The sequence below is a fragment of the Nicotiana tabacum genome, chromosome 7, assembly GCF_000715075.1.
Source record: "Nicotiana tabacum cultivar K326 chromosome 7, ASM71507v2, whole genome shotgun sequence".
In the NCBI taxonomy this organism is placed as follows: Eukaryota; Viridiplantae; Streptophyta; class Magnoliopsida; order Solanales; family Solanaceae; genus Nicotiana; species Nicotiana tabacum.
In genome coordinates this window covers 157,334,380-157,406,468 of record NC_134086.1, presented here as the reverse complement: position 1 = coordinate 157,406,468, position 72,089 = coordinate 157,334,380, and the positions used below count along the sequence as shown (strand labels likewise).

Sequence of the window (72,089 nt, the reverse complement as noted above, 5' to 3'; positions counted from 1 at the left end):
TGAACCTAGACCATATTGGCAAAGAAATAAACATGACAAAGACAGTGGAGTTAAAGTCAATTAAGATAACGTACAATACTAGATTAGTCCCCCACCATACCAAACAAAAGAGCCATTATGACTCCCCATCAAACAAACAACTATAAAATCTGCTTTAATTGACATTGCTGTCACACAAATTGCCCAAAATGAAAATTCCATATTTTGAAATCAAACTCACCCTTGTGCTCATTTTACCAATTTTCACCACAGCTTGAAACCAACACTTAGGTCCTGAGTCAATACCCGAACCACCACCTTTGCTTTGTGTTAAGAACCAAAACTATAACCTTAGGCTTGGTTGAACCGCTCTGGTCCATGCCGGCCCTTACCACCTAGCAACGGTCGTTTAGGCGCGGTTCGTTCTTGACTCAGCCTCCGATTCTGCTCGAGTTCTTGACTCAGCCCCCTTCAACTAAACACAATAGTTACTAGTTAAGTTATATATTAATTATAGAACAAATAGAAAAAAAGGGCGGTATGCCCCAAGTCAAATCATCATCACGTGATCCTTCTCCCAATTAGCTTTCACAATGAAGGGCAGCTTTAATCTTCTGAACAGTGCATGATATAAGATTATTGACTGTCTCGACTGATTCCACTGTAAGCTTGGCTGTAGGGAGGCTATTCACCAATATCTGGAAAGCCACCGTCAATAGTGACCCGCTAATTCTTTGATCTGGGCCCCCATTACATGATGGCCCATTGGACCCACAATTGGCAGTATTAGACCCACGAGATCCTGGGCCGTCGGGTACAATCGAGAATCCCGAAGGGAGCAAAGCCACGTACGCAGAATCACCACCGTTCATCACCACGTGCATTGCCGGGATATCAACTGGTGCGTAAACAACAAGCGCTCCTGCCGCGTCTATGCACGTCTCCTGAAGTATCAACATGCTGCTCTGATTCGCGTTAATAGCCTGTCAATTAAATAAACCCTCAGTATGAATGAATTTACGAAGAGTGCCATTCTGCGGTATAATACGTCAATTTCTGTTACAGTGTTTAAAAACTGAGTCAACTAGGGATTAGGACTTTTCATGTAAAGGTGATATCATGTGGTAGGGCTGACCAAAAAAAGGTAACAAGTGTCATGTGTTTTGACTTTTTACAAATTTACAAAAGAAACAACAAAGTTAAAAATACAGATCTGCAATCAAATGTCGTTTAGAGATAATTCCAAATTCCCTTATTTGTCCTTTTCAATTTACCTTTTTATATCTTAAGAAAATGAACCCCACCCATGCAAGATCAATCAAATACAATCAATCATTCTACATGCATTCATCTATTAACGCCATGCATTATTATCCTCACACCCTATTTTTTATCCGATCAAAATTAATATCTCTGGCATGATGGAGTATTAATTTATTTTCTTTTAAAAAATTAAGGGTTAAAGAAATTACACTAGCACGGAGGAGGGAGACGCAGTTGCCATGATCTTGGCCTTTGGCAATGTGAGCCATTTCTTGCATAGGACCACCGTTGGAGAGGATGTCCCATTCGCTCCGGAGACGTTCGTCGCGGAGGAAATCGAAGAGTCTTTGTGGGGAAATCGGCAACCAAACAGAAGTAGCAGCGCTTAAAACAATGCCCGGTGGTTCCCCAGGGTCATCGACGCTCTTTCGGGTCATAACACGGACATCTTCATCCACATTACCTGCACAAAGTTTGTTCCACTTGTGTACCGTAGAAGCACAAACACCAGCACAAAAGTTGTTTGTCATGCGTTGTGCTAGCTTCAACATGCTCCTTCTTCCACTTGGAGTTATTGCTGCATGTGATTGTTTTTTAGTCACAGAAAATGTAAGGGACTCATCACATGAAAGGGGTTGATTCATTGAACAATGGAGCTAATGTATACCCGTGTGATCCCTTGAAGATACGGTGGAGGACATGAGAATTGCAAGGCATTCGCACTGACGTTGGAGTGTGGCCACCCATCTTTGTGCACCAAAGCCCATTCCGGCACTGATCAGAGGCCGGTAAAGATGGTGAATCACGCTCTCATCATATTCGCCATGTTCTACCCATGTAACCTGCACAATTCAATTGACAGTGCGAATTTATATAGTCACTCTAAACTTGCTTAAAATTGAAACCTTCTCAAGGAAAATGAAAAACTCAACTATATTAACATTAATTTCAAATTGAGACATGTTAACTACTGAAGATTGATTGTATCTGGAAAGTCCAAGTTTTGTTTTTTATTAATTGCAAATAAATGATAACATGAATCATATTCATCTATTACCAAAATTGTAATCTATGGTGTAAATTTTTGGCATTAGTATTTTTCCACCTTTGCCAAGTATTTCCAATTCCGAAGCAATCTAACAGGAAATGTCCTAACAAAAGTTTTCTTGATGATTAAAGTGACCGAACAACTTATTGGTGCTACTACAATTTTTTAAACCATAATATGGTCTAAAACCCAAAAAATTATAATATAAAAAAATACTTTATTATGCCATGGGAAAGGCGAAATGGAAAATAAAGTTTTTGTGATGATACACGACAAATCTTGGAAATGGGCCTAGAAAGGTTAGGTTCAAGGAGAGACATTATAGAACCTAGAACCCTAAAAGTGGAAGGCATTAAAATACAAGTTTTCACCAATTTTTTGCAAATTTGAAGGCACGAGGTAGGCTGTAGACATTGAGAAATGTACTACAAAGCTTTAGACCTTGTAGATACTCACGTGACAACAAAATAATAGTCAGTCTTGGAGTTTGACTAAAAGGTCCTTTACTAGTATAAAAAACAAACACATCATAAGGCTGGAACCAGATAATACACAGTTAGATGAATTAATTATAGACACGGGGGACTGATCGAGACAGCATCAGAGATTGGAATAGAAACATCAAATACATTGTTTATTTAAACCAATGTTTGAGAATTACAAGGCATCTTTTTTTCTTTCTGAATCATATGAAATTAATGTGTCCCAAGGCGCAAAAATAGAAGTAATGGAGGCTTCTATTTAATTTATTAATCACACTAGCCTCGATTTCCACACGTACGGTGATCATACAATATTAATATTAAGCTCATCTTAAGCAGGAAGTTGCTGAAATTTGAAGACTTTAATATTCTTCTGTCCCCTACAATCAGCATCTTATCAGGTTCAAAAATCTAATCAAGGGACTAGCTTAGTCCAATTCAACGTCAAGAACTACCACTTTGCTCTTGGGTGACTCGAACTCACAAGCTCTTGGTTGGAAGTGGAGGATGCTCACCACCAGAACAACACTCTCGTGGGAATACTACAGTAAATGACACACAACATATTGTGAAGTCTTAATGGACAAAGCTGTCTAATACTTGTACTAGTTAGAAATAGACTCTAAAACTACTGTTAAAGAATAGCCCCGTGCAGTATGCTGCAGCTATGCGTGGAGTCCGGGAAGGTCAGATCACAAAGGTTTATTGTACGCAGCCTTAATGTAACCTGCTTTTCTGCAAGAAGAGGTTGTTTCTACGATTTGAACTCGTGATGGTAACAACTTTACCAATTACGCCAAAGCTCTCATTCCCTCTAAAACTAATGTTATTAAAAAATATATAGTTGAAAGAGAAGGAGAAATTACTTTGCTATAGCCATTGGGCATATCTTGAACTAGACAGCCAGAAGGAAGTATCCTACTGTTTGGAAATGTCGGTGCATTAGAAGAAGTTTCTCGGATGGTATCAATAGACACATCAACGACAGCCCAAACCCCTTCAGCATGCTGCTTGCAGAAACGCAGGAAATTGACCTCTCTTATTGGTACTAATGGTGAAAGCACTTGCAGTTCAGCATGCATCTGCAAAGAATTCAGTCATATTTAATGTGTTATATTTGCAATAATAGGATTTTACCAAGGACTAAAATATAACACTGAAATTCAAAAAGTGCATATTGAATTTACCAGCTGAAGTGCACCATTTCTGGTACCCCCCATACCACTTGATATAACATCTGTTGTTGAGGTTCTAGCAATCAAGCATGGAAACATTTCTGCCCATTTATTCTGTCAAAATTAAATGTAACCCAGCTTAATCATCAAAAACATGACATCAAATTATCATCACTGACAAAGGCTATAGGATTTAGATACCTAAAAGTGCAAATCAAGAAAGCTAAAAGAAATTACTCACTGAGTCCATTAATGTCTCAACAAGAGCCAAACTATTGATTATAACCATGCCTGTCTCCCTGGAAGCCTCAGAAACTAAACTGTTTGGTCTCATACCAATGCAAGGAGTAAATGACCTCATGTATTCCTCATGGTTTAGTATTTCTCTACCACCTTCTACACTCCTGAACCAAAGGGGTTCATCAGTTTGTGCCATTTTTACAAGTTCATCCATAGCAGCCAAAGCAAGTTCTAAATACATGGATCTTTCAAGTGATCTCTCAATTCCAGTTGTTTGTCTAGTTGAAGCCACCACTGGCAAAGAATTTGAAATCCCAACACCAAAATCAGGAGGAGCTAAGGGTAGTGTTGTTGGTACATTACTTAAACCACCAAATCCATTGTTTCCAACTCCCAATTCCAAACTTGAATTAGGCATTGGTGGAGGCATAGCGTTAACTAAAGATGAGATTGGTCTCCCCAAAAACTTGCCAGCAAGTGCACAAACTCGATCTAATTCGTCTTTCAGCCTAGCATTCTCAATCCTAAGATGTTGTTCCTCTAGAGATATTTCACCAATCATTGCTGGACCACCACAGTTTGTGCAAATTGGATTTCTCATTGCCTCTCTTATTGACATGTTTTCTGCTCGAAGCTTATCATTCTCTTGCCTTAGTATTGAATTCTCATGGCGTTCCAGTTGAGTCTGGTGCAATCAAGATTCATCATTATTGATAAAAGAAAAACCCCATAAAAAATTGAATCTTTTAAAGCCATAAAAATTGAATCTTTTTTTTTTTACCTTCATCTGAGTTCTACGATTTTGGAACCAAAACTTAACTTGTCTAGTCTCCAATGAAAGCCTTTTGCTCAACTCTAACCTTTGTTTCTCATCAGGATGAGGACACTCTTTGAAGAGACTAGAAAACCAAAAAAAGAAAAAAATCTCATAAGAAAAAAGCTAAAGCTCGAAAAAAATCCTTTTTTTCAATTGAAAAGATGGTAATGATTACGATTCAAGTTCTTGGATTTGCTGAGGAGTGTGTCGGTGATATCTTTTCTTCCTTGGTGGTTTGTCGGCAGCATCTTGATCATCACCCGATGCACCTTCTAAGTTATCACTTCCAGATCTGCTGTCTGGTTCTTCCTCTCTACTTCTTCTACCATTACTGTTATTTCCCTCGTAGTTTTCTGCCATTCTTGTTATCTCACTTTGCCCTTCCATGCCTGTTTGCTGCCCCCAACAAAAGAAAAAAAATTATAAAAAGGGTTTTATACAGTTAAAAAAAGAAAGTGGTAACAAAAAAGATTCAATTTTTATGCTTTTTTTAAGGCTTACAAGAGCAAGAGAAAGTCCAGGAGAGTTGAACATGGATTTGGCAAGAGATTGAGCAAGTAGACGTGGTTGAGAAATTGCACCAGCGGGCATGTTGTTGTTGTTGCTGCTGCTGTTGTTGCTACTATTGCTATTGTTGTTATTAAATGGTATATCAGCAACAATTCTTGCACCGCCGCCACCACCACCACCAGAAGTATTATCAAGAAAATCCCCAAAATTCATGAAATAAAACCAACACAGTCTCAAAGCACTTAGCTGTATTTATTATTTGTATATATAACAGATTCAGTGTATCTTTTGAGCTAAAAATCAGCTATAAACAGAGAATAAGGAGTGAGGAAAAGGAAAAGTAGGGAGAAAAATTATGAGAGGTAGAGGAGACACAAGGACGAATCCAAATGTCTCCAACTTCCTCTCTAATTTTTACTCTAAGAGAGAAGAAGAAGAAGAAGGAAAGAAAGCAAAACACCCTTTACTTTTGCTTCCGTTTAGTACTTCTTGCCTTTCTCTTCTCTATACTTTCCTTAAATAACAGTACCAATTAAAATTCCTCTTCTCTCCTTACCCTAAAATAAAACCAAAAAATAAAGGGGACCTTTTTCTGTATATATCTAAAACCACTCTTAGTTGCAAATACAAAAGCAGAAGCTTAAAAGAATTGTTTAAGCAAGCAAAACCCTAGTTTTGAGGGTCTGTTTCTGTTTTGTTATATGTATCTCTGCATGCTTGACTTTATTTTACAAAACAAAAAAAGATAAACTTTTTGGTTCATGACATAAAAAAAGGAAAAGGAAGTGAGAGAGAGAGAAAAGAAGGCTTAAAAGGCTTTATTTTTTCAGTTTTGCAAAGACAAGAGAAGAGACGAGAGAGAGAGAAAGGGAGGTAGAATAGTAGAAACTAATGGGAGAAAAAAAACACAAAAAGGTGAAGATAATGCGCAATATTGTGGACTCATCGAAGCCTTACATATACATACATCCAAAACAGCACAGAAAAAGGTTTGGTTGACTCTTTCACTCACTACCCCCTCCACCCCCCTCCCTCTAAATCTTAAAATCTTCCGTGAAGACTGTGAAAAAAATGTGTACCTCTTTTTATCTTCTTTCTTTTGTTGATTTTTCTAAGCTCAACTTTTACTGTAACAAAACAGAGATTTAAGCAAGAAAAAGATGAAAAGCCAGAGTGAAGACAGTTCATTCAGATCCCAAGAATTTCTTTTACTTACACTTACACACACAAAATTTGTTCTTTTTCTTCTTTTTCTGTTTTGTTTTTGTTGCCTTTTTTCCGTTTGGATATGTTGGGATCTGGAATTACATGAAGATTATGAGAATTAATTACAGCAAGATGACAAATTTAATACAGGAAACAGGGGTTTATTAGTCAATGAGTTTGTCACTCTTCTCTCACTGGATTAAAATAAGCATAAATATTAGTAGTAGAAAAGAATAAAAAAGAAGATTCTTTCTCCTTTCTACTAAGATTTTGTTCAACATTGACTCCTTACTCTTGTGTGTGTAAGCAAGGAATTGAATTTAATTTTAACCCATTGACCGTCTTCCGAACTGTATTTGTTGACGGAATCCGGTGAGTTAAATGACCGGTGACTCGCCTCTGACATTTATTACTCGTCCGTTCAAGCAATAGTATGGATTTTTTTCACTTTTAATTTGCGCCAAAAACTATTTATATTCCATAGTCGAAAAAGTATATAAAATTTATATAATTTTTGTATATAACATACATAATGTATACTATATACTAAAAATATAGTATACATATTCGATTATTACTTTGAGAGCGGCTATATAATATTATTTTTTCAAATAGTTAGTTGGATTTCTTTTTACTTTTGGCTCACGCCATAAACTATCATTTTATTTCGGATGGTAAAAGTGTTTGGAATTTTTACATTCCTATATACTATATGAAACTATATTACCCTCCTTACTCAAGTTTTACTATAATTACATTTTATATACCCAATTACCATTTATGTACATTTTAAGGTAATTAATGATAATAATTAGTGTCCTAAAATTATTCTAACATATCTTCCACTCCCCCACGTTTCTCTCTTCACATCCCCCCCAACGTATCTTGCACAAGAGAGTAACAATTCCACCATTGACAACCATTAAAAAACTTTGAAGCTTTGAATTCGAATTTGGGTTTTCAAAAAACATTGTTTGTTTGGATTGGATTTTGTTGCAAAGAATTGAGAATTCTCTCTACGTCTCTCTCTATCTCTCAATTCCAAATTTCAGTAATGTAAAGCAAAGGAAAAGAGAGCAGTAATTTCATCATTGACAACCATTAAAAAACTTTGAAGTTTTGAATTCGAATTCGAATTTTCAAAAATCATTATTTGTTTGGATTTGATGTTGTTGCAAATAATTGAAAATATGGTTTGGAGTTTATATCTCAATTTTGAGGGGTTTTGATGAAGATTAGACTTGGTTTTAGCTGAATTTCAGATTGAAACTCGAAGAAGAAGAAGAAGAAGAAGAAGAAGAAGAAGAAGAAGACATGACATACATTATACTACAGAAATTATAGTAAAATTGAAGAAAAATTATATTCTGTTATTTATATATTTTTCTTTTATTTATTTAACTATCGTATGAAAGTTGAACAACATTATATAAAAATTACATTTAAGTTGTATGATATTGTAGTTATATATAACTGAGTAGAAATAATGTATGAAAATTATAGATAAGTTGTATAATATATAATTAGTTGTGTGGAATTTATTTTTACTATGTATAAATCAGATACAAAATATACGAAAGACATATTGTATAAAATTTGTATTTAAGTTGTATGTTATTGTAATTGTATTTAACTGGGTAGAAATAATATATGAAAGTTATAGATAAATTGTATAATATATAATTAGTTGTATGAAATTAATCTGTTTGCTTTCTCAATCTCATCAAAACCAACAACAACAACAAAGATTATATCAAAACCCGCTTGTATTTGCTGATTACACAGTCGTAGCTAATGTTGTTGTTAACAAATTCAAAAAGTTCATTTCTTTACTTGACAAAAACACAATTGGTCATGCCAGATTTCGTAAAGGTATAATTTCTACTCCTCTTCTTCCTCCTAAACCCTAGCGACAAAGATTAGATCAAAACTCTATAAAAAATCAGAACCTCCAAATAGAAGAAATCGAAAAGCCACAAACAAATATTCCCAAAATTTACTGTCCAACACCAATTCAACGTTTACCTCCTTTATCACATATTCAATTGGTCAAAAATGGGTCAATTGAGAGAAAAAAAATCATCTACAACTATTAATTTTGCTTCTGCATTTCCGGCAAATTCGTTTATGTCATCTTTAACAGGAGAAACAGAGAGCTTGCAACAGTCTTTGTCTTCTGGTTTCCAAATAACAAATCTTTCTACTATTTTTAATATTCGTTAAAGTTTTGTTAAGATTCGTTAAAGTTTTGTTAATATTCGTTAATTTTCCAATTGTCCGTCCTTGTTTAATTTTCATTCTCTAATTGCAGTACTTGGACTTGTTGACAATCATGAATGTGGCAAAGATTGGAAGTTTATTATTAAGTAGATTTGACCTCTACCAATTAATAGTTTTTAGGTTTACGGTCCTCCTTTAATTGAAGACATTAATAATGGATTGTGAGCCTTTTAAGGTGGAATGTATACATTTTGTAAACAAAACTTGTATAGGTAGAGTAATTTACTAAACATGAATATTTAGGGTAATAAAGTTTCCAATAGTGTATATGAATGAAAAAATCCCAAAAGTGTTTGGGTGCAATGGCAGATGTGTTTTTGGTTTGGGCCTTTCTTACTGCTCCCTTGTTCTCTAATTTAATTCAAATTTTGTAATTCCAATATAAAAAATTATATTCATTACTAACTGAATTTGTTTGCTTAGTATTAATTAATTTTTTCCTACTGAATAAAATAACATGTGATTAGCAATAAAAACAAGTATAGTAGCATAAATGAAAAATATTACGATGCAGAAAAATCTAAAGACGCATAAAATAGGCGTTGCAATTTAAAATCATTAGTGATGGTTGATTTTGAGAGAAGAAAGGGAGAATGTCTAAAGACTAAGTTTGAATGATTAGTTCTATTTTTAATAAAAAGTCCGAGGGGAATGTTATCACCGTATAAAATGAATATTGGTGACAAATTAACCTATGAAATAATTTACTCTATAGGCGCGCTAACTGATCCGGATATAACAATTATATTTAGGAAATTTTATTTCCTATAGCAAACTATTACACCTTATTTATTATAAATTAAAATAATTTAAAATATTATTATTTATAGTTACCTTTCCTATTTTATAACAAAATAGGTATTTATTTTATACCCTACCATTGAGGCATGAAATACGCAAATATGTTCTCCCTATCAGCAAAATTCTCAATTATCTCTCTTCTCGCTCAAACATAGCACGACCTTTTTGATATCTCAGATTCGATTTGTTGTTAAACTTACCCAAATTCTAGACCAGAAGAAAAAGTAATATTAGCACTGCTACTTTCGTGCCACGTTCTCATATCAACATTCTCTATAAACTCACATCCAGGCAGCTCGCTGACTGCCGGCGAACAGATCTGGCCATGGCTACGCTGGTGAAGATTTGAGAGTCGTATTTTTATTCGTCTTCATTTTTAATTTTAATACAATGCATAAAGTATTTTGCCTGGCCAAAAAATACTATCTCTAGCAAACTTTCTTCTCTTTTTGCTATTTAGTCACATACACCGATACAAATACATTGTATTTGTACAAATATACTTAAATACATTATATTTTTGTATATATACAATTTTTTTGCATGTATTTATGTATTTCGAAGGTCTGTATTTTATAAATACAGTAGAATATTATTGTGTTTTGTGATTTTTTATTTTTTGAATACAGTCGAATTGAATACGGTGAATTAAATACAATGTATAATAATGAATAATGAATATCTATGAATTGAATACAATATATACAATCAAATTGAAAAGAATAGTATACACTCTATTTCTTGATTACCTCACTATATTTATTAATACAGTCGCGCGAAAACATGAAATACAACACGGTAGCAGCGAAATTTATGTAGAATTGATCATGTTAGGTTAATTTAGGAGTGATACACGCTAATTGATCCTCTTTCCGTTATTAAACAGTTGGATTCCCCTATTTTTCAGGCGAATTCCATTACTGTATTCATAAATACAGTAGCGCGAATACATGAATACAGTCGCACAACTGAACTTCCCTATTTTTTAGGTGAATTTCGCTATTGTATTCATGAATACGGCGAATTTAGTTGCGTAACAACTAAATAGTAACTATAAGAAGTAATTATATATACATGATAGCTATAGGAAGTTAATAGCCACTAAACAATAGTTGTTTCTGAAAATTACTCTTATATTTACCCAACTGTCCAAGTTGGACTAGTTGAGTTGGGCACAATTTCGTGAAAGGTCAATGTTAAAATAGTACGGGCTAGCTAGTTTTTGGAGTGATAATTGAAAAATAGCTAGCTTTTGCAAAGTCAATGAAAAATAACCACTATTTTGCTGCATCACGAAAAATTTCAGCATAATATGTTGGAGATTGGAGCATTTGTGCATGAACTTCCAACATATTATGCTGGAACTACAGCACACTGAAAGTTCCAGCATAATATACTGGAGATTAGAGTACATGTGTATGAACTTCCAGCATATTATTATTACGCCCCGACCTTAAGAAACGTGGCTGGCGCTCAACCGAGATACCCCGATCGAGCAAGCTTGCACAATGCCGTCTACCCAACTCACTCATGAATAAAGAGAAGGTACATTTCATTAATTAGATAGTAAGAGGTAATTTGAATAACATCAGTTCATTGCCATTAGTTACGTCATTAACAAGTCCTCAAAATAGTACACTACATAATCATAGTTTGAAGTGGAACATGTGATACAATTACAATACTTTTAGTTTAACTTTTCCAAAATAAAATACAACCCACATTACGTCTACGGAGCCTCTAACAGAAACAAAAGAGTGCTACGACAGTATCGGCAATAAGGCCCCGGCTATACCTCAAAACGCTATGTACAAAGGACAAGAGATACAAGACCCAGGAATAAAGTGGGGCTCACCAAGTCAGTTGGGGAGAGGGTGTACTGCTATCACTGGTCAATGTCGCCCGATGTGGAACCACCTGCATCCATTAAAAATGTAGCGCCCCCGGCAAAAGGGACGTTAGCACATATGGAATAGTACTAGTATGAAAAACTAAACACCCTCTCAATAGAACGAGTAACGGTATAATGAGAAAGAAACATGGAATCAATGAGGGCCTCAAACGATATAAAGCACCAAGTTAGGAGAAAGATAGATTTTAAGTAAGTTTCAATATTTTTAAGTTGGGAGATATTTAGCACCGATACACCATCGAGCTTCTAGCACGGAGTCCGATCTCAGCTCAATCGGCTAAGCAGTCTCACTCCGAGACGTCCACTCATAATACCACTATGTGCGCAGTATGGCACCCGATCTTAGCCCGATCGGCTAAGCCGCTCACCACAATGTTGTGTGGGTCGACATCACATCATATTTTTGCTAGCAATAATCTCATCTCACTAAGGGAAAATATCTCAACACATCATTCTTCTCCCATATAAGGGGGAAACAATCTCATACATCAACGCGGGGATTTGCCCCTCAATTACTCCTACAACGGCACATGTAGTTTCGAGGTTATGTTACTTTGACCTACCATTTCTCAGTGATTAAACGATACTCCCAAAGCATTTATTATTTAAAGGATTCACAACTCATTTCAATGTCTTTTACACAGTCTCTTTATTTCATTGACACTAGTGGCCCCAAATGTAATATCATTCTTGGCACGTTTGCCGTTTTTGATAACTCATGCTCACCTCTTTCACTTTCAAACATCATCATGGATTATCAACAACAAGGTGTCTATATTCAAGACTTTAAGTACACACGTGAGAAAATAAGAGCCCTAGGTACAGTGAAATTTCTTACACAATTTAGTATAATAGCTTTCATTTGAGACACGACTTGAAGTCGTAATATGTTAATACACAATCCATACATATATCACATTCCCGAATGATAACACAATAAGATAAGAGCATTTGAAACACACTTTTAACATGTAACTTTTGACACAAAGCTTACTTGGAATAGTCCAATTTATAATGAACAACTCGGGACTTACGGGATCATTGTGAGATTCAATTCTAAGAGAAAAGTTTAGCCAACATACCTTGTTTGAGCTTCCTAGAATGTTCCGAAAATCTTAACAACTTCGATCTATTTGGAAATATAACAAATTCGAATACAAATTAGGAAGAAGTCCATGGGTTTAGCTCATTTGAGCGTTTTAACAAACACTAGGTGGACATTATGATCTCAAGGTCCTCCTATGGTGGATTCCTTCACCCCACAACCCAAAGTCTACCAATTTGAACTCAACAACCTTCCCATAAACCTTGATAATACATGCATGCATAAATAACACTCTCACACCCAAGAATCACACTCCCCATTAACCATCTTCTACTCCAATTTCGAAATTGAAACTAGGGTATGGAACCTTACCTCTTAGATGAAGATCTTGTGAGTTTTCCTTGTGAATTCTCTAACTTTTGAGCAAGGGTTGATGAGCAATTAGCTTAGGGACTTCTCCTCTCACTCTATGGAACCTCCTCTCTCTAGAAATATCACAATTTTACTTTGCAAATGGTCCTTAACGTCTATATATTGAAATAAGGCCAGGTTATAAAAATAAAAAAATGGACCTCCAAACACAGATCAGCGGTCGCAGAGTGGACCGCAGAATGGATATGCGGTCCGCAAAATAGTCCGCAGAAATGATGTTAAGAACTGGGTTGCTCGGTTCAGGTCTGCGGTAGATCTGCGGTCCGCAGACCAATTCTGCAGTCGCATAATGCGCCGCAAAATTCCCCTCCGAAAAACTTCGTGTTGGATCTGCGATAGATTGTGCGGCCCGCGAAAACATTATGCGGTCGCATATTGGACCACAAAATGACCCACCAAAATTTGCCATTTTTCTGTTGCACTCTGCAGCCGATCTGTGGCCCGCAGAATGATTCTGCGGCCGCATAGTGGATCGCAGAAATGCCTTGCTCTGCCAAAAATTTCTTCAACTCCCCAATGCATTATTCAACCCAAAAGGTCCGTACTACAATGAACAAATACATAAGTCTACTTTGGAATCACGACAATCCGGGTTCTAGGTGAAGTTTACGGGGTCTTACAATTATGTTGGAAGTCCAGCACATTATGAAATTCTAGCATATTATACTGGAAGTTCACAAGTAAAAAATTCGATTCCAGCATATTATGCTGGAATATTTTCCGAATTGTGAACAGTGTTTTTCTTCAAATTTATCTTTACATGAAAAGCCGTTAAATTTCGATTACTTTTGAAACTGTGGCTATTTTTTTATTACCACTTATAAATCTAACTATTTTTGAATTTCACCCGAGGTCAATGCGTCCAACCCAAAAATCGGTCCATTTGAAAGTTCAGCTAATTAAACACAAAGGTCTGTTGAGGAAGCATAACTCCCCTTGTAAAGAATAACCTCCATTGCTATCTTAACAGTTATTACGACGTACCGTTTTTTACTATTTGAGTTGGAGACACTCTAGAAAGACATTTCATAGATGTAATAACTAGGTTCTATGAAAAATTCGAGAAATGGTCATGCCAATGGTCTTCTATCTTTAGTTGCAAGGTGGATGTCTTTGACATTGAAAAAGTAGAAGAAAAGGTCCCCTGGGGGGCGGCCATAGTGGAGGAATAAGCAGTGAAGCCGCCATTCATGCCATATTTGAAGCCTCATAAATAAGTAAGCTAATTAAGACATATCGCTATCACTAACTTGTTAAGTAGCATTTACTAATTAAACTGGGCAATTCTTAGGTCCAAGCATCGGTTTAAAATGCGGTTTATATACACCGTTAGTGTAAAAAATAAATAAATTATATTAGTATGATTTAGATATACACGTGTATAATTGTATTTGTGTGTATGTATATTGTATAAGTTCTGTAATTTTGTATAAACACGAGTATAGTTCGAGAAGAAAGTGAATAGACTTAATACAGGTGCGAGAAACTTAGATCAATCTATGGTCCTAGCCCGTGTTAAATGTCAATAGGAGTCCAGGACCATATTATCAATTTTTTTCTTTTGCTTTTAGAGGAAGAAAGTGTCAAAGATTAAAATGCAAACTATGCAATTGAGGGAAATTAGTACCTATAATGAGCCCCAGAACATTTATTTAAAAGATGTTTGAACCTGACACTTTGCTATAATTTAGCGCACATAAACCGAACATCATAATCTTGGATAAATTTAATTAGGATGGGTAGCTTCCCACCCTTTAAAGATAAAGCATTAATAAATTGAGATTGGAAACTATATGACGCAGCAATTTACTTAAGATGGAGAGTAATCGTCATGACTCATGGGGGAAACTTGTAGGGAGAATAAGGCTGTATTCTGGGTCGGGCCTAAATGGGTCATACGGTCCCGGGCTTTGGTGGGCCGGGCTTTGGCGGGCCGGGCTCTGGCGATTCCGGGCCAAACGGTCCTGGAAGGTGGAACCGGCCCACTGTGGGCCTAAGCCTACATGGTCTCGGGCTAAATGGGTCGGGTCCACGGGCCTAAATGTTTCGGGCTATTTTTATAAAGCCCTATAAATATTTGTATACCAAAAGTGAGGACCTCAGTACCTACACTTGTCCCCTCTTGCGCAGCTTTCATTTGAAGATATCTAGCTTTATCTCTACGGTGTTTCTTTATGTGTCTAGTCAAACTACCCATACCATTGCGGTCTCCAGTATATTTATGAGCCATCAAAGCCTCACAAGTTTTACACTTAGCCTTATTTTGAGCTCTTTTTGAGTAAAAAAGTGTCAAACAAGAGATGTTTCGGGTCGTCTAGAAGGTTGTCTATTAAAAGTAGGGGTACTACATATGGGTCAGGCGGAACATCATTTGGATTATTATCAGTTGGGTTAATAACAGGACTAGTAGGTGTATCATCTAAATCCGGTTGCGTTTCATCTAAATCATCATTTTCCTCATCATTTTCATCAATAGTTTGATTAGGATAAAGAGCATTCATATATTCATCGTTTAATTGTTGACCTGGTGCAACATCATGGCAAAATTGACTATCGATAAATTGAAAACAAGGGTTATCACTATCAAGAATAACAGGTGGAGGAGGACGGGTAACAGGTCTGGGTTGGGGAGCCGGGGGAGGAGTAGTAGCTTGACGACTAGATTCACCAATTTTAGATTTTCCCTTACCACCAAACATTTTTTACAAAGAAAATGCCATATTAATTATAATTATACAAACTAAAACAAAAAAATTATAATATTAAAACTTAAGAGGTGGAACGAGTTTACCGAATTGACGAACAACTTCTTGAAAATTGTATATCGTTGAAGACTTGAATACTTCAATTCACCAACTTCACAATTTTTCACAAATTGCAATAATAAAGTAAGCAATTATAGAAGAAAATTAGAGAGAGATTGGTGATTTTGTGAGTAAAAATGAAAGAATGAGGGGCTATTATTTATAGTTGAGAATAGGGAAAAGTGTAATTATAAAAAGTTTGGGGTTAAAACAAAGTTTGGGAGCCAAATGGTTATTTTTTAAAAAGCCAAACGGCTAAATTGGCAGGCCAACGGCTAGTTTTTAAACTTTCAACCGTTGGCCAATTTTATTTTATTTTTTAAAAAAAATAGTCGTTGGACCCGGTTGAACCAGCCCAGGCCCGCCCCAAAAGTTATTTATATTCGATAATCGAAAAAAGGTATAAAATTTATATAATCTTTGTATATAACATACAATATATATAATTTTGAGAGCGACTATACAGTATTTTTTTCCCCTATAATAACATTGACAAACTCTCCTATTTTATGTATCAGTTTACTTATCCACTGCCTTGAAAGTACATATAGACCAACTTTTTATGTGGACTTGACTAATGACAATGGGACTTTAAATTAACAACTACTAATAAAAAGGTCGAACAGAAAGACCCATTCTCACCAAATGAAGACAATGCACAGTTTCAACGATGTAAAATCATGTCCTACACCTAGTGTTTGAATAGTATAATATTGTGGTTATTAATTATACACGCTGTAACTAGGGCCTACTTAATTGCTTAATTGTGTCATGATTGTGAACGCAAGACTTAAGTAGTTTCCACTAACACTTTAAAGTTCAATTCTCACTCTTTGTGAACACTAATTTTGGCTCTTTTCATGTATATACTGTTGTCGAAATTTTAATTCTACTTCTTTCACTAGAAAACAATAAACACCTAAAACAAACAATTATACAGAATGGAATTTCTTAAAATATATACGTTGAACGTGGATTTCCATTGCATTTTTTTTATATTTCTGACAATATGTTTTTTTCTTTTTGTAGGGAAAATGTTGAAGATTAGTTAGGACTTAGGAGCAGCTTCTAGTTATGCATAGTTCGTTGTAATAAGAACGTCCCAACTTAGGGTTGTTGAAGTATGGACTAGTAGTTCAGATCTTGCAAAGTCTTCTTAATTCTTTTTTCCCCTTTTGCTATTACTCTATCCGTTTTAATTAAGATGAGTTAGCAACTCTGCACGGAGTTTAAGAAATAAAAAGACTTTTAAAATTTGTGATCTTAAAAATTTAAGGGGTAAAAACTTTGTGTGCCGTGACATTTTTGTGATTATAAAAGCTTCTCATTAAGGGTAAAATAGATAAAATAAAGAGTTTAAAGTTGAATTATTTCTAAATTTAGAAATGTGTCATTTATTTTGGAACAGACTAAAAAGTAAAGTAACTCATTTAGGGGTGTACAAACAGAACCGGAAAACCGCACCAAACCGAAAAGTCAAACCAAACAGATTAAAAAACCCGACTAAGTTTGGTTTGGTATTGAGTAAAAAATCCGAACTAAACCGACATATAAATATATATATTTATATATACTTTTAAGATTTTATACAGAATTTTGTTTAAAAAATATCTAGAAATATTTGGGATTATCTTGGGGGATATAATATTTAATAGTATATGAAGTGCTCCATATTTATTAACCTTAAATAATGGGTTGTATGATCACTTTCTCATCAAGTGTTACTGAAATGCGTCAATATCTTTGTTCTTCCATATTCGTATCATATGTTTAGATCTACTAAATTGTAGTATCTTTTTCGAATGTGAAGTGATTATTATTATTTAGGTATTATATTGATTTTTATGTTTAATTACTAAATATGGTTAACCTTGAAAGTGTACATCAACGAAAGATTATTGTCAGACGACTAAAAAAATAATTATTACTATGTGTTACTAAGAAAATTCTCTCATAAGAATATTTTAATAGATAATATGTTTGTCAATTTTTTATATTTTGTGGAGGGCTCGAGAAGAGGTAGAGGACGGCCTAAGAAGTATTGGGGGGAGGTGATTAGGCAGGATATGGCGATGCTTCAGATTTCCGAGGACATGACACTTGATAGGAATATGTGGAGGTCGAGTATTAAGGTTGTAGACTAGGAGGTAGCTGAGTATCGTCTTATGTCATAACTTTGGGGACTAGTTTGGTAAGGATACTATTTTGCTTTTACTTGGTATCATGCCTCTTGATTTCATGTTGTTCTTATTTTTCCATATATATATATATATATATATATATATATATATATATATATATATATATTTCTTTCATATTGTTTTATGGTGTTACTAATATTGTTTCCTTTTGTTCTTTTGTCATTTTGTCCTATTGAGCCGAGGGTCTTTCGGAAACAGCCTCTCTACTCCTCCGGGGTAGGGGTAAGGTCTGCGTACACACTACCCTCCCCAGACCCCACTAGTGGGATTACACTGGGTTGTTGTTGTTGTATATATTTACTTATTAAAAATTTAACAAAGTAAGATTAAAATAATATTTATGTAATAAAAAATCCGAAAACCTCGAAAAATCTGACAAAACCGAACCAATCCCAACCGATATAGTATGTTTGGTTTGGTTTTGATAAAAACCGAACCAACCCGGTCCATATACACCCCGAAACTCATCTAATTTGAAATGGAGAGAGTGCTAATTTGGGCAAGTACGGATCCTTGTATTTCTCTGTAATTTTTATTGGAAAAATTTCACATAAGAACAACTGACCTCCCTATTTTTCAATTTTATAGCCCATATTTTAATTTACAATCAACTATCCCAAAAATAGTAGGCTAATACTCAACATCCAATAGGTTCTTGAAATTACTATTTAATTTTTAAAAAAGATTGTTCAAGCTTTTAAGTTAATTTTCGAATCAGTAACTATGACTCAAATATTAGCTCAACAAACCAAATCCATTTGGATGGAGAAAATTAGATTTTTAACAAGCTTAAATATGTGAGTTTAAATTTTAAATTTGATTTGGTAAGAAATTTGGAGTGGGTGTTATTTAGACTTGCTAGAAATAGTATATGGAGATTGTATATAGAAATTGAAGTCATTTAATGGAGATTTGGACTGGTTTTGAACAAGAATTACAATAGAAAATCGTGGAAGAAGTTCGTCTACATACGCTTGTATAAAGGTGTATAAAGGTATATAATAATGTATAAAATGTATTTATACACTCGTATACACTATTATACAAGATTATACATATTTATACAAAAAAAACTGACTTCGTCTTCTTCCTTGCGTTTTTTCTGAAATTTAACTCAAATCTTGCTCAAATCTACTCCAAATCACTTCAAATTTAAATTTTGAACTCCTTTGATATTTTCAATCAATTGGAATAATACCCAATCCAAACAACTAACAAACTAAAAAAATTCGATTTTTGAAAGCAAAGCTTTGAATGGCTTTCAATGGTGGACTTCTACTCTTCAATTTTCTTATATTGCAACTAGGTGACACAGGGAGAGAAGCAGTAATGGCGGACCACTCCTTGAAGCATATAAAGATGTGAGAAGATGAGAGAGTGAAACCAATGGTTGTGAGAACACAAATTTAACTCCATAGCTTTTAGAAGCATTGGTTGTAAAAACACAGATTTTGAATTTGCTAGTGCTTTCAAAATATATACAATATGGGCTAGGTTGAATAAAATTTAAAAACATGGGCAATTTTTTGTTATGGTGTGAAGTCATGTGTATTTTTCCCACTTTTCTAAACACTTCATATTTATGGAATATGTCTGGTATGTAGGAAGTCCATGAAAATGTTTGACATGATGATGTTATTTTTTAGTTTTTGGTTAACATGAAGAATTTCTTTCCATAAAAAAGGGAGATATGACACACTTATGGACAGTGGTGGAGCCAGAATTTTTGTTAAGGGGTATCAAAATATATAAAAGTAAACATATCATGAAATTAAAAAGAGTCAATACATAGTATATATACATATAATTTATTTTTTTACCTATCTACATAGTATATTTTGACACCCCTTCCTATAAGGTGGCTCCGCCACTGCTTGTGGACACAAGTCATTTTCTTTAAAACAATTACCATTATTAATCTTTAATATATATTTTTTCAAGATTTTTTTTCACCGATCAATCAAACACTATTTTCAATGAAAACAACATTATCTTGAAAAAACATGTTTTATGAAAATTGACGTGACAAACACACTAAATTGTGTTCACATAAAAAGGACAGCATATACGTCAGAGTCAAGTTCAACTCTATACCCCGTGTTCATCATTCACATTATATTGTATGAATAAAATGTTTAAAATTAGATTCTAATTAATTATTTCATTTTTAGGGGTGCTTTGGACGTCACTATAGAGCAAATTTTCCCTAAAAAGAAAAAGTAAAAAATAGCAAAGCAAAAAAATCCCATCATAAATGAAGCCAATTTAAATTGGGGGCCAATGGGAAATTCTGCTGGAGCTTTAGGAGCAAACAGAATGCATGAGTCTCCCCCGTGATAGCAAAACTTTTAGGGACCACTCTTGAAAGGCTCCATTTCAAGCCCTTTTTGCTTGGTGCCAGCAAAAAATTTGGTTAAATCACATGTATAGCAGCTATTATCACCTTTTTTTGACAGCCCATTAATTTTCTTAGCATTGCCTTTGCCTAAACTTGGATAAGAGGTGGTCGAGGCGCGTGCAAACTAACCGAGGTAGTAGTTACCCGGTGAATTAATCGAGGTACGTGCAAAGCGCTATGGAAGAAACAGTCACTTTTGTGCACCAAATTCTGCATGCACTTCATTAGAACAACTCAACATTAGTCGACATATTTTCTGCTTTCTATTTGAATTTTCAGGTTTCTTTCAGTTGGTTACAGTAAAAGCAGCAAACATGACATATTGGCTCCTAAGTTGGCTGACAAGAACTGCAAATAATGACAGTGCAGGTTGACAATAAATTTTTAATCAGGCAAGAGCCTAATAAAGACTATTCATTCATGTGAAGAGCAAAGCCCATAGTAAGTGGCTGTATTTTGTTGGAATAGCAGTCCAAGAAGCATGTCTAATTCAGGTGAATTTGCAGAAAAGGGCCCTCACTCCTCAGTACTGCAGATGTTTTATATGTCTGAAAAGTAAGCTCAAGATATGAACACCCCCCTGCCCCTACCTTTTTTAATGATAACCATGGTATCCGGCCAGCTTGCGAACAACTCAACTAATTACACATGTCACCTGCCACCTGCCACCTCCCACCAGTGTACCACTTATTTTTGCACAGCTATGCGTAATCTTATGTAATGTGAAGGAATTGCTTCCTGCATTTTTGGTTAAATTGCTAAATATATAATGTGGATATTTTAATAGATTTTTCAGCTACCTGCACTAGTGAGGAGCTGAGTTTTGCTCTTGTGCACCTATTTTGGTGTTTATTACATAAAACACCTTGGTTATCAGGGAAGAAAAAACCCAGTGATAGAACACACTGATGTTCAAGGTTTAACAGCATGACCTGATATCTCAGAATAGGGACAAACATGCTGAGAACTCTTCCAAAATGACTACCTTAAAACATTATGTTTACGGAGGAATGTCAGAACGAAAATAATCTGGAAATGCCAGTACATATGCAAGGGAAAGTGCTGAATGCGATGTAAAAGGAAAAAACAAAACTGAAAACAGGAAATGAAAGTATTGAACATAGTCAAGGGAAAAAATGAGAAGCCAATGTCATGGCCCCAAAATTCTGGAAGTATGATACAGCAACGAGTTCATAACATGCAGTTTTTGCTAACACCACGTCCACGAGTCTGGTATACAAAAATAGCTGTGCCTAGCTGGTCTTGTTCGAAAATATTGAACAAGCTCCATATGCCTCGGAAAATATTTTCCTTGAAGTTTTAACTTCTATGTTCAAACTGATCCATGCTTTGAGGCTCGAGCTAAGCAAATCAATGCACAGCCAAGCAAATCCCAACCCCACGCCCACCCCCACAACAAAAAATAATAATAATTCTACCAATACTCTTCAAGCTAGAAAAAGAAAATCATTTCATCATTTAACTGAATCTAATAGAAGTGTTTGTAACAGTATGCTATAATTTTTTTACAGTTTTCTCCCACCATCTTTGTACGCTTCCAATTAATTCTACATAAACTAGATAGAAAGAAGAGATGGAGCAAAAAGTAGACTACTTGCATAACTTGAAACATGCCAATTGGCCATAGTAATGAGACAACGAGGAAAAAAGGAGATATACCTAAAAGTACAAAAACAAAAGGTTCAATCAGTGGGATGCAGAAGGTAGCTTCCAAAAATTCTTGGTGGCTACCAGGATTTTCTCCCTCCCATGTGATTCAGGTTCTTTCTCATGAATACTTGCCGTCCATCTTACAGCAGGAGCAATCCGGTCTACTTTGTCTATCACTTCAGGAGAGTCCCGAATTATAACAGTTCCTTCAGGCCGAAGCATTCTATCAATTTCTACCATCAAATCCACAAGGCTACACCTGAAAGAATGTACAAATGGTTCAATCATTATACATCAGAAAGGATTGGTCCAATATTTTCACCAAATATGCTGTATCAGACGCCTATCAATGTTAAATATCACAGCATTGCATCTCTTTCTTTGGTCTTATTCCAGTTCTGTTATCTATTTCAGGAATGAGGGGCAGGGGCAGTATATTCCCTATAAACAACTCAAACACTCAACGTAACTTGTAGAGAAATACATGGTCAATTACAATCTTTAGATTGCACAGAGCATCTCTATTTAACTTCCTGCATGCTAAATGACCCTTAGGGATAAGAAGGCATTTCTATTTAACCTTTTTTAAGAAGCTTCTATGCTACAAACTGAAAAGGTAACAAGTTTACTACATCATTTCCATGCTGTATCATCTCTATCCAGATCAATTATATCTTAGATGCAAGGAGCAGCTTAAAATACAATTTTTTTAATCAAGCAAATAAAATTTCATTAATGATTGGGCAAAAGCAAAAGTGCCCCAATACAAGATCAAGTAAATAAAATGTCAACCTTGATCAACAGATAGCATTAATGTTCAACCTTGATAAGTTATTCGAGGACGAAAACCTAACTACTATTAAGTTGTTTGGAAGTCCAAAGGCACCATCGAAGAAGGATTTATCTTTAAGAAAGTAAATGGAGTGTATATTCCAATAGGAAAGATGCTCTGCTCTTGAGTTGAAATTTGATCAAAGATATCACAAGTTTTTTGCTGTTAGTTTTAACTTTTACCAGAGAGACTACAACATCCATTGGTTGATGTCAGACATGGTCGATAATGAGCTATAATCCACAAGTTGAACTCAGATCATGGTCATTTCCAAAATCTCATTAAGTGTAAATGGTAAAAGCATAATTCCTCACTGTTATCACCTAGCTGACAAATGGTTGCTAAAGTTTATGTCAAATGTTGATCCAGTAACACCAGAAAATGAAATTCAATGTCTACATACAAATAGCTATAAAGCTTCATTAGCACCTACGAGTATGGCCTAGCGGTCAATGAAGCTTAAAACGGACCATGGGAGACTAGGGTCCAAATCCTAGTAGAGGTTAAAAAAAAATTAGGTGATTTCTTCCAATCTCACAAAGCATTGATGGACAGATTAACCAAATACCTATACTGGTGGGAGATAGCTGGTATGCAGTGGATTAGTCAAGGTGCATCAAAGCTAACCCGGGCACTGAGTATTATACTTCATTATAAATTGCAAATAGTTGTTGTATTATGTTGGTTCACCTGCTAAAAGATCATTTTTCTTTTGAAGGGAAATAAAAGCATCTAGCAGATTTCTATTTTGTGGTGGTGTTTGTGAGGTCTTCAACAGTCATATGATCATGATTTGAAGTAAGGAAAACATGAAAGTCTTGCAAATTTTCAGTTTTATCATGCTGGGTGCTATATCATCTACATAAAGTTCCCTTTTATTTGAAAATCTAAAAGTTCAAGATAAAACGATGTGCGTGCATGCGCGTGCATCTAAGCTGCTTTGTGAAAATAGCTGGGCTAACTGAATCCTTCTAAATTCCTGGTGTTTATCTCCTGATCATCTAAACTTTGACCTTTCATTGGGTGTTCTAATGTCTCTTCTTTTTTTTTGGTAACAATCATTTGCTCGCTCCTTTTATTTTGTTTCCTTCCTTAACATTGAGTTTGTTATGGCTATAGTGTATGGATTATTTTATGAGAAGTGTAAAGTGCAGTTAAGGAGTACTTAATATTAAAAATAGTAGTTAGGCAATTAAAATAGTCTTTTATTTTTTGGATGTTTAAGATTATATATCAATTACTGTACTATATTGGCAAACCATAATAATTAGTGACATCCATGTCTCGGTGCTTCAGTTAGAGTATATCATCTTTTAGACGTATTTGTGTTGGATCTGAAGCTACTCTTAATTTACAAGTATTTGCTAAGATGCACCAAGAAGATGCTGCTCTTACCTTCCTTTAAACATGTAGGAAGGCAGAGGTGGATCCAGGATTTGGAGGCTTCGGGTGCCAAGCTAATTTATTTGATCAACTTTGGAAAAAAACAAATACTACTAACTATTTGGCTTTTGGGATTTTAATGGGAGCGGGGACTTTGAAAAGGAAATGTTGTTTTAAGTGTGGGTGAAAAAAACAAATAGTACTAACTAAGATACCAAAAAAAAAAAAAAAGTCATGATTTACTAACAAAGAAAGATATAGTCAACAATAATTAAAGAAAGAAAAATAAATGAACAGTAGTGTCAAAATTTACTGAGAACAAGCTAAAAAGGTTTTAAAAAGTGTTGCTTTTGCTTTAGCGTTTCGAGCAATCTTTTGTTAATCTGGGTGATACTAGGAATATTTATCAGATTTCGCAGATATGCATACATATATAGTTAAGATTTCGAACAAAGCTTGCGGGTGGCGTACCACCCCGCGGGCCTTAGTAGATCCGCCCCTGTAGGGAGGTAAGGAAATCCACAGACATATTCAATGCACAGCTACACTTCTATTCTCAAATTATCTATAAATTCTCTTTCCATAATGTCCTAAAGATACACAGGTATTCTATTCAACGTGTCTGAAGCCACATTTTTATTGTGCTCTAGCATGTCAATGACTCTTTAAGTCTTAAGCTTTCTTGGGTTTCTATGTTCTACACTTTTTGCACTTGACCTACATCTACTCCTCGATAATTTAAGCTTCTTTCTTCACAGGTTTTCTGTCTTCTAGCATTTCAAAGACTCCTAAGTTTCTTGGGATCCTAAGCTATTACTGTTGACATCTCTCCCTCCACAAGGTAGGGATAAGGTTTGCGTACACACTACCCTGACCCCACTATGTGGGATTATACTGGGTTTGTTGTTGTTGTTGTTGTTTATCTCCCCCTCCATAATTTAATGCTGTATTTGTTTCAAAATCTCCAGCCAAAAGTTGTAGCAGGAAGTATAATCAAAATATTGGTATTCAAGTCTTCAAGATTAACTGATCTTTCCTAATTAAATAATTCTTTTGGAACCAAGTCGGGACCAGTTCTTGTCAGAGATTCTTTACAAAATTCATTTAGTTTATTAATTAATTAAGAATGTATGCATAAATGTATGTATCAATGTGGTGTGTATTTCTACATTCTGCTCATATTTAAGGCTCAATACATACTTTACCCCTCTACTTGCGGGAAAATCCCTTTTACACCATTTCTTTCTTGTGGGCAACATATAACACACCTTAGCTTGAAACCATAGCTAAGATCCCCTCGGCCTAAGACCTCTTACTCCTGGGAGGTGAATGACACGCGCCACTCACAGTGACACGTATAGAAGAGAAAAGGATACACACCTATGTCCTCCTACCTAAAATTCATTTCTTGTATCTGTAAAATACCATGAGCACTCAAGCTCAACCACAACCCATAGAGCTTAAAGAGGCCAAGAAAGACTCAAGAGCAGTAAATCTTGAGAGAACTAAACTCACAATTGTCTCATTGTTGATGAAGCAATCAGAGATGAAAACTCCAGTGTGTTTCCCCAACGGTGGAAACAAAGAAAATATTCAAGTATTCCATGGTGATGATATCCTTACCACCAGTAAAGATCCGGCGAAGGTGGAGAAAAATAGAAAACAGAGGGTAAAAGAGGGTATAGGCGGATTTGGGCTTTGGGGGGGGGGGGGTGTTATTTTGGTCCTGAATGGACTATTCCGTGGTAGAAAAGCTTTTGTCTTTAGCTCCAAAGGTGTCAATGCGATGTTCCTATATTCTAGCACACAACCTTACCTCATTTTTTCTGCTTCTCCAGACCACTTGGTCTAGATATTCTCAGGGGTCGTTTGGTTGGAATACGATTTATATCGGTATAAGTTATATTGGGATAAGTTATGCTGGGATTAGTTATGATAGGATTGTTGTTTATTCATTGTTTCGTATGTTGTATTAAAAATGACAATTGCATAATTTCTAAGAAGAAGGTATAAGTTATACTGGTGCTAATTACCCCACCTTCTATAAGGTATAAGTTATCCCAGTGTTAAAATTAACACCGAGATAACTTATACCTGATTTGCTAACCAAACAGAGTAATAAGTGGTATTAAATTTTTATATCACCCTTATACCTTCTTATACCTTATACCTAGTTCGCTTACCAAATAGAGTATTAAGGTGGTATTAAATTTTTATACCACCCTTATACCTTCTTATACCTCATACCAAATGACCCCTCACAGTCCATAAACATTTACTAACAAAGAACCCGAGAAAGAGTTTACAAAAAAAAACAGCACAAAAAAACCCACTTCTTCTAAATTTCCTCCCCTTATAAAGCACACAACATTAAGTTCTTACCTTTAGCCAACTACATTTCCTCAGTCTCACTCTCCTTAGCTTCTGGGTAAAACCAACATGGGTGTCTTAGAAGGTGCCTCTAGAAATGATGAGCCAACTTCTAGGCCCTGGGATTTCCTTCTCTGCAGAGTTTCTTAACGAGAAAACTTCACATCCATGCAAGTGAAAGTGCTAGCAGAGAAGGAGCAGTGTTCTTGGAATTGGGACAATTGACAGTGGTCTTGGCATAGGTGGAAGCATTGTCAGAAATGGAGTAGGTATTGGTGGTGGCAATGGAACAAGTGTTCCTAGAGTTGGAGGAATTGGCTGTGGTGGAGGCATCAGCATAGGTGGAAGCATTGGCAAAGATGGAATTTTCCTTGGAGCCAGGAGGAGGTTGCAGTGTAGGTGACCAAACTTTGAGCAAGGTTTTAGTGTTCCAGGAATTGGAGGAAATTTTCTTTTTTGTTCCTTTTTATATTTTACCTTAATTGGAGAGAAAAAATCGGAAAGATTTTAAGTGTTGGACATGTGCCATCTAAGTAAGGACTCAAATACAACTTTTTACTGTTCACGCGCTTGACTTTTATGTTTCCCATGGGCATGGCACATGTCATTTTAGGGAGTAACCGTTCCACTTTTTACAAGTAGTGGCATAAAAAAGGATGCCCATGAAGAGAGGGTGTGTAAGAGAGAATTTGTTGATAAAGGGTGCGTAAGAGGGATTTACATGCAAGTTTGTGGTAACGTGTGTATTAAGCCTACATTTAACGGTATAAATATAATGGTATTGTTCCAGGACCAGGGTTAAAATTTCAGTAGAGGGAAAACATGATTTGTTTTATCTATTTAAGCATTAGTGGACAAAGTTACTCCGTACATGTGCCGTGGGAGGTAACTGATATTCGGTGGATTAGTCGAGATGCATGCAAGCTAGCCCAGACACAATCAAATAAATAAATAAGTACAATGGTATCTACACATATGATGGTCTTAACTTTAGATCTTAAATATTGTCACCAAGGATATCCAATATATTAAAATTTACTAGATGAGATTAATCACATATAGCCGAAAATACAGACAACTATGTGCCATTTGCAACGAAATATCATGAATAATTGACATGGACACATCAAATGTTGAAAAACTTGACGAAACTAACTGCTTGGACAAACATAGATTGTGTATCTCTTAAAATTACCCATTACTCAATTATCACATAAGATTGGTTTCTATGGACTATTATAGTCCAACATACTTCTTCATTTTCTTAACTAGAAAAGCTCCTTTTCTAAAAATAGGTGAGAACCCTCATATACAAGTCCAGAATTGCTAACTCAGGGAACATCATGTTGGAAATATCTAATTATGGACAACCAGAGATAGAGAGCATCGAAGAATTGAGAAAGGTAAAACATACCTGGTCTTTCCAGAAACGGGATCCTTTATGAGAGATTCTATGGCTCCCACGTGAATCAGATCATAAGTCCGAGGGTATGTTGAGAAAGGCTCACACCTGTGACACGAGCGGTAAATGGTGTTTATTAGTTGAAGAGAGTAATCCATCTGTCCATTTCTCCTATGACTCTCTAAGTTCTCGGATTTGCAAACCATTAGTGGATGACTCTTATTGCAAGGAAAGAAACTTCCAAGCTCCAGACAGAGAGATTAAAGAAAGAGAAAAAGATTTGACAAAACTCGCTGTCTAGCAGGTGGGATTAAGAAAAAAAAGAAAAGACAGAAAAAAGATAATGATCCAGAGTCCAGCTAGCCATTTGTATACACTTTTAAGGATGACCATCAAATATGTGATACAGAAATTCTTGACCTACCAGTCATGATAAACTCCAATAAGGCCTCTGTCAAAAATCACATCAAGTGTTAAAGGCTTATGTGCTGGAACAACATTCATCACCCAGATTGGATCTGATGCTAACGCTGCAGCAAATCCTCCGAAAAATGCATTCATATCCATGACATTGCGAACTGATGAAGTTCCTAGTTTCAAGTTCAATGAACTCTTATAGAATGCAACTCTGCGTGCCCATCTTCTTGAGTCAGCTTCAAACACATCCATTCCATTTTTAGTAACAATTGCCCTAGCTGGAGCTTTTGTCAGCCTCGCTGGCCATTTTGGAATTTTCCCGATGGCATATTCTCCTTTGACAGATAAAGTCCTACTCACACATTTTTTCAACTTGAAGTACCTGCAAATTAATTTGAGATAAAAAAGTAAAGCTAGTTATTTAAAATGCTTCCACCAACAATATGTTTGACAAGGTAAAAGCAGCAAAAGTTTGTTGGAGATTATAGCAAAGATGTAACTGAAGAACATGGAAGGAGAAATAAAAAAGAATAAAGAAATGCATGAATGAATCACCATGCAGCACTTGGATCATCCGTGTTATCACACAGTTCAAGCCCAAATTCATTTTGATTCGGAAGACATGAATCCCCAAGAGGCTTTTTCCAGATGACAGTGTTTCCATCTACAACAATCAGCTCATAGCACAACGATCTGGCCACTGTTTGGAGATCCCCCCACTCCTTATCTTGCTTGGGCCACTGAACAGGAGGACCAGAAATGACAAGGTAGCCGCCGGGACGGAGTAACCTGTCAACTTCGATGAAGTATGTTGCATCTGCATGGCAACAATTCTTCTTTCAGGGTTTCAGACAACAGGTATATAAAGCATGCTGACAATGACCATCAAACTCAGAAAACTCACTATATGCAGTGAAAGGAATCAAACACCGTGAACAATGAACCAAATCAAACGAGAAGGCAGGAAAAGGAAGCCTGCGTGTCCCAAGCATGGCAACAAATGCAGGTATTCCTCGCTCCAAGGCAAACTGTATTTGTGATTTATGTGAATCTCTTGGAGCAAAAGAGAGCGTCACCATGTCTTCGGCAAGTAGGTAGCCACCAAAACTGGCAACCTGCAGCAGGAACGAACGTTAGGGTCTCAGATACCCAGGAACATTAGTACAGATTCTAAGGAACCGAGCAAGAACATCATACCCCACATCCCATATCAAGGGCAGTCCTCAAAACTCCACCAGCAATTGGAATGTACTGTTTAAGTTTCTCGATATACTGCTCTGCCCCGTCAGGAAACATAGTTCCACCACCAGGGAAGATAAAATACGGCCCTTCTTTTTTCATCCATCCTTGGTGCCCTTTCCTGTCAGCTATTTTATTGTAGGGCATATTCTCATGCCATATCTGCGAAGAAAGGGAAGGCTTATTGTGACCATGATTGCAATAATTAAACACTCCAAAAGACAAAAAAAGTGAAACTTGCAATTTTCAACGAATATGGTGCAAGTTATTAAGAACTGCCACCAAAAGAGGCCCACAACTACAGATGTAATGCAACAATTTAAACCGAATCTGCAAGAAAAGAAGAACTAAATTCTTTTAACAAATTGAGAGGCTGAATTACTAAGTCAATTGCCACCAAAAGAGGCCCAAGATTAGGGAAAAGCCACTATCCACGTTAATCTAAAAAGAAAAGGGAAGTACAAAAGAAAACCATTATAGATCCATCTAATGAAACTACAACAAGCAGCACTACGAGTATTCAAGCAAGATCATACATAAGGTACCGATGAGACTAAATCAAAAGGCAACTTAAATGTTGTTCCATGCAGCTAAATCCAGCCCACCTAGACTGAAACAAACCAATCTTGTGATATCACAACTCACTCAAAATGCTGCGCACCTAACATAAATAAATAAATAAAAGTGTCTCATGTAACGGCTTAAACTTTTAGATAAGCTATTCACACATTTCAACATAGTATTAAAACAAGTAGAGGTCTTAGGTTCGATTCTCACAGCGATCCATCAACAAAAATTAGACTAACGGTAGCGCCAAGTGTTGAAACCGAAAATAATAATAAAAAGTCTTTCTTCTACTAACAGTTTCAGACATTTCAAAACACGTTTCTGGGCTTCAGGGGATTGATTAGCTTCAGATCAATTATAACTAGTAAAGATTTAACTTTTAAGTATTTACCTTGTGCAAACTGTCAGGCCAATGAACAGAGACGCGGTAACCTTGTGGGGGTGGAATCAAACAAAGAGGGGTGTCCTTAGGCAAAGGGCAATGCCTTTCCCTATAATAATTCATCTCTCTACTCAACTGGCTATTTAATCTTGGATCCTCACAAGGCATATGATCCACATAGTCTGCTGGGCATGCATCAATACCTGTAGTCTGTCTCCCTGACTCCACCTATTAATTATCCCACAAATTATTAAAACAGATCTAATCCAAACTGAACTGAAAGCATAACAATATGAAATTGTACCTGTGCGACAAGGCGACTGCGCTGACGTGGATCCCCGGAGGCTGAACGAAGCAGAGACTGACGCCCTGAAGCAGCTAAGGAATCACCCAAAGGGGTACATAAAAGAAGGAAGAAAATTAACACTGCTGCAAAGAAAGCTGCTGATACTAAATCAAGAAGACGCCACTGTCGAACATTTCTCTTTGACGATGGTAGATTCAAGTGACCCATTTTCAGTAGTAGCAGTTAATAATAGAAACCTCAAGATCCAACCGCGCACACACTGACACACACAGAAATGGAAATTCGAAGATCTGAAGCATATGTTGAAGTAGATTTTACTGCTTTTAGAAGTGAGTGTTGTGGCTTAAAGGAGCTTGCGGGGAGACTGGAGAGAGAGAGAGAGAGAGGGGATATTTTTATTCTTTTAAAATTCAGCCATTCTTTATGAGTTAAGAAGGACTAAAGAGTAAGTATGGAGATCTATTCCAAGGCATTTTCTTCTTTAGTTTTTACTTCGGAGAATTGTATTGGTTCCCCTTAGCTTTGTGCGACTTGTCAAGTATTCTAAAATAAAATTTTTATTTTTACTTATCACTTTTTACATATCAAAAGAAAAATAATTTATTTTTCCTATTTTACTTTTAGCATTTATTACTCATTCCAAATTATTTTCTAAATCCATTAAGACTATACCAATTAATATTGGTATCATGGTAAATTATATACCTTAATTATCTATATCTATATTATATTAAAATGAGAGTAGTATGTATTGTGGTTAAGCCAAGTGTCAAGCTAAAATGAAGTCACTTGGCAATTTTAGGACAATATTAATAATTAAAAATTATATATAGAAACATAATTAATGGAGGTAGTTTAATGAATCTTATACATAATCTAAATAGATTTGGACAAATCTAATCTATATATCTATATTTAAATTTATATGTATATTTGTATCAATATCTATATCTATATCTATATCTATATCTATATTTATATCTATATATTGATTCACTCATAGATTTACTTCTATGTTAGCCATAAATATAGAGGTAAAAAATTAATTAAAAACTATAATAGAAAAAAATATATATAAAGACGTAAATTGAGATAACCTATCACTATTTATACTTTGGAGTAAGTTAAAATATAAAATAAAACTAAAAATTACTTAAGATATTAAAGATTTATTGAGTTTAAAAACTAAATAAATTCAAGCAGCAAAATAAGATCTTACATAAAATATACAAATTAATTATAAGGTAAGAGAAAATTAAATAATCAGCAAAAAATATTTTAATAACAAGAAAAATAAATTTATATTAATATTAATAAATCGTGCAAACAAATATTTTATACGTAAATATTACTACAATATTTAGATATAATGTGTTCAAATAATTAAGAAAATATTTTTCTATGATTAATATTTGAATTGAGTTTAGTTAGTTTAAGTTTGAAATCATACCATAATTTTTTGAAAATATGGTCCAATTAAGAAAATAAAATGATAAAAATTATTTGAATTTGAGATGAGAAAGTATTTTAATTTTTATCTATATTATATTAGAATGAGTGTGGTAAAAATAGATATTTAATTCAAACATGCTAATAAAAATTTACATGGCAATGTAATAATATTAGGTATTGAATAATATAAAATCAATAATAAATAATAAATAGAAGAAAAAAACTAAGATTTTTTATCATAGGAAAAAGTGTAAAACTTATTTAAATTTGAGATGAGAAAGTTTTTTATATTATGATAAGAAAAGTCATTATATAAGTCCGCATAACTCAAGTCTAATAGTAAAATAAAAAACTAAAAATATTGAACAATAAAAATAAATTAGATATAATGTAAGGATATTTATAAATCATAAGTTTAGAAAATAAAATAAAGTAAATATACAATACTTAAAAATATTATTAAATTTTCTAGCAATATTTTTGAAACAAAATAAATATTTATTTTATAATTAAAAATTATATACTTATCTTATATTATTAAAGAAAAGTAGTTGAGAATGATATTAAATAAATTTACGAGTTAATGAAAAGCCATATAAAACGTAATAAGACTATATATTAGATTAAAAAATAGAAAAATTATGTTAACTTATTAGAAATTTACTATTAAAAATGAAAAGAAAAGACTCTTTGAATTTAAGATTAGAAAGTTCTTAAAACTACTATGCGAATGCTCAAATTATGAATAATACCATAAAATTGAAGTCTTATTTATGAAAAGTAAAACAATAATAAAAAATAAAATTATAAATTATAAAATAAATTTATAATATAGATAATTTTAGAAAAATTTATTTTGTATCTTAAAACTAAAAAAGTTTTTATGTAAAGAAGTAAAAGACAGTGAAAATATTACTACAATATTTAGATATAATATGTTCAAACAATTAAGAAAATATTTTCTGTGATTAATATCTAAATCGAGTGCAGTTAGTTTGAGTTTGAATGCATAGCATAATTATTTGAAAATGCGGTCCAGTTTAGAAAATAAAATGATAAGAATTATTTGAGTTTGAAATGAGATTTGTTTTTGAAAATATTACGTAAAGAATTAAAATGATAGTAAAAATATTATTACAATATTTAGAAATAATGTGATAAAAAAATTAAGAATTTTTTTTCTATGATTAAATAAATTTTTAAAAATACAAAATAAATTTCTAATATTGGTAATCTTAATAATGAAAATTAAAAATTAAATTTTATCTTATAGCTAAAAAAGAACAAAAATTTAATTACATCTAATACAAAATTAATTATAAGAGAACTCAATACATTTGGAACATGATAATCAAATAACTTATGTATTAATATTTTAGACTTATGATTAATATCTGAATCGAGTGCAGTTAGTTTGAGTTTGAATGCATAGCATAATTTTTTGAAAATGTGGTCCAGTTTAGAAAATAAAATGATAAGAATTATTTGAGTTTGAGATGAAATTCTTTTGAAAAAAAATATTACGTAAAGAATTAAAATGATAGTAACAATATTATTACAATATTTAGAAATAATGTGTTCATAAAATTAAGAATTTTTTTCTATGATTAAATAAATTTTTAACAATATAAAATAAATTTCTAATATTGGTAATCTTAATAATGAAAATTAAAATTAAAATTAAATTTTATCTTATAGCTAAAAAAGAAAGAAAATTTAACTGAATCTAATACAAAATTAATTATAAGATAACTCAATACATTTAGAACATGATAATCAAATAACTTATGTATTATATTTTAGACTAATTAAAAGTTACAATTTAAAACAAAATATGACATTATTTTGGTTATAGGTAAAATATTAATATAAAACTAATTAACATTTATAGTAGGAAAGAGAATGTATATTAAAAAAAATAGAGGTAGTGTGAGGATACTTATACTTTAAATTAATTTTAATATAGATAAAATAAAATAATTAATTATATTTAAAAATATTTCTGACAAATTTAAATGATTAAAATATTATGAATAAGAGGATAAAAGCATAAAAAATATATCAAATTTCGAGAATAAAACATTTATTTTTATCACATACTATTAAAAGGATAATAAGCAAGACATTAATTTAATTATAATCTAACAAAAAATTATATGATGGTATAATAATATGAAATATTAAATAATACAATAACTATAAGAAAAGAACAAAACAAAAAAAGAATTTACGTAAAAATGATGTGATGAATAAGACATATTTGACTTCCTGATAAAAATAAAGTGATTGTAAGAATTTTGTTAAAATAATATGATCTAATGTGCTCAAACAAGACAGATCACAATATGACATGTTTAGTATTCTTTAATATCGACAACGGAACGAAATGCAAGTACTAAAATCAAGGGGTTAGGTTGCTACAAATATATGTTAAAAAGATTGGTTGTCTACTACGAGATTTGATCAATAATTTCATATCCTGCTTTATAATTAAATTCTCATGTTATATAATTTTGATCTGAGAGATATATATTTTAAGGTTATTATGATTCAAACAACATACATCGCAATTTGAAATAATTTGTCTGCGCATCACGCGGGTACTAATTTTAGTTTACTTAAAAGGAAGAAAGTCAGGCGTGAGATTTTGCCAAGTGTCATGTGCATAAAATGCCATGTAGCAATTTAGGACAAAGCAGTTAATATAGTTAAAATTAGTTTCTCTTTCAAAGTTTTGAATTTGAAAACAAATTTCTTTTTAAATATTCAGTAGTTTCTACTATTTTTAAAATACTGTATTTTTTATATGAAAGATGAATTGGGACTTCGGCGCATTTGAAAACAAATTTCTTTTTAAATATTCAGTAGTTTCTACTGTTTTTAAAATTTAGTAGTTTCTACTATTTTTAAAATACTGTATTTTTTATATGAAAGAGGAATTGGGACTTCAGCGCTTAAATCCCACGTCATTAGTTAGTTTAGGTCAAATTAGTTTCTTTTTTTAAATTTTAAAATAATTAAATAGGTATATTATTTTATTAAAGAACCATTGCTTTCTACTATTTTTAAAAAAATAGTACTTTTTATAACGAAAGAGAGGAATTGGGAATTCGGCACTTCAGTAAAATGCCCTTCCTTCGCCTATTTTCCCTACAAATAGCAATCCTACAAATTGGGCTTCAATCTCACTATCTCTCACCACGATTTCTAACTCCTCACCCACGAATTCTTTCTCTCCTAGGTTCTCAGTAACATGATTTCATAGTTTTGTAAAATCATTTTTTTACTTTTACAATATATACTTCTATTCTTTCTCCTTCGTGTGCATATCAAACAGCAATTTTGGACTACAAGAGGTGATCGCTATGATTTGTATTTCATGAACAATCTTTATTCCTGTTCGGATTTTATTTCTGGAACAGATTATTTCTGTAAAATTTGTTGATGGCGTCACTTGTATGGAAACTATTGTTTACCAATTTTAGAGTTATACCGCAGATTCTTGCTGATGACTTTTTGGAGAATCATCAGCAATAAGTCAATTGCTTCACATGATCTCTTACTTCATATGTGTTTCTATAAGCATTTTGTTGGAGTTTCTACTTATATTTATAAATACCTCTCTATTTTCAGGACTTAATGGCGGCTGAAATAAATTTCTTTAGTGAAATTAACAGCTAGTCAATAAATTGGAAATTAAAGGTTCGTGTTGTTAGGCTTTGGGAAAATTCAAATCACGATAGACCCATACACTTTTTTCTATTGAGATTATTGTGATGGATGAAAAGGTATTGTTTTAAACTTTACGATTACTTTCTATTTTGCATTGTTTATATATGCGCAAGTATATTACAGTCATATACAAAATAACTTAGTCGTTTTAACTAATTAACTATTTTTTAGGGCGACCGCATTCACGCAAGTATTGGTAGGTCTTTTATCCGAAGGTTCAAACAACAAATTAAGGAAATGAGTTTGTACATCATGAGGAATTTCGTGGTTTGTCCAAATAATATGACACTGAAGACCAAAAACCACAAGTTCAAGCTGATGTTCATGCATAAGACCACTGTTGAGGATATACGTGATCCACATTTCAATATGCATATCTTCAAATTTAGAACCTATGAGCAGTTGTCAAATCCCCAAGAATTTGACAATACTGAGCTATTCGGTAATTAAATTTCTCTCATTTTTTCCAATTTCATTTTACTTTTCCTTATTTGTTATCTATCGTGTGAGTGCTAATTGAGAAGTAAATCAATACTAATTACAGTACATAAGATTAAAGCTTAAGTTTTAGATTAAAATTGAATTTGCTGACATTGAGATACAAGATTATGAGTAAGGTCCATGTGAATCAAAACCTTCCGATTAATCTCTGCTTTCGTGGCATCAAAATGTGTTCAAACAAAATATTCAGGGCGATGTTCTCTTCACATGGAATTCCATTTCTTTATCTCTCACTAATTTATTTGAAGAGAATTAACAACTATGTAACTTAACTAGTATCTTTCTCACAAGTAAACTAATAGTTTGGTTCACCTAAGACTGACACCCATTGCCTTAAACTAACAGTTTGTTTCACCTAAGACTAAATGCAGATGGTATGTTAGGCAAGATGCTCATATTTAAATTCCTGTCAAATATTTTACTTAAGTTGTTTTATATACCTGAATGCTAACTACTTGGTTTTGTTGTAACTAATGAAAAGTAATTGTAAAATTGAGGTGTCCTCTATCAAAAATGACAATATAATTTCTATCTTATAAAAATATAATTTTCAGTTTCAGTTACTATTCTATAATCTCTTTCCTGTCTTATATGTTTAGTATACCAATTGGTATATCTTAGGTAGATCATGAAATTTAACAATTCTTTTACAATCTTTATTTATATTGTCCATAATGATTACTAATTTTTCACATATTTCCTTGGTCAATGTTATTGGCAAAATTATAAGCTATAAAGACGTACAATCTATCAAACAAGATGATAGCATCCGTTTGTTCATGAACATTGAGATACAAGATTATGCGTAAGCTTGTCACAATTTATTGAACTAAGTAAATATTTCAACAATTCTTTATTTTGATTCCTATGCTTAACCTTATAATAATTGTAGGAGCAATAACATTTCTGCAACTCTTTGGGAAGACTTTGGCGAAAAGATAAGCCACATTTGAATGGATCCAATGATAAACCTGTTGTTGTTGTCATGCAATTGATTAGAGCACATCGATATCGAGGTTATTAAATTATCTACTTACTTTATAATACAATGTCTCTATACAATTAGTAAACTCTTAAATATTAATTTTATGTGTGCAGAACAATATTCGGTGAGGAAAAAGAGGCACATGTCGAAGCTTTGGATCAATTCAAATCTTCCTCAAGCTGTTGACTTTTGCTTCGGGTCCATAATAGCCCGTTTGGCCAAGCTGCAAAAATCAGCTTATTTTGAGAAGTGCTTTTTTTCAAAAGTACTTTTCTCAAAAGTACTTGTGGTGAGAAGCAGTTTGTGTTTGGCTAATTAGTTTGAAAAACACTTCTGATCAATAATTAGTGTTTGACCAAGTTTTAAAAACTGCTTCTAAGTGTATTTTTCTCAAAAGTGCTTCTCAAAAAAGTGCTTTTGCAGAGAAGCTACTTTTTTCTGCTTTTCCAAAACTGCTTCTGCTTCTCCTCAAAAACACTTTTTTTTACTTCCAGAAGCTTGGCCAAACGCCTCAATTTTTGGCCAAAAGTATTTTTGGCAAAAAAAAGAAGCACTTTTGGCCAAAAATAAGCTTGACCAAACAGGCTATAAGTTATATTTCATTTAAGGATATTTCGAATTAAATTTTACTCTTAATATTTATTAACGTATCTCGACTTTAAAAATAAAAACATAATGGTTTCTGTGTGTGGAGAAAGCTCACAAAGAATTACTCAAATTTTATCTCACAAAACTCATTCTGTTGCTGAGGAGCTAACATCTGGAAGTAATGAAGTTAAAACTATTGAAAATTTGAGTGATTGTAAGCATGTGAGTACCTACTTTTAAATTTTGTTAATTTTTAATTAGCACAAATTTTATCTTATCTTTCTCTACATAACATTTGTATATACAATTTTTATGCGCAACTAGGAAATTTCTAAGTTGTAGCAACTATTGTACACGTAGAATTAGACCGTGGATGGTGTTATTTAGCATGCAAAAATTGCGCAAAGAAAGTGGAGAAATAGGGGAAAAATTCTATTGTAAGAAATGCGAGCAGATTCAATCTGCCACTTATAGGTATGACCATAATTTATAGTTTTTTTTACTATTATTAAAGATTAAAAATTTAAAAACACAAACTCTTTCCAGGTACATGCTACAAGTTAAGGTGATGGAATGCACTGGTAAAATTTCTTTGTTGTTGTGGGATAAGGATGCAACTAAGATTATCGAAAAGTCGGCAAATGATTTAAGGATCCTGTATTTGAGGTATATATAATACAATTGCTTAGAAAAATAAGACCATCAACGTTGAAAAAAGTGGTACATGATCCATTCCCTGCATCTCCTTTCCTTCTTATTTATGGGGTAGTTTACTTTGTGTCTATATGCATGTTAGAACTGATATACTTGAAAGAACTTTAGGTTAACCAATAACGTCAAAGTTCTTTTAAGTTTAAGTTACAAAGTCATTAAGATATGATTTTTAAATTTCAAATGAGCTTATTGCTAAATATGTATGTCTTTGCTCTTATTAGATTCATTATACTTGAGAGGTTTGATAAGTTTGAACTTCGAAAGGATGGTAATAGTTCTCTGTTTTTAGGTGTCCCTGAGTTTCGCTAAAGTTAAGATAGTTGTAGTTAATCACTGAAAAAGTTAAGTTCCGTTTTTAATAGTTCTCTATTTTTAGCTTATCGCTAAAGTTTCACTTTGTTTTGAAGTTCTTTAAAATTTGGGTTTGTTCTTTTGCAGTTAAACACTTAAAAAGCACCATAGACCCAAGCAAATCTACTTTTGTTTACAAGTATTGTATGAAAGCTAGAATAATTTTGACATTAACCCTAGCTATTCAATCTTTATAAGACAGTGATTAACAAAAAAAAACAAGAAAAAATGGTTCAATCTCTGATAACGATGGTGCTGAATTTGAGGTTACAAAATATTATTAAAATGGTTTGAGTTTGGCGGCAGCACTAAAGTGCAAAATTCAGCAAGTATTAATGAACGAAGAGGCTTTTGCATTAAAAAAAACTTATGCTTTCATTTTAGTTTCCTATCTTCTGCTTTAGTCTTTTTATATTAAGAGCTTTATTTAGTGTATTATTCCTCGCATTTAGCGTATGCTTAATAACACACTTACTATGAGAATTGAAGCATCGTCTTTGTAATAATTTAATCCATTCTAATAAGGAACAAACAAAATGTGTGTACCGTATTACATTTACTTTTTTACTTTTGTTGTTGTAGCTTCTATTAACTACAGTCATTATATCTTTTTGTTAGACTTCTGGTGCTGCAGACGACTCTTCATGTCCAATGGAGATAGAAAATATTTTGAAAAAAGGTGGATGTTTAAAGTTGAGTTTAAGAGTTCCAACAATCAGAATAAAGATGAAGTCTTAAAAGTTGTTACGCTTACTGACGACGACTCCACAAGAAGAGATGTTCAAAGTATGTTTCAATACTCAATTTTTCTCAGTTTTCCTATTTGTGATTGAATTAAATTTTAATTATGATACACATTTTTTTATAGGATCCAGATTTCAATAAAAACAAAGTTAGTCATGAAGATAACGAAATCACAGTGATTTTACAACTCATTATAAATATTGTTTTACATAATTCATTCTTTTAATTTAATGATTTGCAGGTTATAAAACAATAAAGCAACAAGAACTATAGATTAAGTATTGATTTTCACAAGTTTTTGTGTTTTAAATATGTAGGATTCCATTGAAGATAATGAGTTGATCAATGTTGCAAATACACATGCTAAGATAGGTATAACTAATCCTACAGCAGTGGTTGAAGAAGATTCGAATGCATAACTATCGGGAAATAAGATCAAGAGAGTAGTTACAAAGAAGAAGATAACATAAGTTGTTTGATATGTAACAGTTGGAGAAACTAAGAACTGTCTGATTAGTTAGTTTATTAGTTTTATTACTTATGAAAAAGATGTTTGAATCATTTCATGTTTTTCTTGGCATTGAACTTTTCCTGTTTAGTTAGTTTGGTATTTTCATTTGCTACGGACAAGATATCTCAATCAGTTCATGGTTCTTTCAGTTGTTAAATTTTTTCTATATAGATACGTAAGACAGTCCGCAGAATTTAAAAGCTTCATTGATTTTTCACTTAATTAGGCTATGAGCCAGTGTTGGTTATTTTTTGACCCATTTCACTGTTATGTTAGTTTTATATGTAGTCGAAGAATTTTTTTGCATTCTTGGTTGATATATTTCTCCATTAAGCTATCTATAATTGACGTGCGACGAGCAATCTTGAATTCATGTGAGTTTGAAGGTTAATTGATGAGTAGAAACTGATAATGGATCAACCGCTATTTTCAATCTTGGTTGATCAACTGGTTTGTTGATACGATGAACACACTGTGATTATTACGTATTTGGTTTTTCTGAATTTTATCATGTACAACTTATATTTAAAAATTTTAGGTGTGGATAAGAGTTTATTTCTTTTACGTGTCTCAGATGGCTCCTTCACCACCAGTTTTATCACCATTATTGGGTAGTTATCCTCTCATTTCTTTCTTGACATTCTACGGTTTTTATTTTCATATCTTGGTATTTTTCTTAAACTGCTCGTGTTTAAATCCTAAAGAAAAATATATAGATGTAACTGATTAGAAGTGAAACTTCACAATAAGATAGGATTCTCATTGAATAACAATAGAGAACCTTTTAAACTTAAATGTAAATCACGAAAATGTTCAGTAACATGGTCTCCATCAAGATTAAGAATATTAATGGCCTCTATAAAGAATATATGAGTATTGATATTTAGATATTTTCTCTTTCTTTTTCTGCCAATTTATTCCAATGCAAAAAAAAATTCTTTCATAGTATTGATCTTAAGGACCATAGAACTTGATGACAAACGAATCAAACTGCAAATTTGGGTTACTGCTGGCCAGGAGCGGTTCCGAACAATTACAATAGGTATACATGTAGATTTTTGTAGTTAATGGTTTGCCTAAACATAGATCATGTCAGTCCTCTATATGCTGCCTTTAATTTGAGCATGCATCCTTCATGAATACTCAACTTTCTCTTCTGCAGTTAATTGAGAAAAACATATACCTTTGAATGACTGGCATTAAAGCTATGTAAAAGAGAACAATCGCTTATCGTGAAGTCAACTGAAGTATCTAATATTGAGCTGCAATTATGGACGATGTGTATATAAACTGGAAATGAATTTTGAGAAATCTACTTTAGCTTTTGGCTTATTACAGTTACCCAACCTTCTCTGCTAATCATGTTTCTGTGCATAAATATTGGTGGTCCCTAGTATAGATATAATTCTATAAAATCCATATATTTGTTTTTAGATTCAATTCTTTTGAATGTGATCGCTAAATTTAGTCTATAATAAAGACCTGTTTCTAATATCATCTTTTTCCCGTGAAATAATAATTAAGGAATGTACAAAATTAATAATGAACAAGTAAAAGTGAACGGAGGAAATACTTGCTAACACTTCCATTGCAATCATATTAGGGATTGAAATTACACATTACTTGACAAATCAAGAGAGCGTGACGGGAAAATGAAAAAAATGACTCTTGAAATGGACCACTTGAACTTGGCTATTTTAAGTGGTGAGTGCTAGAACTTAAAATCAAACTAACATCCCAGCATAAACTTTAGTATTTAAACCGCATGGTTAGAAATTGCTCAACATATAAAATTAGTAAGATTCCATGAAAGTTTGAGAGTAAGTTTTTTAAGGATGAATTCGTTCAACTTCACGTCATACAAAATAAGTAGTAACTTTTTTTATAAAATGAGTGATCACCAAAGTTCACTTGGCGCTAGCCTTTAGATGCCAAGTCATAATTCAGAAAGATGCTACTTGCATAATTTGATGAATAAAAAAAGCTGGGTCCAGAATCCAGATAAATTTGCCAGCACAGCCGCCACTACCTGGCTGATGAAAGAGATGAACTGTCGGTGGTTATTATTTTCATCATTTGTGATTGGTCTTAGTTGCTTTAAGTCGGACTAGCCTAAAGGATCTCTCATCAAAGAAAAAGACCTGTATAACCATACAAAGGGAGGCAATATTGAAGCAAAACACACTCATCAAAGTGTCAGCAGGTTAAACTCATCAAAGTAGTAAATGGATTAGCATTCATTGATGATGACACATCACCAAGAAAGGTTGCAGGAAGTAGATCAGGCAAAAATATATACTTTTCCAGCATCTGGTAAATCTATAATATGAACAGCAATCCACTATTATCCTGAAAAACTTCTCGATCCCCAAAAGATATGGCTTTCTCCAAGACTCAATCCAACCTCTTTCGACAATGGTCAACTTCATGCAACAGACCTAACTTCATATTAAGGCAAACAAAACTGCTACCGTCGTCGTCCTTATTCGTTTTCAATGTTTTCTTGAGGCTCTAAGGATGTGCTCATGCTTGAGAAGGTTTGCTCTCAAAAGCATTGATCTGACATCCCGGTCGAATTCCCTGCCTGTCTGCAGCACCTTCTGGAAGGTTGCATTTCTCTGATCAGCATGCCGTGCATATAAAATTTTGTTGTGCGAGTCAATTCGAGCCTGCAGGATAGTAACAATCATGATCTATACACTAAATTGACAAAACAATAACAAGGCTTTCCACACAGAAGATGGGTACAAAAGTATATGTTGCTAGTCCATCACCTGTATTTGGTTGTCAGTGATCAAAGCTTCAAGTTCCTTCTCCAAACCTGCAACACTCGTCTTGAAAGCATTGGCCATCATATTCAAATCAACCGAGACAAATGGGTGGGTATACTGGATTAAAGCTTTGTTACGGATTTGATCATACAGCGTCTCGACATGGTCATGCAAATGGATGTCAAGCAACAGATTTGCTTTAAGATTTCCTAGATACTCCAGACAAGAAGCATAGTGACTGCATCATAGATAAAAATGAAGTATATTAGGGGAAAGGGGAGTCTGGAAAAATCAATTTCAGGACACAACTCCAGACATCGGCAGTTCATTCGATTTTAAATTCATACAATCATTTTAGTTTGAAACGAGATAACAGTTCGAAGGTAAGGAAAAGAGAAGCTTATCAAATTATTCACACGAAATGTTCAGACAGGCAGGATAAATCCTCCACATCTCTTCTAGGATATAATCCATTCTCCTGAGTGCTATCCTTCATTTTTTTCCATTAATCCAAGGGTAATAAATGGAAAAGCAAGTATAGCTGCCACATCCTTGGTATATACAACAACTACTACACCTCAAACACAAATTAATCATCAACATCCATTCCAACCATTTGGGCTTATTTCATTCCATTAGTTCATAATTTGTCATGTAGAGAAAATTTGGGATTCTCGAAACAAAAGATCATCTATCTTATACAAACCACCTCTAAACCATCTTGGGTGTATATCAATGAAATACATATTTACATGTCATAAAAAAAAAGGTTGAATGGAGGTAATACACTTTTCTTTCTGTAGTTCAAACATTTCCAGTTTTGTTTATCCTAAGCAAAGAAATCTTATTGAAGGTGATCAAAAGAATAGGTACAACCGTCTCAGTGCTCATTTAAACTTTTATCCTTCCATCCACAGTAGAAACATGACCAGACAATAGTGGAAAAGGTCAAGTTGCTGATTTCATGCATAAAATATCAGGGGGTTGAACTTGAAAAAGGATAAACAGGACCATAGGGTAGCTCTAATTAAAAGTTCCATATGGAACTCATCAGCCAATACAAATAAATTGAAAGGCATTTTCTAACAAACATATCAGACAGATGGCAGACATGACTAATGATGTCTAACCCACTGACACCTTCCTGCAAAATAAATCTAAATCATAATACATTCCAAGTTACCTTGTGTAGAAATCATGAATGAGCTCCCTTATCTCAGGTACCAACTCCAAGAAATTCCTGAAGTTAATATTGTCAATAACTTTACTCTGCCAAACAAAATCATCTGAATCAGCAAGTTGCATCATAATTATACCATGCAGCTTCAACAATAAAATCACTTAAGAACGAAAAGAAAATTGTATTATTGCCTTCAGCTCTGCTCGGTCAAAACTTGCAAGTGCACAAAGTCCACCATAAGTAGCAACATCTTGGGGTGCAATAACTTCTGTGTAGTTGTTACCTAATTCCGGACCAACTTCCAGGAACTGCAACGACCCAGTGAAATGTCAAATAAGTAAATGAAACCAAAGGATGTATAAATCTTTCTGTGGTGCCAGTTCAATCTAGTAACAAGAACCGAATAACAAACACATGGTAATATGCTATGAACTGCAACTGAAAATAAAAAAAATAGAAGGCCACTGAGCATAAGTTCCTCAATTGACATTAACAATTTTAAGAAAATTCCTCAATTGACATTTACCAAATGAAAAACCTAGTTGAGGAAGCTCTATGCACATTGTCTCGATTGATGACGGTAAAGGCACTTACTGCCAATTCAAGACTGAGCTACAACTTGGAGTAGGCCTAAGTGAGAAAGACTTATCTTCTTTTTTTCTTTTTTTTTTTGATGAAGCCTAAGTGAGAAAAGACTATCACAAACCTTCCTAGCAGCAAGTTTATACTTCTTTGCCTCCAAGTTAGCCAACCCAGCAGCACAACGAAGTTTTGCAACTGTAAGACTTTCCAGAGCATCTTGGCTCTGCTCCGCCTTGCTAACATAGCTTGCAACGTGTGTGAACTGGCCCATCTCAATGCTGACCAGAATTGCATTCAAACACATATGAATTATGTGCTTTGCAGTCGTGCAATAATCACGTGTACGAACATAATTCTTAAATGCCTCTCCAAGCTGTCCATGTGCATAGTAGAAATCTCCAAAATCATTGTATCCCATCCTAATGCTCTCTTTGATCAGATTTGTCTACACAAAAGGAGAGAGAGAGGGAGGTTACATGAGTTCCACTTAAGCAACAAAATTCGATATATATAAAGTCAAACAAAGTGAAATAAAATAATTACAATGATACAGTTAAAAAAAGAAAATCTAATGGAAAGGTGCAATGGTGTGCCAAAATGAAGAGAAAAGTAGCAATGCATGGCCGTATGGAAGTAAAGCAAGCCCAATAAGAAGGAATTCTTATGTGTCAAGTTATCTCAGGAAATATGTCAATATGATAATAGTATGCCAGATCAATAATATGTCAACTTCTGAAACAGTTATGAGTTAAAGGGGATATAGTAGAAAGAGAAATGAATAGAATGCGAGACTGTTCCATAAGTTGCGACATCGAAGTAGAAGGCATTAAGACATCTCTTTTGTTGCACTAGTATTTTTGGTGAAAGCAGAAAATACCATCTTGTATTGATGGTTCAAACATGGTGGAAGATGATTGATGCATCAAGAAGAGTAACATGCAGACATGCATGTCTTGTACCCTTTTTTTTTATTACTTGGTGGTTATTGATGAAAATATAATTTGACTTATCTAAACAAAAAAAGCAATTGGCCTAATCTAATAAAATCTGAGACAAGCTCACTTTGCAGTAAAAGAGTGGTCTAATCTGTGTTTTCATAAAAATGGTGAAAGCAGAAAGAGAATTCTTCAAAAATTACTTTTGATTCTCCCAAATCCATCTCACTCAAGAACTTCCAACCATATTGATCAATCTGAAACCAACTTGGCTAGAACCTTTGACTATTCACTTTATTTTCCCTTCGAGGAATTTTTTTTTTGATGAAGTAAGGTATTTCATTATAGGCATCAAGAAGATGCAAAAGGTTACAATAGAAAACTTGGTTAACTCTTAGTACAAAAAACTATTCTAGATCAGGGAGTTAACCAAGAGCAAAAGGTAATGGTTACTAAACCATTGAGAGAGAGCTAATGAAATCTAAGAGGGGGATAATATCATTTACAGGGGAAAGGTTACTCCAGCTGAAAAGACTCATCAAACATTTAGACTTCAGGTGACAGTTGGAAGTTGAAATGCCATCAAAACATCTACGATTCCTCTTTGTCCATATACACCAAAAATTAACCCAACAGCGGCATCAGGTACAAAAGCTGGTCAGACATGAAGTTTCTAATAAGATGCAGGGCATAACACAATGAGGATACAAGTTTACAAACTTACAAAAACAAGTCTTTTGTATTGTCTATACACAAAATGCAATGCATATATATGTAATCTTATTCCAAGGAAAGATCTCCTTAACCCCTTCCTTATTTTTAACTTTTACTCCTCTTCTTCTGTCAATTTCCATATGTTCTGAGCACTTTCAGAATTTTCATCTGAAGTAGCAATATATCTTATTCCTATTAAAAGATAATCTCACTAAATATGTGATAGGCACAAAACAATGAGAAAAATTTGAGAACGGCCAAGCAGGCATCTAACCAGTATCTACTTAGAATTAAAAATGTTTCATAAGGATAGCACAGCCTTCTAAAGTTTTCATACTTCTCAAAGAATAATTACTAACCATCATGGTTTCTTCTTTTTTTCTTGGTAATGAATTGGACATGATTTCCTCATTTTTTTTGTTATAAGTCAATTTCATTAACACAAGTCAGAGTCAAAATTCTGTACATTACACATGGTTGCTTACAATGAACTATTACTAATATATTTAGAAAGCCTCCCCGAGTGGCCAATGTATCATGATGAAAAAAATTAGCTCAACAAGCTTACTCCTTCTATATCCTATCAATTGCCCATTACTAACGCTAAACCAAATGGATCTACCTCTAAGTATGCACTATAATTGAGCATAAAACTAAAAGAACAGAGACAACCCCATAAATTTACCTTGATTAAGAAAACAAATAAAATTCAAAACACACATTCGCCGCCACTTCTCTAGTTCCCTCCGACCTCCCTCCCGAAATTCAAACTATGTAACCGGTATATTTTCACTATCTTAAAATGACGAGAATAGCAATTTATATTACTTTTCAAGTTGTTTCCGAATATCCAAATTTAAATTGAAAAAGTTATTTGATCTAATCAGGTTTATAGAGAATAAAGACTTTGTTCAAAGAAAGATACCCTATAAGCGTTGAGTTCGTTCTCAAGCTTCTCCTTTCTCAGCTCAGCCCGACGATCCACAGCGTCGGACCAAGCAGGGTCCGGCCCATAATTAGGTCCTAAACGTCCATCAATCTTCTGTAAAACCTCACGGAACAATTGCGTGTTCTCCCCTTTTTTAATCTCATCATAGGCCATTCTCAATGCCTCCAATTGCATTGAAGCATTGCCACATCGATCAGCTATGAAGAGAAGCCTCATAATTTTTGTTCGGCCGCTGTATAAGGCGGCGTACAACTCAATATCCAGCTGCTCGCCGCTGATAATCGGCTGGTGACGCTGCGAGTTCTCATCGCCGTTGGCGTAGATCTCGTCAGCTATTTGCCCTAAATCCTCGTCGGGTTCCATCGGAGATTAATTTCTTGAACGTTCGATCGGAGCTAGGGTTTTTACTCTCTCTCTCTCTTCTTCTCACCACTTCGAGGAGCGACACTGAAGAAAAAAACTTTAACTGACGTGTGACGTGCACTAAATTTGTTTGAGGAATTATTGGGCCTTTAAGCCCATGTCGTGGCACACTTCGGGCTGTGTTCCTACCGTGGCCTAGTGACGCATCAAACATTTACAATGTATTTATTGTAAAACAAATGACTAGATAATATTGACTACGAACAAGAAGGAAAGAAAACAATTTATCAAAAATATTGTGTTGTGGCAAGCCACTGTTTTGAAAACGATTTCGGCCCGACTAGGTGCAAATCGTTAAGGCCGGTCGCTCCCCAAGGTTCCACAGCACCTCCAAACACGTGCACTTGTGGCTGGAAGTTTAGAATTTGCACAAAACAGTTGTCTAGAAAGAAGAGAAGATGAAGGTATTTTCTGTAGTTGTTACAGAAATTAATGAATGTTGTAGGAAGAAAAGTAATGATTAGCAAGATGGATTCTTGGTTAAGATTGAGTGATTATGATGGTTAATCCATAACCTATTTATAGGCAATTAAGGTGGTTGCATGTATGACAAGTGTCGAGAGTCTTTTGACACTTGTCTCATTATATTAGTCCACTTGGCTCCAATATTGACAAGTGTACCTTGTCTTCCATGCATGAAGACATATGGTAGATTTGCATAGCCATTCAACACTTGGCTTTAAGGCTTCGTGCAAAAGGCCACTTGAAAATAGATAGGACATTTGAAAAATAAATAAAAAAACTCATGGCTATTGGCTGTAAATGGAATTTCAAAAAGAAAATTTTGACTTTGCGTTATGAATAATTCCAACAATCCCTCACTAATGCAAAGACAAAAATAGAACAATTCTGGCAAAAGAAGGAACATGTACTTAAGTGTCAATATCTTTCGATTTGAATTGACACGTAGTGAAATGAGGCAACAGCTAACATCCACAAAGTGAAGTACTCTTGAACTGAATGGACATTAGTTGAGACTCTCACAACACGTACTATATCCTTAATTTTATGCAAACTTTGCGATACTAATAAAGTGCTTTTATGATCATGCACATTCCTTGGGTCTCATGAGTGCTCTAGAAAGACATCCCAAGTCTTTCATAAAAGGCGACCGCACCTTTACACTCACATAGGTGGTTCCATCAAGTCTATCTACACATAGACTACCTTAAGGCTATGGAATCATTAAGAGCAAAATAAGCTCAACCTTATAAAGCACTACCACCATGCCATAGGGATAGGAAATATAGTGCATATTGAGGTCTCATATGGCTTCGTTTGACCACAAACGGGTATCCACCATACTTTCTCAATCTATGGGCTTTAGCCCCATCCCCCTCGACTTTTCAAGGATAACTCTCCTTGCCAAACCCTTGGCTAAAGGATCCGTCAAATTTCTTTCGGATCTTATATATTCCAAGAAAATAACACCATGTTTCAACAATTGTTTTACCACACCATGCCTAAAGCAAATATATCTTCTTTTTCCATTGTACACACTATTTTTAGCAATTTCAATTGCCGCCTGTGAGTCACAATGTAGAGAAACTGGTAAAGCTTGTCTTTCCCACAAAGGCACGTCTGCCAATAAGTTTCTCAACCACTCGGCTTCTTGCCCTGCCAACTCAAGAGTAATGAATTCAGACTCCATAGTAGATCGTGCTATACAAGTCTGTTTTGAAGACTTCCATGAAATAGCACCTGCACCAAAAGTAAATATGTACCCACTAGTGGAGCTAACTTCATCATTGTCAGTAACCTAGTTTGCATCATAAAATCCTTCTAAAACAGCAGAAAATTTATTTAAGTGCAAACATCAATCCATAGTACCTCTTAAATACCTTAGTAAACGATGAAGAGCATTCCAGTGTTCACTACTAGGGTTGTGAGTATATCTACTCAATTTACTAACAACATAAGCAATATCAGGTCATGTATAATTCATGAGAAACATTACACTACCGATTATCTTAGCATACTCAGTTTGAGAATACTAGATTCCTTATTCCTTTTCAAGTGTATGTTGGGATCATAAGGAGTTCTCACATGTGCTACATCAAAACAATTAAACTTTTTCAATATTTTCTTAATATAATAAGACTGAGACAATGAAAAACCATTTGAAGTTCTTTTGGTTTTAACCCCTAAATCATATATGCTTTTCCAAGATCTTTCATTTCAAATTTAGAAGACAAAAAATTCTTAGTCTCATTAACAACATTCACATTAGGGCCAAAGATTAACATGTCATCTACATACAAATATATAATAACACAATCTGATCCTATCATCTTGGAATAAACACAATATCAGATGTATTAATAATAAAATCATTATCCACTAATGTGCTATTAAACTTTGCGTACCATTGCTTAGATGCCTGCTTTAGACCATACAAAGACTTTCTCAATTTGCATACTTTATTCTCCTGTCCTTGGATCATAAATCCCTCAGGTTGAGACATATAGATCTCTTCCTCTAAATCATCACTTAGGAAAGCCGTTTTAACATCCATTTGATGTATTACTAAATTATGAATAGCGGCTACACAACAAGAGTTCTAATAGTCGCTATCTTAGTCATAGGAGAATAAGTGTCAAAGTAATCAATGTATTTCTTTTGATTAAAACCCCTAATAACAAGTCTAGCCTTATATTTCTCAATTGTACCGTCAGGTCTCAATTTTTTCTTAAACATCCACTTGCTACTTATGGGTTTACAACCTTTAGGCAAATCAGTTAAGTCCCAAGTGTGATTAGAAACTATAGAGTCTAATTCACTTTTAATGGCCTCTTTCTAAAAACTAGCATCTATTGACCTCATTGCTTCACTGTATGTCTTAGGGTCTTCTTCTATTAAATAGATTAACGTTAATTCATCACTCAAAATATCAAGATCAATATTTTCAGTCAATAAAGTAGAAATAAAGTCAGGACCAAAGCTAGCTTCAAATCTACGCCTTTTACTTCTTCTAAGTTTATTTTCATGCTCACTAGCAGTAACACTAGAAGAAGACACAATATGAGAATTAACAGACATAGATGTAGAAGCATTATTAGGCACATCACTAGGCACATTATTTTTCAATGGAAAAACATGCTCAAAAAATTCTGCATCTCTAGATTCACAAATAGAACTATATTCAAAGACATAAATTTATATGCAACACTATTTTAAGCATAACCAATGAAAATAGCATCAAAAGTTTTGGGTCCAACAGTTACTGGTTTAAAATCAGGTAGACCAACCTTAGCCAAATACCCCCACACTTTCAAAAATTTTAAGTTAGGGGCAAACCCTTTCCATAACTCATATGGAGTTTTATCTAACTTCTTATGAGGGACTTTATTAAGAACATAGCATGCAGATAAAACAATTTCCCCACATATTATGGGATAAACCTGAACTCAAAAGCATAGAATTCATCATTTCCTTAAGGGTTCTATTTTTCCGTTCGGCTACACCATTTTGTTGGGGAGTATAGGGAGCACTAATCTCATGTATAATACCATTTTCCTCACAAAAGACTTCTAGAGTATTAGTACTATATTTACCACCCCTGTCCGACCTAAGCCTCTTGATTTTTCTGTCTAATTGATTCTCTATTTCTGCCTTGTATTTTAAAAACATGCTTTCAGTCTCATCTTTTGACTTAAGAAGATATACCTTAGTGTATCTAGAAAAGTCATCTACAAAGGTGATGTAATATTTCTTTCCACCCTTACTAACAATATTCTTAAAATCTGCCAAGTCTGAATGTACTAGTTCAAGCAATTCTGTTTTTCTACTAGTTACATTCTTAAAAGGCTTTTTGGTATGTTTTGCTTCTACACTTAGAAAAATTATCAACATTAACTACATGAATTAATTCCATTTTTCTAAGTCTTTTAATAGAAGAAATATTAACATGCCCTAGTCTACCATGCCATAAATTAATTGACTCGGCAACATAAGCACAATTAAAAGTACTAGCATTATTAGTAATCTCTTGAGTGATGTTCAGATAAATAAACCCCCACTAAGATAACCCTTCCCAATAAAGTCTCCCCCACGAGAAATAACAACTTTATCTGATTCAAAAATAAGTTTAAGACCTACCTTGTTGAGAAATGCACCAAAAACTAAGTTTCTACGAAGGGAGGGTACATACAGAACATTGTTCAAAGCTAAAGTTTTTCCAGAAGTTAATTTAAGAAGAGTTTTTCCTTTACCCATAACTCCAGCTATGGTGGAGTTACCCATGTAGACATAATTGCCATTAGCAGATTCCTCAAAGTCGTGAAACAACTCTTTGTTGGCGCAAAGGTGCCTTGAAGCGCCTATGTCCACTATCCAGTCGGTTTTGTTAGCCACCATGTTCGCCTCAACAACCACAACAGCAATGACATCACCACCCTCAGTGAGGTTAGCTTGGACTGGAGCTTTTCCTCAATTTGAGCTTTGTCCTTATCTCTGGTTGCACTGAAAAGTCTTGTGACCAATTTTGCTGCAGACATAGCAAGGTCCTTTCGACTTTTGAATATGGCCCTCTGGCTTATTGAAGTAATTCTGCTTCTTCACATGTCTTTTCTTCTGGTCTTTCTTCTGTTTTCCTTTAAACATGTCTTTCACAAAAGTACTAGAAGATTCCACAAGGTTAACTTTGGAAGAATTAAGAGAGAAAGATTTTATCTTATCCTTAAGCCGTTCAGACTTCTCATCTTAGAGACGGTTTGCTTCCTCAGTCCTCATGTGACTGATCAGTTCTTGAAGAGTTCAATTTTTTCTTTTTGTGTTTCAGTTGATTCCTGTAATCACTCCAGGAAGGTGAAAACTTTTCAAGCAGAACATTAGCCTGAAGAACCTCACACATCTCCATGCCTTTGTTCAAAACATCAACAACCAAGTTCTCGTACTCATGAACCTGTTCCATGATTGGCTTATCATCAACCATCGGAAACTTGATCCATTTTTCAATGACATACTTCTTTTTTCCCACGTCATCAGCACCATATTTCTTCTCCAAACTGTCCCATATGACTTTAGCAGATTTAAAATTTATAAACAAATCAAAGAGAGGGTTAGTCATATGGTTAAGCAGATGTCCTCTCACTGTTTATTATCCTTTTTAAATTTATTCTTAGCAACATCATCAGCAACAATAATATTAGCAGCATTAGAAATATCAACAACAATATCAGCAGGAGGATCGTTAAACAAAACATAATCAACTTCTAATTGTTCAAAGAAAATTAAAAGTTTCTGGGACCAACGCTTATAATTATTTCCATCTAAAGGCTCAAGCTTTGAGAGATCAGGAAGTGTTTTATTTAAAGTGGTAGCCATTAGTCAATATTATATGTAAAATATCTTTAAAATTGTAAGAAAAATGAGTAGATAATATTGACTAAGAACAAGAAGGAAAGAAGAACAACTTATCAAAAATATTGTGTCGTGGCAAGCCACTGCCTTAAAAGAGATTTCGGCCCAACTAGGTGCAAATCGTTAAGGCCGATCGCTCCCCAAGGTTCCACAACACCTCCAAACACGTGCACTCGTGGCTGGAAGTTTAGAATTTACACAAAATAGTTGCCCAGAAAGAAGAGAAGATGAAGGTATTTTCTGTAGTTGTTACAGAAATTAACAAATGTTGTAGGAAGAATAGTAATGATTAGCAAGATGGATTCTTGATTAAGATTGAGTGATTATGATGGCTAATCCATAACCTATTTATAGGCAATTAAGGAGGTTACATGTATGACAAGTGTTGAGAGTCTTTTGACACTTGTCCCATTATATTAGTCCACTTGGCTCCAATATTGACAAGTGTACCTTGTCTTCCATGCATGAAGACATATTTTGTCACACCTCCTTTTTACGTGCCTACCCCAAAGGATAAATGCGCAAGGGAGTTTTTCCAATTTAAGTGACAGTATTCGAAATGAGATTATTTATTTAATTCAGAGTCGCCACTTGGGAAAGGTTTGGTTTTTGGTGTCCCAAGTCACCGGTTTATCTTGAATCCCAAATCGAAGAAAATATTCGACTTTCCAAATGAAGTATGCAAATCAGAAATTCTAAGTAAGGAATTCTGTTGACCCGAGGGAAGGTGTTAGGCACCCCTGAATCCCGTGGTTCTAGCACGGTCGCTTAAATTGTTATAATGGCTAAATATCTGATTTAAATACATGTTATGACTTATGTGCTTTTATTAAGTTTAAAACCGCTTTTATTTTTTTTATGGAATTGCAACGTCGTGAAAATGCATTTCGAACCACGTCACAATCAATGCGCCCGTGGTTGTTAATACATTCCGACTCCATCGAGATTTGGATTTGGGTCGCATAAATGCGCACCCAAATTTAAGAATGTAATTTAATTAAATCGCGCCTAAAGAGTCAAACGAGTTATTATCTTTAGGGAAAGCGGTGAAGTTTACTAAACAGCCCATCTCGAGAAATCTAAATATTTATTAGAACCAATTATTGAGGGCCCCGCAATTTGCATCTGTACTTGGCGAGGCTCGTCTCATTTTTTGAAAGGATAAAACCTATAGTGACTATATTTTCTATTATGTTTGTCTCTAGATAAGGAAAGATCCTACTTAATTGCAAGTTTGAAAAGGGTGCAACTTCTTAGTCATTAGATCCATACGAACGTAAACGTGAAATTTGCGCTCAAATATGTACGAAAGATAGTCAGTCACAAACCTTTAAACCCAGCCCAAATGGAATTCTAATTTACAGGAAGTGAAGATATGTTAAGTAGTTATGTCATGCATTTAGTAATCATCCAGAAAGGGTAGAGCGTGCCTATTCAAATTAACAAATACCGATTGTTTATTTCTAGTTGTACGTACAAAATATTGAAGTTGGCATTGAGATTTTAACAAAACAAAGCTAATGTATCAACTTCCATTCATTATTAATACATCGTTACACGTGGTAATTACAGATTCCAAAATCATTTGCCTGTTTTAGTTACCTTTTGATGTTGAACAGCTAAATGTACAGGAGCTATAAATGTGGAGACAAGTGGATGAATATTGGTTTCCTATTCTAAGTTTAACTACAACATCTAGCATGAATTTAACTAAAAATCAGTTTTCAATCCATAGTAGGTTACTGATAACAAAAGTTCACAGCAAACCACTTCCTAACAAACTAAATATTGAACAACTACAAATCAGTTGAATGCTCATAACTACAAGCGTGTAGAACATGCTCAGATCAGGAATGTGGCTTCATTTCATTCAAGTTCAAAGTTACATCAGGGTGAGCTTAAGCCGTGTACCTGGATGTTGAAACAAGAAGAAGAAGGGGAGAGTAGAAAAAAATCAACAGCAGCAAAGAAATGGCAGCAGCAACAGCACTAATTCACAGCAGCAGTAGCAGATTCAAACCAACATCAACCAATTCCAAAACAGAAAACAACACTCCAACAAAGCCCGGAATGATTTGTAAACCCAACAGTAAAAATCAACACCAAAAAAGACTCAACTGAACTTGAAACAACTCTCTCTTTATACAGAAACAACTCTCTCTCTATCCTTTTCCTGGTTTTAAAATCTTAGGTCTTTGCCCAGTTTCTGGTTCTAAACTCTTGGTCCGACCACAAATCCCCTCTATTTTTGATTCTTTATCTGCTGAAAACTTAAAGGGAGATAGATTTTTTAGAGAGGTTTTTGATGGCCGAAAACTGTCTAAACCCCTCTCTTTTTCTGATTGTTCTGCCTCTCTTTCAACTCTTTTCCTTTCTTTTTTCGAACTCCTAATGTCTGCCCCTAACCAATGGAGACTTTCCTGTTTTTATAGAAAGGAATTCCCCTCTTTCCAGCCTGTTCGTCTCTTATTTAAAACTGAACTCCCCTCATGTTCTCTTTTCTGTTTTTCTACTCACAAACTAAAGAAAGGTAACCCCCCCATCAGATTCCCCTGACATCCCTCATCTTTAATATTAAAAGTGGTTTACCTTTTATTAAACTAAACAAAGTATGAGAAACATGAATATGCCCTGACAGCACATGCTGTCAAGTTAATTTTAATCCATTAAAGGCTCCAATGCACATGCTGTCCACAAAAGTAGACAAACAAGGACAACAATCCTATATCAATTCGAATTGAACTCTGAAATCTATATCAAAACTAACAGCTATAACCAATCCTTAAGTGATTTTGATTCAACTAAATAGGCTAAACACAGTGCAATCAATTCTCAAAAGCCTCAGTAAACAAATCAACCGTATGAGCCAGATTAATACCATTCCAAACTGAAACTAATTGACGACATGTATCGAATCGACTGTGTGAATTACAACGCGCACAAATCAATAGCAGATAACCAAACTTGAACAAGCACAAATTATGATTTCATGTTGATAGGCACGGGGATTTGTGGAAAACTTAACTAATTGACGGAACTTATTCGACTCGATTACATAAACTATAATTATACGTAATAAACATATAGAAACAAATTCGATCAAATAAAGATCTGGGTGAGATGGACAGAATAGTTTACACAATTGGAAACAGATCAAACTTACATTCAAACATACGAACAAACAATAACAAAACAAACAACAGGGAATTAACAAAGAAAAGAAGAAGAAATACCTTAAAGGGTTAAAAATCAGACTGCCCTGTCTCGGATTTTGAATCGAACCTCTTTTTTAGGGGTTGAACGGACTTTAATCGAAGTGTTCTCAACTGAGAACACTTCAATTAAGGTCTATTAGACCCGAAACATCTTGTTTAATTGGACAACAACTCAGTTTTTTTTGGATTTCTAGGGTTCTTAGGACGGATTTGGGACTCGGGGTTTTCTGGTTAGATTCAGACCAAACCAAACTTGGTTTGGTCACGAGGGAGGTCAGGGGGGCATCTGGTATGGATTTGGGGGGTTTGGCATGGGTTGGGGTCCGACTCGAATCTTCAAATAAAGATTCGAGACGGTGGGGGAAGATTCGAGACCTACGGTTAGTAGATCTGTGTTCAGGGGGTCGAGGTGTACTAGGGGTGTTAGTCTGGGGATCACCTGGAGTTGTTGCCACCGGGTTTATGGTGAAGGGAAAGAGGGGAGGCGCTAGGGTTCTAAGGGGGTATCTGGGAAGGGGACGATGATGGGGAGGGGGTGTGTGTTTGGAAATGAACGGGTAAGAGGGGTTTGGGTATATGGAACGTGGCAATTAACTTGAGCCGTTAGATCCAATGATCTCAACGGCTTGTATTGATTGGTGAGGGGCAGGACGGAGTTGTTTGGTGTAGAAACGGGGTCGTTTGGTTTTAATGAGGGGCTGGGTCGACCCGGGTAAGCAGGTCGGGTTAGGATTGTGAGACGAGAGCCGTTGTATTGATCCAGATCGAGTGGCTATGATCTTTGATGGCGAAACGACGCAGTTTCAATATTATACTACGTCGTTTCGCATGCCTTTGAGGCCGACTAGACTGCACCGGGTGGGGGTGAGATTTGTGCCTGGTTTGGGTCCAATTTGAATGGCCCAAATCTGTTTTATTCCTATTTTAAACTCATTTCTTTTCTTTTTCTCTTTTTTTAATTGAAATCTGAATTTACAAAAATCCTAAAATTAAAATTATATCACAAGACATTAATTGATTCTTCTTCCCCTTTTTAGTAATAATTAACACACAATATCATATATTAATTAAACAAAAGTCAACCTTTAATGACAAAAAATGACAAAAATTAACAAAGATAATATTTTTTGTGATTTTTATTCATTCAAAACCAAATACGATTTGATTAATTCCTAATAGTAGAACGATATCCTAAACTTACACACGACATATATTTTTTGTATTTTTGTTTGATAAAACTAAACAATCACAGACAAAACTACAAATAACTACCAAAAATGCCACGTAAATTCCAAAAATTGTACAACAAGACCATTTGTTCTATTTTTCGATTTCTTTTGGAGTAATTGTCGTGTAAACAAAAATCACGTGCTCACAGCTGCCCCTCTTTGTTCGAAAACATGCGAGGTTTTCGTGTAAAGATAAAGTGAGCGGATATTAGCGATTTTTGCCCGTTGGACTACTCCGTGTGAAACACATTTTTGAAAGATTTGACCGAATCTTTGCTTCAAAGATTTCCTACATATCCTGGGCTAAACAGGAATCAGGTCAATGTAGTTCGGGAAACTTTGGTAGCTGGGACTACCATAAGATTGCAACGCTTGCTGTTACTGCTGTCGCTGTTGCCACTACTGCTTTACTAACCTCCTTATTACAACCAAAGGAAATTGAAAACTGAAATAACTACTTATGCCTGTCAACCGCTAGTTACAAGATTCCTATCTATAACTCTTTTGCAACTTGATCTTGGGTCTTAACTAATTCTGCTTGTAGAATTCGATCTGAATCTTGATGCTCGTAAGTTGTAGGTGCTTGTTTATTTCTGCAGTATTGAGTGAAACAGGATTGGCGGAGCTCGGGAATTTGATCCAATTTTTGAGCGACCTGCCCTTTATTTGTTCCAATATGTGGGAACATCTCCCTTTTTTATTCTTTTCTTCTTTTCTTTATTCTGGATTGAGACTCATCCCGTAGGTCGTCTCGATCCATGCACCTCGAGGTCAGACCTGCTGAGACAACAAAACAAACGAACGAAATTTTCTGCCCCAGTTTCACTAGGCAAATTTCGTGAGTTAATTGTCATGAAAATTTACAGCACTGATGAGGGGATTGGAAAAACTCTAGTCTACAAAGCGCAACTCAGGGATTGGAGCCCTAATGTCGCAAAAGGTAAAAATGCACAACTTAGGGATTTGAGCCCTAATGTCGGCTAAAGGAAGGTTGCTCAACTCAGGGATTGGAGCCCTAATGCTGGCTAAAGGAAAATCGCTCAACTCAGGGATTGGATACCTGATGTTGACTAAAAGAAAGTCGCTCAACTAAGGGGTTGGAGCCTTAATGCTGGCTAAAGGAAAAATGCTCAACTCAGGGATTGGAGTCCTAATGTCGGCTAAAGGAAAAACGCGCAACTCAGGGATTGGAGCCCTAATGCTGGCTAAAGGAAAAAACACTCAACTCAGGGATTGGAGTCCTAATGTCGGCTAAAGAAAAATGCGCAACTCAGGGATTGGAGCCCTAATGTTGGCTAAAGGAAAAAACACTCAACTCAGGGATTGGAGCCCTAATGCTGGCTAAAGAAAAATGCTCAACTCAGGGATTGGAGCCCTAATGTCAGCTAAAAGCAAATTGCTCAACTCAGGGATTGGAGCCCTAATGCTGGCTAAAGGAAAAATGCTCAACTCAGGGATTGGAGCCCTAATGTTGGCTAAAAGAAAAATGCTCAACTCAGGGATTTGAGCCCTAATGCTGGCTAACATGAAAAATGCTCAACTCAGGGATTGGAGCCCTAATGCTGGCTAAAAAATAAAAAACTGCTCAACTCAGGGGTTGGAGCCCTAATGCTGGCTTACGGAAAATTGCTCAACTCAGGGATTGGAGCCCTAATGCTGGCTAAATGGAAAAACTGCTCAACTCAGGGATTGGAGCCCTAATGTCGGCTAAAAGAAAAATGCTCAACTCAGGGATTGGAGCCCTAATGTCGGCTAAATGGAAAACTGCTCAACTCAGGGATTGGAGCCCTAATGCTGGCTAAATGAAAAAACGCTCAACTCAGGGATTGGAGCCCTAATGTCGGCTAATAGGAAAATGCTCAACTCAGGGATTGGAGCCCTAATGCTGGCTAAAGAAAAAAACGCTCAACTCAGGGATTGGAGCCCTAATGCTGGCTAAAGAAAAACGCTCAACTCAGGTATTGGAGCCCTAATGTCGGCTAAAAGCAAATTGCTCAACTCAGGGATTGGAGCCCTAATGCTGGCTAAAGGAAAAACGCTCAACTCAGGGGTTGGAGCCCTAATGTTGGCTAAAAGAAAAATGCTCAACTCAGGGATTGGAGCCCTAATGCTTGCTAACATGAAAAATGCTCAACTCAGGGATTGGAGCCCTAATGCTGGCTAAAGGAAAAACGCTCAACTCAGGGATTGGAGCCCTAATGTCGGCTAAAAGCAAAAACGCTCAACTCAGGGATTGGAGCCCTAATGTCGGCTAAATGGAAAACTGCTCAACTCAGGGGTTGGAGCCCTTATGCTGGCTTAAAGGGAAAATGCTCAACTCAGGGATTGAAGCCCTAATGTCGGCTAACAGGAAAAATGCTCAACTCAGGGATTGGAGCCCTAATGTCGGCTAAAGAAAATCGCTCAACTCAGGGATTGGAGCCCTAATGTTGGCTACAAGAAAAAGGTTCAACTCAGGGATTGGAGCCCTAATGCTGGCTTAACAGGAAAAACGCTCAACTCAGAGATTGGAGCCCTAATGCTGGCTAAAAGAAAATCGCTCAACTCAGGGATTGGATCCCTAATGTCGGCTAAAGAAAAGTTGCTCAACTCAGGGATTGGAGCCTTAATGCTGGCTAAGAAAAAATGTTGGGGATTCTAACTAACCCTCTTTTTGAGTTTTCTTCTTACTTCTTTTTTTGTTTTTTTTTTTTTATTTTTTGTTTAGTAAAATGCAGGAGAGAATTTTGGGAAAACTTCCTTTTTGGGTCGATTCCTTATTGCAAAGCTGTTTCTTGCATTCACGTATTTCTTTTCCTTTTGGGCGGCACCTGCTTCTTGCATGGTTGCTTTGGATCACACTTGTTTCAATTTTTCAAACAAAGAACAATTGTCAGTTTGAAAATGGTGGTTGGTTCGGTGGCCCTGATTGTTCCAATTGCTTTGTCCCGTCCTTATTCCTGTTGAGAAACTCCGCCATTGATTGGATTCACAGGCAAAACACTTTTAAACTGCTCCAACTCGCATTTCCAGATTTTGTGATGATTTTCCCGTGTAAGGCTTTGGTTCTTCCATTCCATCCGGAATCAGTGGGGATTTTATTGGGGCAGACTTGTTGGGGATTTGTACAAAACTAAACTCGCTTCTCCCTTTGTTTTTTTTTTATTTTTTTTGCAAGGCAGACTCTGTGGGAATTTGTACAAGGCAGTCTTATTGGGGATTAGCTGGGGCAGACTCTGTGGGGATTTGTACAAAGGGAGACCCTGTGGGGATTTGTACAAAGGGAGACCTTGTGGGGATCTGCCGATTTTTTTTTGTGTGGGTGTGTGTGGCTTTACTTCGAAAGCAACCAACATCATGATCAATCGGGACTGGACAGTCGTACCACTAAAGCGGGGTATTTACTTCTTACTAAACGGAGCTCCATGAAACCGGTCCTGCCACCTATTCTTTCCAGTATATTTGGAATTTGGGGTTAAAATGAAAGAGATTCAAAGAAAGGTAAAACAAAGAGCGGAGAAAATGAATTTAAAAAGAGAAGTGTCCCTTTCGGGACAAGAAAGACTTATCTGAGGAAACATGCTGACTTTAAATTGACATGACATGCTTTTTGGACTGGATGCCCGACCTTCACGAACTTGCATTTCCTCATGAACCAAAACGGATCTATGTTTCCAAACCAGTGGAACCTTGCCAAAACTTTCTGAAGTGGAATCATATTTTCGGCCGACAGCGCCCTTTGCGGGTTTTCGCCAGTCGACCTCTCTTATTTCTCTTCTTGCTGTCGCTTGATAGCACTCTTTGTGAGTTTTTACTAAACAAGCTCTCTCATTTTTGATTTCTCTACTCCCGTCGCCTCATGGTGTCCGAAGGTTTTCACCGACAAGACTCTCTCATTTTATTTCTCTCAATTTTAGAATGTATCGGCTTCTAACCATGACATCTCTTGGTTTCCTCTGCCTTTGGCAATTGATCCGAAGGACTTGTACTTGGTAAAAGAATTGTGGATGAAATTACAACTTCTGAACCATTTGGTGTGCCCCAATTTCAACTTCAGGGTAAATTGGATTTTATTTTGGTGTGACTAAACCCCAGAGAGAGGCTGCCTACGTATCCTTTCGGAATCAAGTCAGACGCAGTTCAAGCTCAATCAATGTTTTTTTTACAAGGTAGCCAAAGAAATGTAACCGGCTCAAAAGGGCTTGTAGAGAGAGTTGATAGTGTTTGGGTAGTGGGAATAAAACCTTCATCATCTCAAACATGCCAAGACCACTGAAGTAAACTCAAACATAGTACCTTTTGACTGCATCCGCATTAACTGTTGTTTCAGGATCATTTCCTTCAATATCACCTAGATACAACGCTCCTCTTGGTAGTATCTTCCTGATGATGTACGGGCCTTTCCAATTAGGAGCAAATTTTCCTTTCGCTTCCTGGTGATGTGGCAGAATGCGCCTTAATACCAGTTGACCCACTTCAAAATTCCTGGGTCGTACTTTCTTGTTGTAAGCACGGGCCATTCTTTGTTGGTACAACTGCCCGTGACAAACCGCAGCCATTCATTTCTCGTCAATCAAAGTCAACTGCTCCAATCGAGTCTTAACCCACTCGCTATCTTCAATTTCTGCTTTGATAATGGTTCAGAGTGAAGGAATTTCTACCTCTGCCGGTATCACAGCCTCGGTCCCATAAACTAACAAGTAAGGGTTGCCCCTACTGACGTGCGCACTGTAATGCGATATCCCAGCAATGCAAATGGTAATTGTTCATGCCATTGTCGGGAACTCTGGATCGTCTTCCTCAAAATCTTCTTGATGTTCTTTTTTGCTGCTTCAACAGCGCCATTGGCCTTGGGCCGATAAGGAGTGGAGTTCCTATGTGTTATTTTGAACTATTCGCATACATCCTCCATCAAGTGACTATTCAGGTTTGCCGCGTTATCTGTGATGATAGTTGCAGGAATACCGAAACGACAGATAAGATTTGAATGTACAAAATCCACCACAGCCTTCTTAGTGACTGATTTAAGAGTGACAACTTCTACCCATTTTGTGAAGTAGTCGATAGCGACCAATATGAACCTGTGCCCATTTGAGGCCTTTGGCTCAATCGGGCCAATGACGTCCATGCCCCAAGCAATAAATGGCCAAGGTGAGGACATGGGATGTAGTTCTGTGGGAGGCGCATGAATTAGATCGTCGTGCACCTGACACTGATGACACTTTCGAACGAAACTAAAACAGTCCTTTTCCATGGTCATCCAGTAATAACCCGCTCGAAGGATTTTCTTTGCCAAAACATACCCATTCATGTGGGGCCCACATACTCATGCGTGTACTTCATGCATGATTCTTATTGCCTCCTCGATGTCAACATATCTTAACAAATTGAGGTCCGGGGTCCTTTTGTACAATACATCGCCGCTAAAAAAGAAACCACCTGCATGCCGCCTAATAGTTCTCTTTTGATCTCCAGTAGCATGTTCGGGGTATTCTTGTGTCTTCAGGAACCTCTTGATATCATGGTACCATGGCTGGGTACTTGATCCTGCCCCAACTACATTACAGTAACCGTGTCTTTCCCCGATTTGGATTTCCAAGGGATCGACGTGAGCGTTGCCAGGGTAGGGTAACATTGAAGCTAAGGTGGCAAGTGCATCCGCTAGTTCGTTGTGACAACGCGGGATATACCTGAACTCTATCGATTTGAATCGCTTGCCTAGATCCTCCATGTGTTGTCGGTAAGGGATAAGCTTGACATCCCGAGTTTCCCATTCACCTTGGGCTTGTCGGATAATCAGGTCAGAGTCCCCCATAATCAATAAATCTTCAACATCCTGATCAATCGCCATATGCATGCCCATGATGCAGGCTTCATATTCAGCTGTATTGTTTGTACAAAAGAAGCGCAGCCTAGCTGTAGCAGGATAGTGCTGACCAGAGGGTGAGATCAAGATTGCCCCAATTCCTACACCTTTGGCGTTTACGGCCCCATCAAAGAACATCTTCCAAACATGAGCGTTTTCCGAGACTACTTCTATGGTGTTTATTTCTTCATCTGGAAAATAAGTACTCAATGGTTGGTATTCCTCATCAACCGGGTTTTCGGCCAAATGATCCGCTAACACCTGGGCTTTCATTGCCGTGCGGGTGACATAGACTATGTCAAATTCAGTAAGCAAGATTTGCCACTTGGCCAGTCTTCCAGTAGGCATTGATTTCTGAAATATGTACTTCAAAGGATCCAACCTGCTTATGAGGTAAGTAGTGTGAGCTTGGAGATAATGTCTCAATTTTTGAGCGACCCACGTCAAAGCACAACACGTTCTTTCCAGCAAAGTGTACTTGGCCTCGTAGCCGGTGAATTTCTTGCTCAAGTAATAGATCGCCTGCTCTTTCTTTCCGGTTATGTCATGTTGCCCGAGGACGCAACCGAAAGAATTTTCCAAGACTGTCAGATACAAGAACAGGGGTCTCTCTGGCTTTGGCGGGACCAAAACTGGGGGATTTGAAATATATTCTTTGATCTTGTCAAAAGCTTCTTGACACTCAGCCGTCCATTTGATCGCTGCATCCTTCCTCAATAGCTTGAATATGGGCTCACATGTGTTAGTCAGCTGGGCAATGAATCGACTGATATAGTTTAACCTGCCCAATAGGCTCATCACGTCTTTCTTCATTCTTGGAGGAGGTAGATCTCGGATAGATTTTATCTTTGTTGGATCTAACTCGATACCTCTCCTGCTTACTATGAAACCCAAAAGCTTGCCTGATGGGACTCCGAAGGCGCATTTAGCCGGTTTCAGCTTCAAGTCGTACTTTCTCAGTCTCTCGAAGAATTTCCTCAAGTCTTGGATATGATCGTCCTGAGTCCTGGACTTGACTATCACGTCGTCCACATACACCTCTATCTCTTGATGCATCATGTCATGAAAAATGGCAGTCATGGCTCTCATGTAAGTTGCCCCAGCATTCTTCAGACCGAATGGCATAACCCGGTAACAGTAAGTACCTCAAGGTGTAGTGAAGGAAGTTTTCTCGGCGTCTTCTTCATCCATCAACACCTGATGATATCCAGCGTAACAATCTACGAAAGACTGTATCTCATGTTTGGCGCAATTATCAACAAGGATGTGGATGTTGGGCAATGTGAAATTGTTTTTGGGACTCGCCCTGTTCAGATCTCGATAATCCACACATACCCGAGTCTTCCCATCTTTTTTCGGCACTGGAACTACATTCGCCAACCACGTGGTGTACTGGATTACCTGAATTACTCCTGTTTTCAACTGCTTGGTGATTTCTTCTTTAATATTATCACTGACATCAGTTTTGAACTTTCTCTGCCTTTGTTGAACTGGAGGACAATCAGGGTGAATTGACAATTTATGCACCACTAGATCAACACCTAATCCTGGCATGTAATCGTATGACCAAGCAAACACATCTTTAAATTCAAAAAAGAGTTGAATTATCGTGTCTCGCATTTTCTCGTCCGTGTGAATGCTTATTTTGGTCTCTCAGATTTCTTCAGGAGTTCCCAAATAAACCGGTTCAGTGTCATTCAGATTTGGTTTAGGTTTATTCTCAAAGTGTTCCAATTCTCGATTTATTTCCCTAAAAGCCTCTTCTTCGTCATATTCCGGTTCTTGGTTCATTATTTCACAATTAAACAGCTCGTTGTGATCTGGGTGTGAAGTCCGCAAGCATGTCATATTATTTAAAGATGCATTATTATAACTGAAAGGAAAAGATAAAGGAAAAATAACACGAATCAGAATAAAGGAAAAAATGAGGAAATACTGATTTTTATTCCTTGGAATTTGGAAGATAACAAGGTTTATAATTCAAGAACTCAAAACAAGAAACTAAAGAAAAACATCCGAGTTACATCCTGGGGATAACTCATGATGCAGGAAAGGTGGCAGGACAGGTCTACCCAGACTCCTGCCTAGTTGGGAACGGCGTGGCCTCCCAATTTCAAAGCTTGGCATTTGGCCCCACATATAGCATCTCAGCGGTGCTTGTGCCTTCTCCCGGTTGAACCATGTGAGCTTCGTAGAGCATTCCTCTTATTGCCCCACATATTTCCTCGATCTCTTCGGCCGTGAAAACCTCGTCATCTTCTTCTTCGATGTATTTCGGTTCGACAAAAGTCTCGTATAAATTTGGCAATGGTCGAGGCAGCTTCCAACCCTCATTTTTCCTCTTCCTTGCCCACTCTTCATCTTTTAGAGTGGGTTGAAAACCTATCCCAAAAAGTTTCTTGGTGGAAGGCAAGGTGATGGGTTCCGTTATTCCTTGCAGTGTTCGTCCAAGCCCTTTCCCTGGCCTGAATCCATGTCGGATCATTTCTTTAGCCACCATGATTGAGGCGTTGGACAGGAAAGGTTGGGGGCAAGGTCTTCCTTCTTCATACTGCTCCACTAGCACAACTTCGAAAGCCTGATAAACCGTGTGCTCGCTCCCTTCCCTTGCTTCAAGATATGGGATGGATGAGTCCCGATAAATAGACTGTTCATCTTCTCCATGGACCACAATTTCCTAATCTTCGTATTCAAACTTCACCATTTGGTGAAGAGTGGAAGGTACAACCCCTGCCGCATGAATCCAAGGTCTGCCGAGGAGAAAATTGTAAGACGTATCCATATCAAGCACCTGGAAAGTTATTTCAAACTCCACCGGTCCTATAGTCAACACCAAGTCTATTTCCCCGAGGGTGTCCCTCTTGACGCCATCAAAAGCCCTTACGCAGACATTATTGGGGCGAATTCTTCCAGTCCCAATTTCCATTCTTTGCAGCGTGGAGAGCGGACAAATGTCAACACCTGAACCTCCATCCAACATTACCCGCTTGACGTAGTAGTCTTCGCACTTAAATGTCAGATGTAAAGCTTTGTTGTGAGCCGCTCCCTCTGGAGGTAAGTCATTCTTGCTGAAAGAAACCTGATTAACTGCGAAGAACCTTTCCGTCATTCGTTCCAGTTGTTCAACTGAAGTTTCAGCAGGTATGTACGCTTCGTTCAGGGTTTTAAGCAAGATCTTCTGGTGTTCGGCCGACCTCATCAGTAGAGATATCATAGACACTTGCTCGGGGCACTTGCGTAACTGATCCACTGCATCGTAGTCGGGCATTTTCATCTTTTGGAAGAAAACTTCCGCTTCTTCAACACTTACAGGCTTCTTGGGTGGGAAGCGTTTCCGTGTGGCGTTGTTTAACTCTTGAGTGTTTGAATATCTTCCAATGAAAGTATTCTCCGGAAGTTCCCCCGTGACTTCTCTGCCTTTGTACGCAACCAATGTTCTTTGATAGTTCCACGGTACTGCGGACGGGTCTGTCATTGGCTTCTGTGGTACGCGTCCGATAACCACTGGCTCATTCAGCCGAGGTGGTTGAATCGTCCCCCGGACCACATAGGCCCCTTTCGGTACGTACATTGGTTTTTCCCTTTTGACTTCGAATCTCTGCGGCTTCTCTACTCGACCTCGTGGAACGTAAAGAACTTCATTCCTCGCAGGCACCATCGTTACTATCTTTGTCTCGACCTTCTTTCCGAGCTCAACCTTGACAGTACTAGTCTTCTTTTCCCCTTTCTCTAGCTTCGGGGCAGTTTTAGGCTTTTTCCCTACATCGACGATGGCGATTATAGCTTTTAAGGTAGGATCAAACTCTTTGTCCTCACAAATCATTCCAATCAACGACCCGTTATTGTGAGCGGGCAACGGATTGTTAGTCACATTTGGGACGTCCTCGTCCCTCAGTACTATCTTCCCCTGCTCTATTAAGTTCTCAACCACCCTTCTCAAAGTCCAACAATCATTTGTATTGTGCCCTTCTGCTCCCGAATGATAAGCACACCTAACACCGGCTTTGTAAGCAGGTGATGTCGGATTGTGCCTTGTCTGAGGGACTGTTTACAGGAAACCCATCTGGTCTAGCTTTGGGAACAAGGTAGAATACGGTTCACCAATGAGTGTGAAAGTCCGTCTTCTGGGTGGTTCTTGAGGGCGGAAGTTATTTTGAGATGGTTGTGAATTATAGTGGTTCCGGTAAGGAGGCTGATTTCTAGGAGGTGGAGCTTGGCCTCGATTGGCTTGCTGTGGTGGATAGACATAGGGCTGTGTATTCATGACCATATAGGGTTGAGGAGCATAAGTCACATTTTGGTGGGGGTAGTAATGCTGTGGGGTTCTTTCTGGAAAGCAGGGCCTAGGATTACGATATTCCCTCGCTTCTGATGCTGCCATGGACGTTTCTTCCTTTTTCTTTCCTCTTGCCATTCCTCCGGACCCGCTTTGGACGGCTTGGGAGGTTGCCCTTATGGCTGCCTGACTTAAGATTCTACCCGTTTTCAAACATTCTCTACCATCTCCCCGATCTTGATTGCTTCCGCGAAAGGCTTTCCCATGACTGACATCATGTTCTGGAAGTAGTCTGATTCTTGAGCCTGGAGGAAAGTAGTGACCATTTCTATCTCATCCATGGGGGGTTTTACCCTTGATGCTTGCTCGCACCATTTAATAGCATATTCTCTGAAACTTTCCGAGGGTTTCTTGTTCAAGTTTGACAGAGAATTTCTGTCTGGTACAATGTCAATATTATACTGAAATTGTCTCACAAAATCTCTGGCGAGATCATCCCATATATGCCATAGAGATATGTCTTGGTACATATACCACTCCGAGGCTATTCCTACCAGACTTTCCCCGAAGTATGCCATCAACAATTCTTCTTTGCCGCCGGCTCCCCGCAATTGGTTGCAATACTTCTTGAGATGAGCAATGGGGTCGCCGTGCCCGTCATACTTTTCAAACTTTGGTGTTTTGAAACCCACGGGTAGGTGCACGTGACGAAACATGCATAGATCGGTATAGGAAACACTCTTTTGCCCGCTTAAACCTTGCATGTTTTTCAAACTCTGCTCGAGGCTCCTCATTCTTTTTGCCATCTCATCTTGTTCAGAAGCTTTGGGGTTTTGATCTTGCCCAGGTGCAAACTCGTATTGAGGTTGTTGAGGATGGGTGCTGGTGGTGAACCGAGTTGGTTCCAGTGAGAAGGATGGTGCTTGAAATGTGAATGAGGACGAGTCAAAATTCGACCTGTGTGTAGCGGGTTGTGCCACGATTGGACAGGGCGGTGTAATGAATATGTTCGTAGCTACATCTGTTGTTCACATCCGGGGATAAGAATCAGAGGGTGATCCAGCAGAGTGGGCTGAAATGGCCGGGTACCCGAATGGGGTGGTTGGATAGCTTATGGGGACATTGGAAGTCCCACTTGTCCTGGAGAACAACTCAGGGAACCCAGGGATTACACTCGGGCTCTTTTCCGTTATTCCAATCATCCAACATTTCCACCATACGGAGCCTCAGGATTCTGTTTTCCTCCGCAGTTGCTGACTCGGGAGTCGGGACGACCGAGATTGAACTCTCCTCGGAGACAGGAATTGTCGGCAAAGGAATTTCTGAAGACATCTCTATACTTCCCTTTGATCTTGTGAAGTAAGTGTGGATACTCCCTCTCGACTTAACGAAGGGCAACTGAATTCTTCCTTTCGACCTCGTGAAGTATGAATGTGAGGCCAGACCTCTACCAAACCAAACCACCTTTTCTAAAAACCTGGAACTGGAGCAAGCAAACGGTTAGTTTGAAACAAATAACAGATAGGTAATCTCACGTTGGGGCGTGATGCACCTATACAGTTAAGTGAATTTCTACATGTTTGCAACGAAGACATGCGTCATTCCGACTTCTCTTTAGGCTTCCCTTTATTTATCATGTATATTTTTTAATTATTTTTTTAATTTTATTATTTCCTATTATTATTATTTTTATTATTTACAGTTAACAATGTGACCGGATCCGATGAGGATTGCCTACGTATCACGATGCCGCGTGAATCAGATCATTACGTAGTTCAAAATAGATGAGTGTAAAAGAAGCACACATTTTATTACTGAAACAATCTATTACAAACTAACATTTTTTTTGAAAAAAAAGGGAAAATAACAAGCCTTGAAATAAGTATAGACTCAACAAACTAATACACCCTGATGCGAAAAGACGGACAGAAGATGCTAAGATGGAAAATACATGCTTGACCTATGAATTCATTAAGGTTTCGAGAATTGGTGCCCGCGAGGCATCGTTCGGCCTTGCCGCGGTCTTAGGTGTGAGGTCCCTTTCAAGTTGTTCCAACTCATGCATGGTCTGCTTGACATAAATCATCACTGCCGAGAGAACGATAATGTTGGTCATGTTTTCACATCGTAGACACCTTCTGATGATGGCATGGGCAATGGTCTTAATCTTATCCCTGGTTTGCCTCTTTTCTTTGAGTAGGTGCCCTATTTGATCATTACGGGCTGTCATAATCCGAGAATCTTGGAGGCATTGATTTTGCCACTGCTGAATTTCTACTTCCATTTGGGCTAAGAGCTTGTGGCAATGTCTATTTTCAGCTCCAAGGGTTCGGGTTTGCTCAAACGCTCTGTCCACATTTCCTTTCAGATTGGCAATGGTTTGCTCGTGATCCCTTTTCAACTGCTGCAGGTACCGGTTACGCTTTTCTGTCCTTCTTGCCCAGTGTGCTTCGAGTCCTGCTATGGTATTTTCAAGATTTTTTGACTCACTCCGGCACTCCCCAATTTCCATCCTTAAACCTTTTATCAATCGTTCATCCGACCGGCTCCTTTGCTGGTTATCAGCGTCTATCCTCATCTGTTTGATCTGGGCCCTGAGCATCTCGTTTTCCTGAGTCAACCTGTTCTTTTCTCCCAGATCAGTAGCAACTTGCACGTTATGCTCATATTTCAGACCTTCAACTTGTTGCTTCAATTTGCTGATTTCGGCACGATAGCCTCTTTCTTTTGCTAACCAATCCCACTGCTTTTGCGACGACTCGGCGAAATTTAGGATGTGGGGTCTTTTAGTCGGCCTTTCGTGTTCAAGTTCTCTTCTGTACCACGCAAGGTAACCTGGCGCCATTTCACTTTTGGCCCGATCCTGCACACAAGTATCCGCTTTCAAATATTGACATTCATTCCAGATCTGGCGGATTTTTGCTTCAGGAAATTGTCCGTCAGGGTTAATCTCAATTGTTTGAGCACTAAGATCTTCCTCGTGTGGCACTATCTGGCATCTCCCGAGTTGTCTCAAGACTCGGCAGGGCGCGTAAGGTTGAATGCTCTTAAGTCCCATCAGAAGAAAGTGAGTTCTAGCTGCTGGCATATACATGACCTCATCAACAGGCAACCATCCCAGTGTCCACTGTATTTGGCTGGCAGTGAGAGTCTGAAAGAATGAAGTCCATGCCATAACTCCTTTGGGCAGACTGATCTTTTTGGTTCTCGTGTAAAACTCTTCTATGCAAGTTTTCTTCGAGGAACCATGGCTCAAAAGCTCGGAACGATGGCAGAGATGTTCAGTCATCCATATTTGTAGCAGCAAGTTACAACCTTCGAAGAAATTCCCCCCGGCTTTGCAGGCTGTGAGAGCTCGAAAGATATCAGATACCACCATAGGCGCGTGAGTACTATCATTCTGAGTGAGCAAAGTACTGACGACCCCGGATATTTTCAGATCAATATTTCCGTCCTTCCTTGGAAATACCAGAAGGCCCAAAAATGTTATCATGAAAGCCACCCGTCTGTGCTCATCCCACTTCTGACGACTACCTTTGCTGCATAGCTTGTTAATCGGATTATTGAATCCTCCTACATGACCATACCTGTCGTATATGAAGCATGAATTACAAAAACCGGCGGCCAAATCTGGGTTATGGACCGTCCTGGGTATTTTTAGCGAGTCTAGAAATTGATGCACCGTGACAGCTCTTGGGGCAACCAGGTATTTTTGCCTTAATGGAAGTTCAGTATTTCCAATGTACCCAGCCATTTCCTCCAGAGTCGGGGTGAGTTCAAAATCGGAGAAGTGGAAAACATTGTGCGCTGGGTCCCAGTAGGTGACCAAAGCTCTTATGATATCTCCCCGAGACTGGATTTCCAATAA

At 36.2% G+C, this 72,089-nt stretch overlaps 3 protein-coding genes, 1 long non-coding RNA gene and 1 pseudogene across 4 annotated transcripts; 2 read left to right on the top strand and 3 right to left on the bottom strand.

The window, feature by feature from the left end:
- Positions 1–45: 45 nt before the first annotated feature.
- On the bottom strand, positions 46–6,618 carry LOC107788239 (homeobox-leucine zipper protein ANTHOCYANINLESS 2). The gene is made up of 9 exons (XM_016609913.2): positions 5,506–6,618; positions 5,180–5,400; positions 4,969–5,086; positions 4,189–4,872; positions 3,960–4,061; positions 3,639–3,854; positions 1,910–2,084; positions 1,452–1,819; positions 46–962 (listed from the first exon to the last, which is right to left on the bottom strand). Exons 1-9 carry the CDS (start codon positions 5,725–5,727, stop codon positions 561–563), a joined length of 2,508 nt encoding a protein of 835 aa, XP_016465399.1. The 5' UTR covers positions 5,728–6,618; the 3' UTR covers positions 46–560.
- A 1,793-nt stretch (positions 6,619–8,411) lies between these two features.
- LOC107788237 (putative WRKY transcription factor 7) lies at positions 8,412–8,943 on the top strand (annotated as a pseudogene).
- Positions 8,944–22,047: 13,104 nt separating this feature from the next.
- Positions 22,048–31,658, bottom strand: LOC107788240 (putative pectin methyltransferase QUA3). Its single transcript, XM_016609914.2, has 8 exons — positions 31,161–31,658; positions 30,866–31,084; positions 29,866–30,069; positions 29,573–29,783; positions 29,224–29,485; positions 28,676–29,050; positions 28,264–28,359; positions 22,048–22,523 (listed from the first exon to the last, which is right to left on the bottom strand). Exons 1-8 carry the CDS (start codon positions 31,368–31,370, stop codon positions 22,301–22,303), a joined length of 1,800 nt encoding a protein of 599 aa, XP_016465400.1. The 5' UTR covers positions 31,371–31,658; the 3' UTR covers positions 22,048–22,300.
- A 6,488-nt stretch (positions 31,659–38,146) lies between these two features.
- On the top strand, positions 38,147–40,817 carry LOC107788241 (uncharacterized). The gene is made up of 4 exons (XR_001648562.2): positions 38,147–38,895; positions 38,968–39,087; positions 40,105–40,272; positions 40,548–40,817. It is a non-coding gene; the product is annotated as an uncharacterized LOC107788241 (long non-coding RNA).
- A 2,093-nt stretch (positions 40,818–42,910) lies between these two features.
- On the bottom strand, positions 42,911–48,349 carry LOC107788242 (COP9 signalosome complex subunit 1). The gene is made up of 6 exons (XM_016609915.2): positions 47,849–48,349; positions 45,399–45,719; positions 44,884–45,000; positions 44,696–44,781; positions 43,516–43,750; positions 42,911–43,410 (listed from the first exon to the last, which is right to left on the bottom strand). The coding sequence occupies exons 1-6, from the start codon at positions 48,233–48,235 to the stop codon at positions 43,234–43,236; spliced, it is 1,323 nt and encodes a 440-aa protein (XP_016465401.1). The 5' UTR covers positions 48,236–48,349; the 3' UTR covers positions 42,911–43,233.
- Positions 48,350–72,089: the final 23,740 nt, after the last annotated feature.

Coding starts and splice junctions, on each gene's coding strand:
- LOC107788239 (XM_016609913.2), bottom strand. CDS start 5,727: ATGAATTTTGGGGATTTTCTTGATAATACTTCTGGTGGTGGTGGTGGC. Junction 2,085..3,638: donor TGCCCAATGGCTATAGCAAA/GTAATTTCTCCT, acceptor TGAATTGTGCAG/GTTACATGGGTAGAACATGG. Junction 1,820..1,909: donor ATCTTCAAGGGATCACACGG/GTATACATTAGC, acceptor AATCACATGCAG/CAATAACTCCAAGTGGAAGA.
- LOC107788242 (XM_016609915.2), bottom strand. CDS start 48,235: ATGGAACCCGACGAGGATTTAGGGCAAATAGCTGACGAGATCTACGCC. Junction 45,001..45,398: donor ATAAACTTGCTGCTAGGAAG/GTTTGTGATAGT, acceptor GGGTCGTTGCAG/TTCCTGGAAGTTGGTCCGGA. Junction 44,782..44,883: donor TTGACCGAGCAGAGCTGAAG/GCAATAATACAA, acceptor TTTGTTTGGCAG/AGTAAAGTTATTGACAATAT.
- LOC107788240 (XM_016609914.2), bottom strand. CDS start 31,370: ATGGGTCACTTGAATCTACCATCGTCAAAGAGAAATGTTCGACAGTGG. Junction 31,085..31,160: donor GCAGTCGCCTTGTCGCACAG/GTACAATTTCAT, acceptor GATAATTAATAG/GTGGAGTCAGGGAGACAGAC. Junction 29,784..29,865: donor CCCTTGATATGGGATGTGGG/GTATGATGTTCT, acceptor TTCCTGCTGCAG/GTTGCCAGTTTTGGTGGCTA.